At 37.7% G+C, this 72,089-nt stretch overlaps 1 protein-coding gene across 2 annotated transcripts; it reads left to right on the forward strand.

Annotated features, from left to right (window-relative positions):
• Positions 1–34,482: 34,482 nt before the first annotated feature.
• On the forward strand, positions 34,483–54,391 carry LOC107781482 (uncharacterized). 2 transcript variants are annotated; one of them, XM_075254028.1, is made up of 16 exons: positions 34,722–38,715; positions 39,203–39,377; positions 39,861–39,937; positions 40,028–40,105; positions 40,226–40,450; positions 40,577–40,626; positions 40,953–41,066; positions 41,540–41,607; positions 51,163–51,638; positions 51,767–52,237; positions 52,357–52,542; positions 52,626–53,281; positions 53,359–53,440; positions 53,528–53,600; positions 53,992–54,052; positions 54,134–54,391. In XM_075254028.1, exons 3-10 carry the CDS (start codon positions 39,899–39,901, stop codon positions 52,004–52,006), a joined length of 1,290 nt encoding a protein of 429 aa, XP_075110129.1. In that variant the 5' UTR covers positions 34,722–38,715; positions 39,203–39,377; positions 39,861–39,898; the 3' UTR covers positions 52,007–52,237; positions 52,357–52,542; positions 52,626–53,281; positions 53,359–53,440; positions 53,528–53,600; positions 53,992–54,052; positions 54,134–54,391. The 2 variants fall into 2 exon arrangements, with proteins under 2 accessions (XP_075110130.1, XP_075110129.1); XM_075254029.1 differs by having other exon boundaries at positions 34,483–35,287; positions 52,626–53,440.
• The last annotated feature ends 17,698 nt before the right edge of the window (positions 54,392–72,089 follow it).

Here is a 72,089-nt window from a genome sequence, read left to right on the forward strand (position 1 = left end):
AACCCCTTTTGGATGAAACAACACCGTTTCCCCATCAGATGAAAGATCTGGGCCTTCCATCTTGCCTCATCCAACGGCCGAGATCAACCCACCTATCCCTATATAAGCTCGTAACCTTACCCTGCCCCCCCTATCCGAACCCCAGCCTTCATCGTCTTCACAAGAACCCCAAACCCTAGAGCCGCCTCTGTACCCCTTCACCATGAAAGCCGGCGGCATGAACGCCGATGACCTTCACCTTAACACCCTAAAACCACCTTGACACCCTGAACATGGATCTGTAGTCCGTTTAGTTCGAATCATCCTCTAGGTCCTCGAATCTTCATTTGAAGATTCGAGCAAAACTCGATCTACACCGATCTGCCCTAGATTCATACCAGACAATCACCGGACCCCCCTCGTGACCAAACCATGCTTGGTTTGGTCCGAATCTAACCTTGGAAGCCCAAATCCCAAATCTACCATCCATGAACCCTAGAAACCCCAAGCCTAGTCCGTGCCTGTTTAAGCCAAGAGATTAGGGTCTAATGGACCTTAGTCGAAGTGTTTCTCATCCGAGAAACACTTCGTTTAAAGTCCGTTCAACCTTAAAGAAGGTTTGTTCAAGCACAAGTTGATTTTCTGTTTCTTCTTGCAAAGTTTTTAAGGTAAGTTTGTTTTTCTCTTTGTTATTCAGTACGTGTGTGGTTTCAAGGTCTGTTCATATTTTGTGTAATTTATTTCGAATTTTATCAACTGTGTCCTATCCACCTTGCCTGAACCTTTGTTGTTTGATTGAGTTTCTTCTTCTACTTGTTCTGATAATGTGTATGTATGTATTTGTTGTGCAATTAGTTGAATCTCAAATTTGAACTGATTAACTGATTCCTCGGATACAATTCTGTTTAGTCAATACAATTCGAATCATGTGTCCTATACTATTAAATGTCTGATTTTGGTTTCGATTGTATGTGTTATAACTAATATAGTCGAGTCGACATGTGTCGTCAATTAGTTTCAGCTGTCTGAACAAAAATAAATCGATTTGCTTCTGTTAAACATTTCCTGAATCAATTAAGAACTAAGTTTAGTTACTTATAGTTGTTAATGTGATTTCAGAAACCTAAGGTTTGGTCTGTAATTGCAATCTGAATTGATGGCATGTGCACTTGTGCACAACATGTGCATAAAGGCCCTTTTTGAATTAAAATAGTTTGACAACATGTTTGTCAGATTATATTCCTGCTGCCCATGTTTGCTTTTAGTAAATAAAATGGGAAAGAGGACTGTCAGGGAATGTCATGGGAGGGTTTTATTTTTAAGTAATTAAGTGGAAAAAGAAAACAGATCACATGGGAGGTTTGTATACTTAAAGGTTTGAGTGGAAACTGAAAAAGGGAGAGCACATGGGAGGGTGTTTGGGTGATTGATGAACAGGCTGTTAAGGGCAGACTTTAGGCTTATAAAAGGAAGAACTTCCATCAGTTTAAGGGGAGAGACATAAGAGAACAGAGAGAGGATAGATTTGAGAGGAGAGAGCTGAAATACATACATATTAATACACACAGAACATATAGGAGACAGACACAGGGGGGATTTTTGGATAGATACACAGACAGACAGAAATAGATAGACAGAGGCATATCACAGAAAAAGGGACTGCATTTTCATCTTTGTCTCGATTCTCGCTGGTCTGGATTTCCTTGTTCCATGTTGTTTTCTTCTGAGTCTTGATTGAGGTTACTGGTTGGGTGGTAGCACTAGTTCACTGCTGGATTTGTTCTGCCTAACTTCTGATTCCACACTACTGGGAAATTGTTTTATTTTTGCCATTTTCCATCGGCTCTAACTGCATCTTGCACTGGGATTTGTTCTATTGGTTACCTGCTGTTACTGCTGCTGCACTTGTTGCCATTGTTACTCTGCTGACTCCCCTTTTTTCTTCAATTGTCAAACATTTCCAGGTACACAACTTCTGAAACTATATGTTGTTGAAAGTTTGAAGTTTGAAGCAGAAATAAAGAAACAAATGTCTGTTTACTTTATAATACTTGTGTTCAAAGTAGGTTGAATGCTAGTTTAGCCTGTATTTGTTTAACTGCAAAACTGCAAATATTCTGTATAAATTAACATACATCTTAAGTTGAGATGAACAATTAGATAGCATTTGCTTGTTAGATCAGATGTGTTTTAAGGCATACAACCGTTAGTTTTGTTTCAGTTATGACATCACAACATAGAATCATAGCAAGCATATGTATGTGTTTTTGCCTAGATCTCTGAACTATCGAATCTGCTATATTCGGTTCCATTTGACTTCAAGATAAGTGTACCCCAAACTAATTCTCATGCAGCGTTACGTTAACAGGGTGATAATGTACGCCTACCCTTTTTGTTAGATTACTTGTTTATACATAGTTTCGATATGGGTTTCAATATAGATTCATTGTTTCGGAATGATGCGATGACTTTCGAGGAAAACTAATAGGCATTCTCGAATCCAATTAACAGTAGTTTTTTTTTAATAAGTAGCCGATTTCATTCATCAAGCCTAAATAAGTTAATTATAAAGTTCAAACTTCAGGTTTGTTTAATGTAAATTTAGTATGAGTTATTTGTTGCTTGCAATCTCTCTTATCAAATAAACAAAGCTTATTCACTCCTTGAAGACGAGGCATGAAATAATCCTCACCCCATAAACAACCAATTAGGCAATCAAGCAAAATTCGGACTCGTCACATACAGTAGAGATTTAGGATGTTAGTCGCTTAAACAAGTAAGTTTGGTATTTTTCTCTTTATTTCTTTTTAGAGACAAACGTAATAGAAATGTAGTCGCTTCAGGATATCCTTTTCTAAAATAATGAGACGAGCCTTGTCAAGTAAGAATGCAAATTGCGGGGCCCTCAATAACTAACCATAATAAATATTTAGAATTCGGGACAGGCCGTTTAGCAAATTTCATGGCCTTCTCCAAAAATAATAATGCGTTAAACTCTTTAGGCGCGGCTCGATTAAATTATATTCTTAAATTTGGGTGCGCATTGATGTGACCCGAATCCAAATCTCAACGGAGTCGAAGTGTGTTTAACAATTACGGGTGCATTGATTGCGACGTAGTTCGAGATACATTTTCACGACGTTGCAATTCTATAAAAATAAATGATAATAATAAAAGCGGTTTAAACTTAATAAAAGCACGTAAGTCATAACATGTATTTAAATCAGATATTTAGCCATTATAACAATTTAAGCGACCGTGCTTGAACCACGTGATTCGAGGGTGCCTAACACCTTCCCTTGGGTCAACAGAATTTCTTACTTAGAATTTCTGGTTCGCAGACTTCATTTGGAAAAGTCGAAAATTTCCTCGATTTGGGATTCAAGATAAACCGGTGACTTGGGACACCAAAAGCAAACCTTTCCCAAGTGGCGACTCTGAATTAAATAAATAATCCCATTTCGAATATTGTCACTTAAATTGGAAAAACTCCCCTCGCGCATTTGACCCTTCGGGGCCGGGCGCGCCAAAAGGAGGTGTGACAAATACCTGTTGAAAGAAGAGCACAAAAATGATCCAATTTGTCCTTGTGTCTTTATAAAAAGGTCTGGATCTGAATTTGTTATAATCGTCGTGTATGTTGATGATTTAAATATCATTGGAACTCCTGGGGAGTTTCCAAAAACAGTAGACTGTTTGAAGAAAGAATCTGAAATAAAAGATCTTGGAAAGACAAAATTTTGTCTTGGTCTACAAATTGAGTATATGAAAGATGAAATATTTGTCCATCAATCAATATACACCGAAAAGATTTTAAAGCGATTCTATATGGATAAAGCACATCCATTGAGTACCCCGATGGTTGTGAGATCACTTGATATAAAGAAAGATCCATTCCGACCTCATGAAAATGATGACGAGCTTCTTGGTGCCGAAGTACCATATCTTAGTGCAATTAGGGCATTAATGTATCTTACCAATAATTCCCGACCAGATATAGCTTTCTCGGTAAGCTTATTGGCAAGATTTAGTTTTTCGTCAACACAAAGACACTGGAATACTATTAAACATATATTCAGATACCTCTAAGGGACCATTGATATGAGTTTATTTTATTCAAATGAATCCAAGCCATCATTGATTGGTTATGCAAATGCAAGATATTTGTCTGATCCACACAAAGGTCGATCTCAGACAAGCTATTTATTTACAAGTGGAGGTACAATCATATCATGGCATTCGACAAAACAAACTATGGTTGCTACTTCTTCAAATTATGTAGAGATAATAGTCATTCACGAAGCAAGTCGAGAATGCGTTTGGTTGAGATCTATAACTCAACACATTCAGCAAAAATGTGGTCTTTCTTCGAAAGAGAATATTCCGACAATATTGTATGAAGACAATGTTGCATGCATAACTCAATTGAAAGGAGGATATATCAAAGGAGATAGAACAAAACACATTTCACCGAAATTCTTTTTTACTCATGATCTTCAGAAGAATGGTGAAATAGATGTACAACAAGTTCGTTCAAGTGATAATTTGGCTGATCTCTTCACTAAGGCATTACCAACCTCAATATTTGAAAAGCTGATATATAAGATTGGAATACGTCGTCTTCGAGACATTAAGTGATTTTTTATCAGGGGGAGTAACTACACGCTGCACTCTTTTCCTTAACCAAGATTTTGTCCCACTGGGTTTTCTGGTAAGGTTTTTAATGAGGAAGCAAGCAATGCATATTATAAATAACTATGTACATCCCAATATTTTTATTGTAAGCTTTTAATGAGGCACATTATCTTACATGGACATCCAAAGGGGAGTGTTATGAATAGTTTGTACATTGGATGCTACATTGGATGCTCATGTTGTGAATAACTTAAAGATTAAATCTCCTACTTTATGTCTGTATTGGGAAAAAACTGAATTTACATTGAAGGTGACATGGCATGACACGAGGGTCAAATGGTCAAAACATGATGATCAATTAAGAGGCACGAGTGACAATATATACGGGGAAAGGAAAGCAACATAGGTGTGGACCGTTACTAAAATAGGTACGAGTCTCGTACCTATTCGAGTCATTTAAAGACCGAAGATCGGAAGAAGTTGAAGATACGAATCTGATGACGTAAAAGAGTCTAAATACAGCATTAAATATCAAATACGTTAGAATATTTGAATTAAATAGAAATGATTGTGTAACGTTTCTTTTAATGTCATTTATTGCTCATAATTGCCTCATTAAGACAAAGGCATTACACCTTCTCCTAGAATCAACTATAAAAAGAGAAGGACTCAACATCTGTAGACACACGAAAATACTATTGAGATCTTACTGAAATACAAAACTATTTACTGTTTTACCATCATTCTCAAAAACATTTTTTTTTGTCTCCTGATTATCAGTAACCCGAATTTCTTTTTAGCTTTGACCAAAGACTCAGATTTTTGGTTAAACAAATTGGTTCTGTTACCGGGAATCTGATAATCTTTACTTTTAAGCTATATCTTGTCCATTGTTATCATCATGTCAAACAACAACACCAACAATAACAGTAATAACACATTGGGAAACCATGAAAATCAAATCCATCAGAATCAAGGTGACGTGGTTCCCTCCCCTTCAAATTCACCACGTCAATCTCGTGAAGGCACTCCCGTTACTGAATCCCATGCTGATCAACAAGAACAATCTGAATACTTTGAAGGAGGTACAAATGAAGCTTTACAAAAGCTAATTGATGCACAGGTCGGCAAAGCTCTTCAGGCTCTAGTTAGTCGATTGCCTGCTGCACCACCCACACCAACTCCTAATAATAATACATTGGACAATCCCCGTTCTAGTCTTGTTAATTCTGGAAATTGAGGAACCACCAGTGGACCACAGGAAGGGGGACCAGGTAATTCAAATAATTCCTATTTGCAAAATTTAGTACTAACCTTGCAGAAACAGATTAAGGAACAAAATGAGCGTATTGAGCAAATCCCTGGAGTTCCGCCTGTAATAAAAGGAGTAGACATGGACAAATTCTCACAACAACCTTGGAAGCCAAGTGTTGCTCTCCTTCCAATTCCGAAAAAGTTCAAAATGCCTGACATCCCGAAATATGATGGTACTACAGACCCACGTGACCACGTGACTGCATTTACAACAGGCGTGAAAGGCAACGACTTGACCAAACAAGAAATTGAATCAGTACTGGTCAAGAAATTTGGAGAAACACTCATCAAGGGTGCATTAACCTGGTATTCTCTTTTATCTGAAAATTCTATAAATTCTTTTGCTGAGCTTGCAGATTCTTTTATTAAAGCACATTCGGGAGCAAAAGGTTGAGAAAAGAATGGAAGATATTTTCAAAATCAAACAAGGGGATTCGGAGTTGCTTAGAGATTTTGTTGATAGATTCCAGCGTGAAAGAATGACTCTACCCCGTGTGCCTGACAACTGGGCTGCAATAGCCTTTGCGAGTAATTTAAATGACAAAAGTTCTGAAGCCACGAGACGACTCATAGAAAGCCTTCGAGAATTTCCTGCAACCACGTGGAATGATGTTTACAACCAGTATAGTATGAAGCTGCGAATTGAAGAATATACCGTATCTAAATTTCATCATGAAGAAAGGGGCGGTTCCAGAAGATCAGAAACCGAAAAAAGATCAGGTAAAAATAGGTACGATCCATATATGGGACCTGCAGGAAAAAAGACCCACGGTCAAAACAAGATAGCCAGCAATATGATCAAAAATCGAGGAACAAGGACTCCGGTTCTTCTTCGAAATTCAGGAATGATCGGAACAGACAAGAGTCACGAGATGATGACAGAAGTTTAAAGGCACGATTCGGCGGATATAATTTTAATGTCTCTACCTCCGAGCTCGTGGTTGTTTTGAGAAGCATGGGAGATAAGGTACGGTGGCCAAAAGAGATGCGAACAAATCCAAATAGACGCAATCCAGATCATTGGTCCGAATTCCACAATGATCACGGGCACAAAACTTCAGAATGTAGATTCTTGCAGAGTGAAGTGGATCATCTATTGAAGCAAGGGTACCTCACTGAGTTATTTAGTGAAAAGGGAAAACAATCCTATATGAAAAATAGGCAAGAGCCACCAAAACCTCCTTCACCCAAGAGAACAGTGAATGTGATAAGTGGGGGAGAAGATATTCACGGCATAACCTACACAGCCTCCACTCTCTTACTACTCTAATTCTCTCTTGATATTATAGTTCTTAAATTCTCAATTATTTATTATTTCAAGTTTCATCAATTATTTAGTGTAGCTATTACAAAATTATTATTATCAAATATCAAGTATTCAAGTGAAGTGTGGTATCAAGGATCAAGTATCAACTATCAAGTTTCGGCCTATCAATTGAAGTTTGATTTTTGATAAAATTAGCGCGGCATCCAGAATTCCGGTACACTCGTTCCATCTCTTTCTCTTATTTGGCGTACACTTATATTATTATTTAGAATTATTAATTTAATTTCTTAATTTAATTTACATAATGGATTTACTTAGAGCGTCCAAAAAAGCGTGTACTAGTAGAGGTCGTAGTAAGAAAACTTTCAAAAGAACAAGAGGCGGTGTTGGTTCTTCTAGTTGCTTTACACATATTTTTGAAAGTTCACCTGAAAATTTAAATGTAGATTATGAGCGAATGCAAGAAAAATTTAGTGTAGATGATGATTTAGATGATATGTTAGATGACATTCAATCACCCGATAATCTTGAAACACCACCACCTACACCTGGTAATGCTAGTCAAACTCAAAATGTTAGGGGTGCAACAAGTAGGCCTCCTCTTCCTAATAAGAAGAATCGACGATTAAGAAGTAAGTGTTGGACATTTTTTTGAAAGACTAGAAGATAATTTTTTTTATGTAAAATGTAAAATTTGTAGTGAACATTATAAACATGAATCTGGTAAGGGAGGGGAAACGGGTCAACTTCGTAGGCATATGGAACAGAAACACCCTCTTGATTGGGGAGTAGATGAGCAATCTGGGCAACAAAAACTTAACCCGAGTACTGTGAGGTAAATGGATAAGTACGATATTAAGAAAGATCGGGAAGAATTAGCTAAAATGATTATTTTAGGTTGTTTACCTTTTAGTTTTGCTTCTTCACCGTATCTTGTTACTTATATTCAAAGAATTTATAACCATATGTTTAAAGGTATTCCTAGAAGTACTTGTAGAGCTGATATCTTTAGGCTTTTTGGACAATATCAGACATAAATACGTTATTTGTTCGCAAGTCTTCCTTGTATAGTTGCTCTTACTTCTGATATTGGCCGTGCTGTAAATGGAAATGATTATTTGACTGTTATATGCCATTGGATAGATGATAATTTTTGTATGGAAAAATGTATTATTGCTTTTAAATATGATGAAGATCAAAGTCATATTGGTGCATTTATAAGTAATACTATCCATGAAGTTGCTATATTTTATAATATTGCCGAAAACGTTTTGTGTATGCCATTTGATAATGTTTCTAACAACAATGCTGCTATTACAATATTAAAATTGCATCTATACCCACCACTTCCTGAAATATTTCATGTTAGATGTGCATGTCATATTTATAACTTGATTGTGAAGAGTGACCTTGAATTATTTAAAGATGAAATTACTTTAGTTAGGAGAGCTGTTGGTGTAATTCAAAAAAATAATAGAAGTGCTATATTAAATGCATTTAAGGAAAAATGTATACACTATGGACTAAAACCAAGACTCATGCCTGAAGAAATAGTTACTAGGTGGAATTATACTTATTTATTCTTAAGATGTTGTTATAAATATAGAATGTCTATAACTGAAGTTGCTAATTCTCATTGTACCGATCCTAGCCGTTTGTTAACATCTAGAACTTAGGATGTCATTCATGATGTTGTACAATTTTTACAAAAACTTTATGTGGCTACACTTGAGTTTTCTGGAGCTTATTATCCTACTATTGTAAATGGTTTAGTTCATATTGCTGAAATTTCTCTTTTTACTACATAATTTGAAGAAGAGAAAAGGATATGCTACTGCTGTTGAATCTATGCTAGATAAGTTTAAAAAATATTTCTACCCAATTCCTCATATTTACCTAATTGGTGCTATTTCAAACCCTACTGTCAAAATGACAAAGTGTCGCCAATTAATTAGAGCTTTATATACTTATATGGATATTGGACCAGCTGAAACTCCTGATATTGACACTTGTATTTCTGAGCTACACACACATTTACAAACTTTATATAATTATTATGTTAACATTGTTGATGCTTCTTCGGTTGTAGATGGAAATATTCCTTCAACTAATCCTTCAACATCTAGAACAACTATGGATGATGATGATGGTGTTCAAGATTATCTGATTTGGTCTACACTAGGAGAGCATCAACAAACCAGTAGCAGGAATATTGATGAACTTCAATTCTACTTGCAAAAGTCACCAGAGCCCCTCACAAAGGATTTTCTACCGCTGGGTTGGTGGAAGAGCAACTCAAATAAATTTCATGTTCTTTCGGCCATGGCTCGAGACGTGCTAAATGTGCCTATTTCAACAGTCGCATCAGAGAGCGCATTCAGCCAAGCAAGGTAGCAGCTAGGAGATACCCGTCATTCATTGGGCAGCAACGCTTTGAAATTCTAGTGTGCCTCAGAGATTGGATAAGATCAGAACGGCAAAATCAAGGGCGTGCCGAGGAAGACGAAGAGGAGGACCAAGAAATTGGAGATATAATGGTTTATGGTTCTGATTCAACCAATGCCGGAAAACTAGAACCTCATGTTGACATGGCAGAACTTACAAAAATGATGCAAAGTATGTGATGTACCATTTCTTATTTTTTTTATTGTTATTGTAATCTTTTAATTTGCGAGTTTAAAAATAAAAAAATAAAAAAAGAACTTGCAAATTAATTTGAAGTATTAAAAATATAAAATGAAAGCCTTCGGAGTTTGCTCCTTACATATTGCCTATTGATCTTATTAAATAATTTTTTGTAGCCACTTAATTTCTAATTTCAATTTTATAATTTTAAAATACAAATTTTAAATTTAAAACTTTAAATTTCAAAGTTTAATTCTAAGCCTTAAAAGTTTGCAAATCCTTAAGTATCAATAACATTGAATACGAAAAACAAAATTTAATTTAAAAAAAATATACACTTAGCCCGGTCCGCCCGAACCCGTTTAGCCCGAACCTGAACGGTCCTTAAATAACCCGAAATTTCCCAACCCGCCCCCAGCCTATTATCCCAGCCCGCTAAATAGCTCGCCCGATAACCGAACGGGCTGGAGTTTTTCCCGTTCATCTTGTCTCAGCCCGCACGATAAGCAGGTATAGCCTAAAGCGAAAAGGTTGGCCAACATATGATCTGTAGAAGAACAAATGTTTTGGAGCTTCAAAAACCTTAGTTACCGCTCTGACAGCTGTCTTGAAAACTGCCAACTGCTTGTTTGCCATCTTCATGAGCATAGCTGTGACGACCTGACCGGTCGTCTTAAGAATTAATGCCCTGATCCCCTATTAACTACTTTTACCAAGTTTATTTCTACTAATGTGATTTGTCGGGATGCTCGGTTTTGAGTTTTGAGGAGTTTTTGGGACACTTAGTCCCTAAATGAGAGCTTAAATGTTAGAAAGTTGACCGAAGTCAGAACAGTGGGGAGACAACCTCGGAATGGAAATCTGATGGTTCCGTTAGCTCCGTTAGGTGAATTTGGGACTGGGAGCATGTTCGAAATGTATTTTGGAGGTCCGTAGCTAATTTAGGCTTGAAATGCCGAAGTTTGAATTTTTGAAGTTTCCGGTCCGATACTGAGATTTTGATCCGAGGGTCGGAATGGAATTCCGGAAGTTTGAGTAGCTCCGTCATGTCATTTGGGATGTGTGCGCAAAATTTCAGGTTATTCGGACGAGATTTGATACAGTTTTTGATCGAAAACATAATTTAAGAGATTCTTGGAGTTCTTAGGCTTGAATCCTATGTGAAATTGGTGATTTGATGTTGTTATAAGCGTTCCAACACACCCCTCTTTCACACCAATAAAGCAAAAGAAAAGAAAGCAATGTGCTTTCAAGAACCAGGTGATTCAGGATGAGGTCCAGAATTTATTAAAAATCGGGTCGATCCGCGAGGTAAAGTATCCTAATTGGTTAGCTAACACGGTGGTCGTACCCAAGAAAAATGTTAAGTGGCGCGTTTGTGTGGATTATACCGATCTAAACAAAGCCTGTCCAAAAGATTCTTTTCCTTTACCGCATATAGACCAACTAATTGATGCAACCGCAGGTCATGAACTTTTAAGCTTTTTAGATGCATATTCGGGATATAATCAAATTAAAATGGATCCTAAAGATGAAGAAAAAACTTCTTTCATCACAGACAGGGGGACTTACTGTTATAAAGTAATGCCCTTTGGTCTCAAAAATGCTGGGGCAACCTATCAAAGGTTGGTCACCAAAATGTTCCAAGAACATTTAGGGAAGACAATGGAGGTATATATAGACGATATGCTCGTCAAAACCCAGCAGTCTCATGATCATATTTCTCATCTATCTGTTACATTTGATATTTTGCGAAAATTTAATATGAAACTCAACCCAGAAAAATGTGCATTTGGAGTTGCATCAGGTAAGTTTTTGGGTTTTCTTGTTTCTACGTGGTATTGAGGTAAATCCTTCTTAGATCAAAGCAATAGAAGAAATCCCTGATATCCTTACTAATAAAAAGGAAGTCCAAAGATTAACGGGAAGAATTGCAGCTTTGGGGAGATTTATTTCCAAATCCTCAGAAAAGTGTTTTAAGTTTTTCTCTGCACTCAAAAAGCAAGATCATTTTGAATGGAATGAAGATTGTCAATAAGCCCTTAGAGATTTGAAAGCTTATTTGTCAAAACCACCGTTATTGGCAAAACCAAAGGTGGGGGAAAAGCTTTTCATCTATCTGGCTGTATCTGAAGTTGCGGTAAGTGTTGTTTTAGTCCAAGAGGACCAAGGTAAACAATCTCCTATTTATTATGTAAGTAAGTCCTTATTAGATGCTGAGACACGATACCCACACCTAGAAAAGTTAGCATTAGCTTTGATCATGGCATCTAGAAAATTAAGGCCTTATTTTCAATGTCATCCCATTATTGTAGTTACTGCTTTTCCGCTTCGAAATATTTTGCATAAACACGAACTTTCAGGAAGATTAGCAAAATGGGCTATAGAACTAAGTGAATACGAAATCATTTATCAACCCAGGACCGCTATAAAATCTCAAGTACTAGCTGACTTCGTGGCTGATTTTAGTCAGGGGATGCATTTAGAAGCAGAAAAAGAATTACAAGTTTTTAATGGTGCAAACCCGGGGACTTGGGTTTTATTCACTGATGGTTCATCTAATGTAAAAGGGGCAGGCCTAGGGATAGTCCTCGTACCACCTACGGGTGAGACTATTAGACAGGTTATAAAATGTCACTCTATAACTAACAATGAAGCAGAGTATGAGGCTGTAATTGCAGGTCAAGAATTGGCACGAGAACTCGGCATAACACAGATTATAATCAAGAGTGATTCTCAACTCGCGGTCAATCAAATGCTGGGGACTTATATAGCCAGGGAGACGCGAATGCAAGAATACCTCGCAAAGGTACGGGAGTTAATAAAGCAATTCCAAAATTGGAAAGTAGTGCAGATCCCAAGAGATGAGAATGTAGAGGCAGATGCTTTGGCTAATCTCGCATCTGCAGCAGACGTAGGAAACGATACAAATGCTTCAGTCATACATTTATTTCATTCCATTCTCGAACCTGATAAAAACGAGGTAAATTTTAATCATTTAACATGGGATTGGAGAAACGAAATTGTTGCCTTTTTACAGCACGGTACCGTGCCTAATGACAAAGGAAAGGCTCACGCGCTTCGCAAAAAAGCTGCTCGATATTGTTTATATCAAGGAAATCTTTATCGAAAGATGTGTGGTGGACCACTAGCAAGGTGTCTCGGACCTTCTCAAACAGAATATGTGATGAGAGAAGTGCACGAAGGACATTGTGGAAATCACGCAGGGGGAGGTCACTGGTAAGAACATTAATTCGTGCAGGATATTATTGGCCTAAGATGGAAGAAGAGGCAAACAGTTTCGTGTCCAAATGTGATAAATGTCAAAGATACGGCAATAATATGCACAGACCAGCTGAGTTACTACACCCTGTTATAGCCCCGTGGCCCTTTATGAAATGGGGAATGGATATCGTAGGTCCACTTCCACAAGCAAAAGGTCAGGTAAAGTTTCTACTTGTACTCACAGATTATTTCACTAAATGGGTAGAAGCAGGAGCATTTAAACAGGTACGAGAGAAGGAAGTTAAAGACTTCATATGGCGAAATATAATATGCCGCTTTGGAGCACCAAAGGAGATCGTGTGTGACAATGGACCACAATTTATAGGAGCTCAAATCACAGAATTTCTTCGAAGTTGGCAGATTAAAAGGATAACGTCTACTCCATACCATCCAGTGGGTAATGGACAAGCGGAATCCACTAACAAAGTCATTATCAACAACTTGAAGAAGAGGTTACAGGATTCAAAAGGTAATTGGCCTGAGGTGTTACCTGGAGTATTATGGGCTTATCGTACAACGACAAAAACAAGCACTGGAGAAACACCATTTTCAATGGTTTATGGTGCAGAAGCCTTAATTCCAGTTGAAATAGGTGAACCAAGCACACGGTACGATCAGGCAACGGAGGAATCTAATGATGAAGAGATGCGGGTCAACCTTGATTTGCTTGAAGGAAGAGGAGAAGCTGCATTGATAAGAATGGCAGCACAAAAGCAAGTAATTGAACGATATTACAATAGGAAAGCACGCCTCAAATTTTTCAAAATTGGGGACTTCGTTCTTAAAAAGGTGTTCCAATCTGCAAAGGCTGCTAATTCAGGAAAGCTAAGTCCAACGTGGGAAGGACCAAACAAAGTTCATAACATTGCGGGAAAAGGAGCATACGAGTTGGAGACAATGGACGGCAAAGTTTTACCCTCACATTGGAATGCCGTCCATTTAAAGAGATATTACTTCTGAGAAAGTACCCACGGTCAGGTATCACCATGTTAAAATTTCTCTCTTGAATTATTAAGGTTTTACTAATGATTTTAGATGCTAGGCAAAAACCCTAACTCGTGCCAAATGATGAGTCACAACCTGCAAGGCAAAATGGAGTATTCTTAATTTCCCAGCCCAGGGTTACAATTAATCTGATGGAAATAGACATGAGTTAGGCAGTCTTCATCTATAATCGCACCTCCGAGTCCCGTATATTTTTCTGTTTCAGGAAAAGAGCCAAAGTAAAAGAAATAAACAAGTGCTCGAGGCTTCATACTTCATCGCTCAAACACTTGGGGGACTACATATTATACACAGATATGTGTAAAAAAATAGATACAAATATCAAACAAAAGTCGGCCACAAAGAGACAAGTGTTGAGAAAAAGTTACGAAGTCTTCAACATTCATGAGAACAACAGAGTCATCTCTCAAACTCATAAACAAAGTCACCTCTCAAACCCTTCTTAATATATAAAGATAGGGTCATGACTATGTACTGAAACAGGTTATGAAGAAAAACCTTGTTTATTCTATGTTATGTACGAATCTGTTACAAGAAAAACAGTTACGAGAAAGTTGTAGATGTATTGTAATACATGTAATAGTCAAACACTTGTTAAAGTTCATGAATAAAGACTTTCCAAAGTTTTTTCATACAAAACATGTGTATTCCTATTTCTTTCATCGTATTATAACACCATTATGAAGTTGAGACGTCTTCTTCATTAAGTGTCGATAAAATGAAAGGACCCTCTTTTATAAGCCTCATGTTGATAATCCATGAGAAGAATCATAAAGCATTTTAAAAGGATAAAAATGTTAAGCTATTCTATAAGTCCTAGATAAATAGGCAAGAATAAAATATACAGAAGTACCGATAAAACTTCTTAATATAAAAGACTAAGTATAAACTTAGTCCGCAAAATATTTGTTTTTTACAAATGCCCCATTATGATAACTGGGGACTTCATCAAAAGATCCCTTAAAGTTGCCAAAGGATAACACCACCAATTAATAAAAACAAAAACAAAAACAGCAGTAAAGTTTGAAATACATTCAACTAGTCATTGAAGGGGTTGGAACATCAGAGGTTGCAATTTCATTTTCAGGGGCAATCACAGGCACGGTAACAACTTCTGAGGGAGCAGTAATAGGAGCAATTTCAATTAGGCTTGGAATGTTAAAATCACCGAGGGAAGCAAGAGTCATGGGAGCTTCAGCTTCCATGGACTGTGTCATAGAAGTTTCACCCTCGGGAGCCGGAATTGCAACTCCAATTGCCGCAGCAGCCACTTTTTCATTTAAAAGCTCTTCCGTTCCATGAGCGTCAAGTGCAGGAGAAGGAGTATCAACAGGTTGTTGACTTTTCTCGATAGTGTCTAAGACTTTGGCTAGTTCAGATTGCAAATCAAAGCTTTCCTGAGCAGCTTCCATCAAAGCATCACAGCGAGATTTCAGGAAAGCCCAACTTACCTCTATGTTGAAGTTCTCCTCCAGAAGTCCATACTCTCTTTCCCACATAGCAAGATCGTTCTTCAATATTTGGTGTTCAGCTAAATGGGAATCAGGGGAAGCTTTAAGGGAGGCATGAGAACTCTTCAAAGCTCGAATCTCGTCAGAGGAGGTCTGTAAGTCAGCTTGAGCTTGAGTCAAGCTTTGCACTAATTCTCCTGCATACTCTTCTTTTTTGGCTAAAAGTGCCTTAAGCTCCCTGACTTCTTCACTAGCCTTTGATAATTGTTCTGACAAAGAGCACTCCAAAAGCTCTTTATCTCTTTTAAATTGGCTTGAAGAAGCCTTGGCAGTTGCTAGTTCAGAAGTCAAACCACGCTTTTGCTGCTCCAGGAGATTTCTACTTTCTTGCAACTCCTCTATGGTCCCCTGAGCATTCTCAAACTGTTCTTTCCAATTAGCTGCTTCAAGCTGGGCTCCCCTGGCTATTTCCTCGGCCTCATGGATAGATTTTTCAGACTCACGGGTTTTTCTTTCCAGAAGGGAAATTCTTCCCATCAATTCTGTACCAATGAGGTTAGCCTACAGAGACAACTCATAGAAATGAGGATTTGTAGATTAAAAACAAAAAACTTGTTGGTAAAGGAAAAATACCTTCAAAGTAGAATAAACTATGTCATTCATCAGAGTCAGGCAGCTGTGGCTCTCCATCTTCTTCTTCTCAATATCTCCGATTAGAGGCTTGAGCCAAACATCAACTCTACCAGTCTTTCTCAAAAGGCTATGGTTGGCAGGAACTTCAAGAGTAACACTTCTCATAGCCATGGTTCCACTGATAGAACTCGCCTCTATATGCTAAACAAAGGGAGGAGGAGCAATGGAAGGAGGAGTAGAACAAAAGGTAAACACAGCAGCAGGAGTCATAAGAGTCAAAGTAGGGATGGAAAGAGAAGATGTAGAAACCAACACAGGAACGGAAGCAGGTGCAGTTGAAATTGGCAAAGGAACGGAAGCCCTCAAAGCTGGTAAAGAAATACTGTCGGTTGGCAAAGGAATGGAGGAAATAGGAACGAATAAGGAGAGAGGAGCTTCATCAAAAACAGGGCCGAGCTCGCCACTCTCAAAACCACTATCAAAAAGGCGCTGAGTTGATTTATTAGTATCTCTTGGCACGGTGTCCTCGTCAGAATGAATCAAAACAGGCTCGATGGATGAGGTTTGAGCAGGGGTATCTTCAATTTCATCACTATTAATGACTCGTCTCCTAACTCTTGGCCTGGCAATTAAAGAGGTATGTTCCTCTTCCTCATTCTCAGAACTTTCTCCTATAGCTTTCCTTTTGGGAAGCGAAGCTCGAGCCTTGTTCAAATCAAGTGCAGCATTAGCAGACATGCGAATGGCCATAGCTACATCAGCTGCCATTCCTCTAACACCAAATCCTGATTAAAAGAAGGATACATAATCAATATTGAGAAAAAGGTGCTTAACATGTAAAAAGAAAAAAACGTGTAAAAAGGGACATACCATGTGTTTTCACCTTCCAGCCATGTAAAGAAGAAATTGATTTCCAAGTTCTTTGATCCTTAGGAGCAATCTTCAAAATCGAATCTACCCAACCACGGAAGTCATGAATAAGTTCCACATTTCCCATGGTTGCTACAAAAAACCAAAAAGAGACGAAGTTAGAAAAAGAATCGGAATTCTCAAAAATAGGTGCGGTAAATAAAAGGAAACTTACGTGCAAAATTCCACTTCATAGGGAAGGGAATATTTGTTTCACCAAGCAAGTCCACCGTACGTACAACAACGTAACGGGTATACCATCCACGATCTCTGTCATCTTCAGGGCTTACCAAAACCTTTTTGCTTCTTGCAGTTAAGGTAAAAACCCCATGGCGCATTAAATTGGGATGGTATCAATGAATAAGGTGAGAAAAGGTGAAGTTGATATTGGCTTTGGCAGATAAGTATCTCAGACAAGCTACTGCTCTCCACACTGGGGGGACCGACTTGGGCCAAACAGATTTTAAAGAAACGGCAAAAGTCAATAATGACTGGGTCAACCGGAGGATTAAAACCCAAAGTAAAGGGGTAAGTATAAACAAAAGAGTAACCACTTCTAAAGGAAGAGATTCTTTGATTTGGGGAAGGAATTGACATTCGAAGACTATTGCTCCAGTTACAATCCCTTCTGATGGTAGGAATTGTAAGCTCGGTCACTGATGAAGGATAAGTGTTAGCTTTTTCTAAATTTACAATTTGCTTTTGAAGAGACGTTCTATCACTCCCAAAAGACAAATCACTGGGAATAATTTCATCGACTAAAGGTTCTTGAGAAGAATCAAGGATTTCTTTATCTTTAGAAGAAGGGGTCTTCGGAATAGAACCCTCGATACTAAAAGAACAAGAAGCAGGACCAGATAAACCATCACGAGCGAACCCTACGCCCAAGCTCCGAAGCCTACCTCCTCTGCCTCTCATATGTCTTACGGGGGCATTGGGGAAGTGATCGAGAATTGGAACTTTTCTAGGGTTAGGGTTTGGAGATGACATTGTTGAAGAAGGATGTACTAAAGGGGAGAGAAAATACAAGTAAGTAAGAAATTGCTTGTTGAAGATCTATGAAGAAGAAGGTAAACGAAAGAGGGTTAAAAATGCTTATAATGACAACCGTTAAACTTAGAAGTGCAATGATGGAAAGCCTATAATAAAGGCAACTATCATTTCGTGAATAGTGTAAATGAAGAAGTCTCGAAAAAGGGTGTAGAATTGCAGAACCAATCAGAAAGTGACACGTATGTAAAACATTAAATAGAAGGGACAATTGAAGCGTCAGTATTGTCATAATATTAATTACGGCAAAAATTCCCTTTTTATGAATATCCACTTCCCAATTATTTAATTGATAAATAAATGGAAAGTGGGGGGGGACTATCTGTATTGGGAAAAAACTGAATTTACATTGAAGGTGACGTGGCATGACACGAGGACTGGTCAAATGGTCAAAACATGATGATCAGTTAAGAGGCACGAGTGACAACAGATACGGGGAAAGGAAAGTAACATAGGTGTGGACCGTTACTAAAATAGGTACGAGTCTCGTACCTATTCGAGTCATTTAAAGACCGAAGATCGAAAGAAGTTGAAGATACGAATCTGATGACGTAAAAGAGTCTAAATACGGCATTAAATATCAAATACATTAGAATATTTGAATTAAATAGAAATGATTGTGTAACGTTTCTTTTAATGTCATTTATTGCTCATAATTGCCTCATTAAGACAAAGGCATTACATCTTCTCCTAGAATCAACTATAAAAAGAGAAGGACTCAACATCTGTAGACACACGAAAATACTATTGAGATCTTACTGAAATAGAAAACTATTTATTGTTTTACCATCATTCTCAAAAATATTTTATTTTCGTCTCCTGATTATCAGTAACCCGAATTTCTTTTTAGCTTTGACCAAAGACTCAGATTTTTGGTTAAACAATGTCCATCATCTTTACTTTTTATGCCTATAAAAGGCCATGTAATTGCAATGGAAAGAGATACCAAAGTGAAAGAAGAAAACACTTCTCCCTTCTTTCTATCTCTTCTTATTTACATTTTACTGCATTGCTTTTATTTTATAACAGATTTATAATATTTTGGAATTATGTCGGCATTTTGGCCTTGTTGATAAATGTCTTACTTTTTCTGAAGCAGTGGAAGTACTGTTCTTCACTATGCTACAAAATGCAATGAGTATGTGTATGAGATTTACACCTTTAGCAAATGGCAATTACATTTTGAAATACAATTACTCACAATATGAGGATGGATGAACATACAATGTACCAATTACTGTAGTTTACACTTATCAAACTTGAAGTCCTCCCTTTATCCTTGTCAAGTAGTGTTATCACTCATTGGCAAGTATTGTGCTCCATTTTACTTTGTTGCTCTTGTCTTACTAGTGTGGAGATTAAAAAAAAGAAACAATGTGCTATGACATTGGAGTAAGTAGGATACATATTTAAAATAATAATTGAAACTCGTTAATGTTGAGTTATGTCACATCAGTGGAATTTGAGGTCCTTGGTCTCCTTATATGGTCTTAGGCAATCTTCACCCCATAAGCTAACTATTGAGGTTGAGTTAGGCCCAAGGTCCATTTATCAGCTAAAAGAAATTTCACCATAGAACAAAGGCTAATAAAATGTAGTAGTTAATATATTTTGACTTCTTGTAGTAAAAAAGTACTCTTCAACAAAATGCAAGAGTTGAGGGTTAAGTTGCTGACGAGGGGGATTGAAAAATAGCGGGATGCGAGCACTATGTGGAACATGACTACAGATTGCATTGGGGAAGCTGCTAGAGAGTTATTAGGGGTCTCGAAGGTTACTCGGGTGGACATAAAGGAGACTGGTGGTGGAATAGAGAGGTCCAAGGAAAAGTGGAGAACAAGAAAGCGGCGCATCTGAAGCTAGTGGAAAGCGTAGACGAGGAAGAGAAGAGGAAAAATAGGGAGTGCTATAAGACGACCAAGAAGGAGGTGAAGTTAGCAGTTACGCGGCTAAGACTGTAGCTTATGGCCGGTTGTATGAAGAATTTAAGGGCAGAGGCGGGGATAAGAGGTTGTTCAGGCTAGCCAAGGTAAGAGAACGGAAGGCCCAACAACTTGGACCAAGTGAAGTGCATTAATGACGAAGAAGGTAGAGTTTTGTTTGATGAGGGGCATATCCGTCGGAGGTGGCAAACTTACTTCCATGGTCTCTTGAATGAGGAGGGGGACATGACCATTGTGCTGGGGGAATTGGAAGCCTCCGAGGGTCATGGTGACTTTGGATATTGTAGACGGATAAAAGTTGAGGAGGTAGAGGGAGTTATGCGTAAAATGTGCAGGGGAAAAGCTATCGGATCAGATTTTCATCTGGTGGAGTTTTGGAAGAATGTGGGCAGGGAGGGCTTGGAGTGGCTCACAAGATTATTTAATGTCGTTTTTAGGACGAAAAAGATGCCTGATGAATGGAGGTGGAGTACGATAGTTCCTGTGTACAAGAATAAGGGTGATATCCAGAATTGCAACAACTATCGGGGTATCAAGCTGCTTAGCCATACTATGAAAGTCTGGGAGAGGGTGGTGGAGCTGAGGGTGAGGAGGAGTGTGTCTATTTCTGAGAACCAATTCGGGTTTATGCCGGGGCGCTCGACTACGGAAGCCATTCACCTTATTAGGAGATTCATGAAGTAGTATAGGGAGAGGAAAAGGGACTTGCATATGGTTTTCATCAACTTAAAAAAGGACGATAAAGTACCGAGGGAGGTCCTGTGGCGATGTCTGGAGGCTAGAGGTGTATCTGTTTCTTACATTAGGGCGATTAAGGACATGTATGAGGGAGCTAAGACTAGGGTGAAGACAATAGGAGGGGACTCAGATCACTTTCCAGTCATGATGGGGTTGTACCAAAGGTCGGCTCTTAACCCTTTTTTGTTTTCCCTGGCGATGGACTTATTGACGCGCCACATCTAAGGGTAAGTGTCGTGGTGCATGTTATTTGAAGATAACATTGTATTGATTGATGAGACGCGAGTGGGGGTTAGAAATTTGGAGGCAGACCCTGGAGTCTAAAGGTTTCAAGTTGAGTAGGACTGAGTCGGAATACCTGGAGTGTAAGTTCAGTGGGATGACTAAGGAAGTGGAAGGGGAGGTGAGGCTGGATTCACAAGTCATTCCTAGGAGAGGAAGTTTTAAGTACCTTGGGTCTATTATACAAGGAGATGGGAAGATCGACGAAGATGTCACACATCGTATTGGGGCGGGATGGATGAAATGGAGACTTGCTTCCGGTGTCTTGTGTGATAAGAAGGTCCCAACAAAACTCGAAGGTAAGTTCTACAGAGCGGTAGTCAGGCCGACTATGTTGTATAGGGCTGAATGTTGGCCAGTCAAGAGCTCCCATGTCTAGAAGATGAAAGTAGCAGAGATGAGGATGTTGAGATGTGTTACACCCCATGTTTTTGTATGTGGGAGTACGCCATAGGTAAATTGATATAAGATCGAAAATGAGATATAACGTCCCGCATTTTCGTAAGTTAAAATTTCATTTTCAGTTAACCGACGTAGACTCGGGGATGAGATCATCTTGGCATTAACGTACTTACGCTATTTATAACAAGCGATAAATAAGTATTATGAAGGATAAAGGGGTACACGGATTAACGAAAAAGAATTTCGTCGAAGTATGGCATTTTGGAATAAAATATGTCAAAGCTAAATTACCCGGTATTTATGGACTAGTACCATACAAGGTATCCCATGGTCATGATAGTAAGGTATATAAGGTATGTTAAAAATAAGTAGAATTTTAAGTAATTTATAGTAATTTTTAAATTATGCGGATAATTGGTTAATTACCGGGTAGCGGGACATTACCTAGTTAATTATTAAATTAGGATATGACACGTGACAGCAAGATAACACACCAAGCCAATGACTAAGTAAGTCATAGGAAGGTTAGTGGCAAACTAACGTGTAAAGACTTAAGATATTCTAAAATTTTGGTCTATTTTAGAACTTTGGTTCATTTGATTAAAGAACTTTGGTTCATTTTTGGTCTGAAAACAACGAAATTTAACCATCACTCTCTATTCCTAAATTCAAATCTTTAGCATCAAATTCGTTTCAGTTTAGCCAACCAACAGTTTTGTTTCAGTCTAGCCAACCAACAATTTTGTTCAAATTCAAAAAAAGCAGAAGCTTCATTTCGTACAAATGATTCAAGGAACAGGTATGTTAAGGCCCTCCCTTCTTTCTTTTGGCATAGTCCAGATTATACGAAAGAAACGAGCAAATACACTGTTTCTATAAATTAATCTATTCATAGAAATAGTAGGGCTGTCTATATTCTTGATTTCCCCATGAGAATTATAATTATCTTCTGTTCATAGGTCTCAGAATAATACGTAGTTGAAAAAGTTTATCCGGAAGGAATATCGATATTATTATGTATTTTTCATGCATTTCACTCATTTATACATGTTGCATTAACCCATGACCAGATGGCGTTATATACGCGTATATATGTAAATATATGTATATGGGATATGAGAAAAGGTTATGGCGTTATATACGCACCACCACCTGATCAGCTGGTATATGATGATGATGTTGCCCATAGTGGCTGAAATATGATTCAAACGACGTTATATACGCATATATATGTATGTACTCAAATGGCGTTATATACGCGTATATATGTAAATATATATGTATTCAAACGGCGTTATATACGCGTATATATGTATGTATATATATGTATATGGGATATGGGAAAGGTTATGGCGTTATATACGCATTACCACCTGATCAGCTGGTATACGATAATGATTTTGCCCACAGTGGCCGATATGATATAATGGGATGCCCTCAGAGGCAAATGATGTATGAAACATGTACATATGCACGACATGACATTTATACGCATATGCAGGACGCTAAAAGTAATTTATGATTTACAAAGTTATTCGGACTTGCAGGATGAGTCATGTACTCTATATTTCTTCCATGTCTCCTATGCATTTATTTATGTGCCTTACATACTCGGTACATTATTCGTATTGACGTCCCTTTTGCCTGGGGACGCTGCGTTTCATGCCCGCAGGTCCTGATAGACAGGTCGAGAGCCCTCCAAGTAGGCTATCAGCTCAGCGGAAGATGTTGGTGCGCTCCATTTGCTTCGGAGTTGCTTGTTGGGTTAGTACGATTTAGACATGTATTGTTTGGAATGGCGGGACTCTATCCCGACCTTTATGACATTTATGTATTCTTAGAGGCTTGTAGACATATGTCGTGTACGTAAAAGATTGTACGGCCTTGTCGGCCTATGTTTTGAGGTTATAAAGGATCATGTTGGCCTATTAGGCCCGTATGCATGTGTATATGATGATCTATTAAGAAAGATACGTTACGTTGGTACTTGGTTGAGTAAGGTACCAGGTACCCGTCCCGGCCCATCGGTTTGGGTCGTGATAAAAGTGGTATCAGAGCAGTTCTGTCCTAGGAAGTCTACAAGCCGTGTCTAGTAGAGTCTTGTTTATGGGTGTGTAGTGCACCACGCTTATAAGCAGGAGGCTACAGGGAATTTGGATTGTTACTCTTTCTTCTTACTCTAGATCGTGTGGTAGAGCTCACTTATAAGAATTCAAATCCCAAGCTTCTATTTTTACTCGTAATAAGACGATGCCTACGTTCAAAAAAGATGACCGATAAGAGATATAGCTGTGAAAGTGTTGAATTAGAGGAACTCGACTTTGTATCATGCTTATGATAAGTAAATATGAGGTCTTTAGCAAATCATGTGCATATTAAAAGGTGTAAGCCTCTTGATAAGGAGCCTTAAGGCAAGAATGTCTATCCACCTTTATGGTGAAAGACAATGAGAGATTAAAAAAGATAAATACAAGCTTCAACAAGAAAAATAAGCAAGATGAAGAAAGGTACGAGGCACCTAGTTAATAAAGGTTAACGACGTTTACAATTGAGGTGGAGGAACATAAGCTTTTTGAGTTATATTCAATAGTAACAGAGGTATATTGGTCGCAACCATTCCGGTATGCCCTATGGAGATTAACAAAAGTAGTATAAGAAGATATGATGATGAATTGATTGCGTCAGTTGACATTTCCGAAGGATATTGCAAATATGCTAATAGATCTCTTTATGAGACACCTAGATGGTGCACTCTAAAATAGTGCAGCCAGATATGAGTACTACAAAGACATGCACTATAAGACTTGAAGGGATAAATATTACCTTAGTGTGGCTCGTGTCCCTAGTAAAGCGAGAACGTTAAGCAACTTGAAAAGCCACTGGATGGAGCAAAGGAAAGCTAAAAGCAAAAGAATGTCGTATTGAAGTTTTCACAAGAAAAGGGATATGCAAAAATATTAGCAGAGTAATGAGAAGAGAGATAAGGAAGCATTATGAATAAGGTGTGATACATGGATGAAAATGGTAGAGTGTTACAGAACCTATAGTCAAATGAAGGAAGAGACAAAAGGTGATGGGCCTTAAGACAACAAAAGAGTATAGCCCATAAGGTTATATCCTCATTTCGAGAAATAAGTTCGTGACTCCAACGCGACTACCAGAGGGAAGAGTTAATCCCCAGAGTAACAGAAATCAGTATGGATTGGTAAACAAGATAAACTAAATATGAATTAGGGACTAAATGATTGGAAAGTACTCGGCATCATGGTAATTCCAGATTTTGTTCTGGCGGTAGTAGAATGGACCACAGAAGAAGATTCATGATGAATTCAGAGAATGGTCATTCAGGGAGACGCTTCCCTAGAACAAGCAGTGTGAGAAAAGTTAAGCTTAAGAGACTGTATGTGCCAGTTACATTAAGTGTCACCCTCGCGAGTAAGGGAATTTATCATCCTTGGTACAAAAGGATTACCACAAGGCGAGTAAGGATCATTGATGTGGAGAAGGGATGCCAAAGATGAAAAAGTGAAATATCTATAGGCAAGAATGCCATAAAAATGAGAAAGGGATGAGATTGCACTTACCCAAATCTTATAGATATGCTACGATTCAAGAATATTGTGCAAGCACGACGTCAAAAGGAGGAAGTAAAGGTTGATGCCCGAGCTGTTATTAATAAATAAGCAGCCAATGTGAGACATAAGTTAAGACAAAGGAAATAGCCCAAGAAAGATTACGAGGAATATTAATACAAGAATGGGCCAACAAGTAGTTAGTAACTGGTCTGGAAGATCCCAGTTATGGCTAAACAAGAGGTTACAGATGACTCATCAGGTAGTGTAAGATAAACATAGTAGAACCCAAAATGGAAAATTCAGTCTCGAAGAATATCATTATAATACTTGAGATATATTCAAACAAGAGTCGGAATAGTTAAAGGTATCGTATGATTGTTACAGGGATAAAAGAAAGTGCCACTGGGAAGGCAGTCAAAATATTAGTTCAGAAGCAGTCATACAAGTACAAGGGCATCGAAGTAAGCAACTACAGATAATTATAGAAAAATAAGCAGAAAAAAAGGTCCATTATAAGCTCACAGCTTTACGAGAGTCAAGGGTTCTCCCTAAGTACTACAACGAAAGACTAGCTGAGGAGATAAGAAGAAAGGATTTAACCTAAGCATAACGACCTAAAGAGGAAATGGTCGTGTAACAACAATCTCGCAATAACATTGTAAGCATTCAAAAGGAAAGTGGAACCTACCATGGTTAATGAACGGGAAGTAAGAGTTAAAGGTAATATTCGAGATCATATGAGTTGTATAAAAACTTTGGCAAGTGTGGGCACTAGGATAATCTAAGTATGGACACAACGAGGGGGCAGAAAGACCAGGAAAAATAATTGCTTACGTTGAAAGAAAGCTAAGATGGAACAAAATAATTATTCGATCAATGATCCAGAGTTAGTACGTTATGGATACACTCAAGATTTTGGAGTATTATCCAGGCAGCATATTTGTTGATAATCATACAGCCATAAAAGACTCCGGTATAAGTTAAAAGAAAGAATTAAGCCTAGGGCATAGACAAAGGATTAAATTGTTAGAAGATTATATCATCAATATTCCATAACACCCATGAAAGGCTAAGGTAATAACTGATACCATGAGCCACAGATCGGTAGATAGCCTAAGCCAACGTAAAGGCTGATCAGAAGGAAGAGGAAACTAAAGAATTACATCACCTGAGTAAATCAGGAGTTTAATTATTGGACCTAGAAAAATTATAGAAATTGTGCTGGAGAACATGACAGAATCACTCGTAATATCAAATGTTCAAGAGAAATAACACAACAACCATAATTTATAGTGGCTCTACAAGGAAGCCAGTTAGAAGAAGTATCAGCCTCATAAGAAGTTAGTACGAAGCTCCCACCGGATTGTGTACGTACCAGAGGTGCGAGTATTATAATAGAGCTTCAAGTTATGGACATAAATTACACCTAGATGGAAGGGAGGTTATGAAGGAGATAAAAGATATGATACAAGATTTAAGGTAAGTAAGGTAAAGGTGAATGTCGTATGAGATACTCAAATATAGAAGGTTGTAAGTAGTCCTTACTTCGTATATAAGGCTAGAAGCACTGGAATTCAGTATCCAGGAATAATAGCAGCGTCGTTAGTGTAATACTTTCCAGCCTATGTTTCTAAGTACCGAAAGGTCTAATTAGAAAGTAAAAGAAGAGTTAGAGACGATGTAGTGTCTCGCTTGGTGTTCCAGAATATGTATGGGAATTGATCGCAAGCTAAAATATGATAGAACGACAAGGTTTTAGAAATACAAGAGTAAGGATAAGAAGAAGGCAAGTGAGAAAGTGATGAAAATGGATAAGTCCTCGAGATTAAGACTGGGAAAACAAAGGAGCTGATGGTTCCTCTGAGTCATAAAAAGCCCAGTATAGCCTGAATAAACTCAAAGGGGTCTATGACTAGTAACATGTGGAATGCTACCCTGGCAGTAGAATAAGGATGTAATTTTTATAAATAAAGGATGACGTTTGAGCCTTCGATTGAGTAATGATTTTATGAATTATACAGGATTAAAATACCCACGTAAGGTGAACCACATTGGGATGCTATGAGATACGCTTATGAAAGCATGGTATCGCCCCAGGTGGATCAATCTAATCATTTTAGATGTTCCTCAATGAGACGTGAGACCTAACGGTAGTGTTACATAAGAGGTCAAGTTATCGGTATTAAGGTGAATCAACAATGGATGGATAAAAGTTGCAAAGTACGAGATGAGATTGGGCCATCAGCCTTAAGATGGAGAGTAATGAAGAAGTGTTAAAGGACTTAGATTTATAAGCAACAAGAGTAACCTGGAGTTCGGTAGCAGGCCTCTATAATGATAAATCGAAGTAAGAATTATGGTATAGTATGGCCTACGTAGATATAGTAAAGCTAATGACGCCCAAAGAGACAACTTGACATAATTTTATATATGTTCACAAAGTGAAGCTTAGAGATTGGCTAAAAGTTAGAGGAAAGAGAAGAGAAGAGTCGCATAGGCGCACATACAAAGTTAGAATCGTAAAGGCGGCATGATAAAAGGTAGCAATAGTTACAAGATTAGAAGGATTCCGACTACAAGGGGTGGTGTGAGAAAGAGGCTTAAAGGGAGAAATTCCCTAGTCTTTTGGATTCATTCACAGAACGGTCGCCTAGATGGCAAGAGGAATAATAAAGTATTCATAAATGCTATGGGTTATAAGAATGACAAGTGCATCAGTCAACATTCGAGGACGAATGTTCCAAAGGGGGAATGATGTTACACCCCATGTTTTTGTATGTGGGAGTACGCCATAGGTAAATTGATATAAGATCGAAAATGAGATATAACGTCCCGCATTTTCGTAAGTTAAAATTTCATTTTCAGTTAACCGACGTAGACTCGGGGATGAGATCATCTTGACGTTAACGTACTTACGCTATTTATAACAAGCGATAAATAAGTATTATGAAGGATAAAGGGGTACACGGATTAACGAAAAAGAATTTCGTCGAAGTATGGCATTTTGGGATAAAATATGCCAAAGCTAAATTACCCGGTATTTATGGACTAGTACCATACAAGGTATCCCATGGTCATGATAGTAAGGTATATAAGGTATGTTAAAAATAAGTAGAATTTTAAGTAATTTTTAAATTATGCGGATAATTGGTTAATTACCGGGTAGCGGGACATTACCTAGTTAATTATCAAATTAGGATATGACACGTGGCAGCAAGATAACACACCAAACCAATGACTAAGTAAGTCATAGGAAGGTTAGTGGCAAACTAACGTGTAAAGACTTAAGATATTCTAAAATTTTGGTCTATTTTAGAACTTTGGTTCATTTGATTAAAGAACTTTGGTTCATTTTTGGTCTGAAAACAATGAAATTTAACCATCACTCTCTATTCCTAAATTCAAATCTTTAGCATCAAATTCGTTTCAGTTTAGCCAACCAACAGTTTCGTTTCAGTTTAGCCAACCAACAATTTTGTTCAAATTCAAAAAAAGCAGAAGCTTCATTTCGTGCAAATGATTCAAGGAACAGGTATGTTAAGGCCCTCCCTTCTTTCTTTTGGCATAGTCCAGATTATACGAAAGAAACGAGCAAATACACTGTTTCTTATAAATTAATCTATTCATAGAAATAGTAGGGGTGTCTATATTCTTGATTTCCCCATGAGAATTATAATTATCTTCTGTTCATGGGTCTCAGAATAATACGCAGTTGGAAAAGTTTATCCGGAAGGAATATCGATATTATTATGTATTTTTCATGCATTTCACTCATTTATACATGTTGCATTTACCCATGACCAGATGGCGTTATATACGCGTATATATGTAAATATATGTATATGGGATATGGGAAAAGGTTATGGCGTTATATACGCACCACCACCTGATCAGCTGGTATATGATGATGATATTGCCCACAGTGGCTGAAATATGATTCAAACGGCGTTATATACGCATATATGGGTATGTATTCAAATGGCGTTATATACGCATATATATGTATGTATTCAAACGGCATTATATACGTGTATATATGTATGTATATATATGTATATGGGATATGGGAAAGGTTATGGCGTTATATACGCATTACCACCTAATCAACTGGTATACGATAATGATTTTGCCCACAGTGGCCGATATGATATGATGGGATGCCCTCAGAGGCAAATGATGTATGAAACATGTACATATGCACGACATGACATTTATATGCATATGCAGGACGCTAAAAGTAATTTATGATTTACAAAGTTATTCAGACTTGCAGGATGAGTCATGGACTCTATATTTCTTCCATGTCTCTTATGTACTTATTTATATGCCTTACATACTCGGTACATTATTCGTACTAACATCCCTTTTGCCTGGGGACGCTGCGTTTCATGCCCGCAGGTCCTGATAGACAGGTCGAGAGCCCTCCAAGTAGGCTATCAGCTCAGCGGAAGATGTTGGTGCGCTCCATTTGCTTCGGAGTTGCTTGTTGGGTTAGTACGATTTAGACATGTATTGTTTGGAATGGCGGGACTCTATCCCTACCTTTATGACATTTATGTATTCTTAGAGGCTTGTAGACATATGTCGTGTACGTAAAAGATTGTACGGCCTTGTCGGCCTATGTTTTGAGTTTATAAAGGATCATGTTGGCCTATTAGGCCCGTATGCATGTGTATATGATGATCTATTAAGAAAGATACGTTACGTTGGTACTTGGTTGAGTAAGGTACCAGGTACCCGTCCCGGCCCATCAGTTTGCGTCGTGACAAGATGGATGTGCGGACCCACTAGATTATATAGGATTAAGAATGAAGTTATTCGAGACATGGTGGGTGTGGCCCCAATTGAGGACAAGGTGCGGGAAGCGAGGCTTAAATGGTTTAGATATGTGAGGAGGCGGGGCACAGACGCTCCGGTCAGGAGGCGTGAGAGGTTGACATTGGAAGGCCTAAGGAGAGCTAGAGGTAGGCCGAAGAAGAATTGGTGGTGATTCGACAAGACATGACGCAACTTCAGCTGACCGAGGACATGACCCTTGATAAGAATGTATGAAGGTCGAAGATTAGGGTAGTTAGTTTAGTGTTCTCCTTGTTATACCGGTAGTATTAGTACGTACTTTAGTATTCTGTTGGCATTAGATTTCTATGACTACTTGTCATTTCTTTCATAGCGGTCTCCTCATTATTTGTTGTGATTAATTCCACTTTTACATGGCTTTTCTTTGTTTTGATTCTTATTTTTCTCTTCTCTAATGTGGTGCTTATGCTTCTCTGTGCCGACGGTCTATTGGAAACAGCTTTTCTATCTCCACAAGGTGTAGGGGTAAGGCTGTGTACACATTACCCTCCCCAAACCCCACTATGTGGGATTATACTGGGTTTGTTGTTGTTGTTGTTTAACATTTACTATTCATTTACTCATATTTGCTTTCTGTCTTGAAGTATATGTATTGGAACGAAATGGTCGCCAATAGGGCGAAATAGATATAGAAAATTCGCATAGCCGAACCCAACTAGTTTGAGATTGAGTCATTTTTTATTGTTCGATTGATTAATTTGATTGTCATTTCCTAGAATTTAATGTATCATGTCCGTATTGTTTCATCATGTGTTCACTTTTCTCTCTTCTTAGTTTGTTTTGACTTTTCTAATAAGAGTTATTTTCGGGTCTCTTTATATATTAGCACCTTGCCTATGCTAATTGTTGTAGTCCTTAACAAATTTGGTTAGTAAGTTCCAGATATATTTTGAGTGTTACCATTCTATAAATATTTTGGCAGGCACCTGCTGATGATTTTCGTAATAGCACCTTCGGAACTAATTTTATACAGCCACTTCATGTGGAAAAGGGAGTAGATAAAACCAACTTCGACAAAGGAAGGCTTCCAACAGTGAACAATATAATGGAGATTAGTGAGCCTGGTCAACCCTTTCAAAGTCAAAATGATGAGAATAATGTGTCTTTTGGGAAAACTAAACAAGAGAAGGTGTTACCTGTTGGTGATGTTAGCACGTGCTTTTCAAATCTCAACCAGCAGTCTATAGTTTCTCTATTTCGCGAACAAGACAATAGCAAACCAAACCAAGGGGTAAAAGAAATGTATGACACGACCAATCAGCCATCACCAGATTTCTCTTGGAGTACTCTTGTGGGTTGTTCAAGTCCGGGATTATCTTTTCCTGGTGGAGGGGTTGAAAGAAGGGAACATAAAAAAACTCTTCCCTTTCAACAGGGGCTAAGGACGTGCCACATATTGCCTAAGCCCCCCAAACTTAGTCCCAGTTTTGGTTCTGATTTGAACAAAGAACTGCCTTCACGGACACGGATTGCAAGGCCTCCTGCAGAAGGGTGAGGAGGCCACAATCAATTACTGACTAGGTACTGGCCTAGGATTACAGACCAAGAGTTGCATCAATTATCTGGAGTGTATCCTTGTACTTACTGCTCATTGTTACTATTGCATACTTTTGAGTTGTTCATCAGCCTGTTAATCATAATAAGATTAGCAAGCATTAGTTAAGGAATTCTTTTATATCACTTCTCTAGCTTGGTATCAATTATGTTTGCTTTGACTTCTATTTTAAGCTTGAAGTCCACTATAGTTCCACTGTTCGAGAAGGTTCTAAGTGCTAGTGATGCCGGTCAAATTGGTCGTCTGGTTCTCCCCAAAGCATGCGCTGAAGTAAGACCTAACTCTTAAGATTTCATGATTCGTGAAGTTCCTTCTATTCCCCTTGTCCCAATTTGATAGACTTATTTAGGCTATTTAAGGTCGATTTGACCAATTTTGGAGTTAAATCTGGTTTTGATTACTTTGTCTGGTGGGCATAAAAAATAACTAATGAATTGTATGAATAGTACTAGAAGTTGCAATATTTCTGACTGAATGTTACACTCTCTCTTGGGAACTGAGCCCAGACTCTCTCTCTTTCTTTGAACCATGCTCCGACATCTCTCTGTAATTCCTATCCGTTTTTAACTTAGATCCCATGGAAAACAAGATCTTTTTTTATCTCAGGTGAAAACTCTTTTGAATTAATCGATTCTAGGGAAGGCTGGTTTGAATTTAATTTAGAGGGGCAGACGATTCTCGACCAACATCAAAATAGATGAGGAGAACCTCCGACGGGTATGTGGTACTTTCAGGCTAGTCTCAGAAAGAACAGGGGATTGTTACAAGCGATGGGGATGAAAATCACAAGCCTACACATACAGAGTGTATACATTCGAATCGAGTCTTGGCTGGGGGATAGGCAAAAAGCAGTAATTGCTCCTGAACCAGTCTTCAATGGGGGATGGGGAGACATAGCTGGGAAAATATTACTATCTGTTCCAATTTATGTGAACATATTTCCTTTTTGGTCTGTTCCAAAAAAAATAACCATTTCTAAATTTGGTAACAATTTAGCTTAAACATATAATTCTACCAAAAGCTTTTATAACCACACAAATACTCTAAGCCCCTTTATGGCTTGTTTAGGACTATAAATTATAAAAGTCTTCATTTTTTCTTAAACTCTGTGCCTAGTCAAACAGGCTCACATTTTTTAAGGGAAGATACCATCTACCAGGTTCAGGCAGACCTTCACTTCTCAGCAAAGAACATATGTGGACACTCCCAAGTTCACTCAATGGACAGAGACAGCAAAAGTCCCAGCTACGGTGGTTAACAACATCATCAAAATCGGTGCAGACACAGATGAACAAAACCACCTATTTCTTTCAAGATGCTTGGTGGGAACCTTCAATGACTCTTTCAACTACAACCCAAACAAGAAAGTCATTCAAAACCGGTTTCTGAACAGGTGGAAAATCAGTGCTGGTATGAGGGTCACTCCTATCTCTCACAACCAATTTCTGTTTGAGTTACCATCGAAGCAAGAAGCAGCGCGAGTACATGCAGGCGAATGGTTCTGGAATGTCCGTCGTCTGTCACTTGAATGGTGGACGTTGGTGACAGGCACTGAACTAGCTTGTCAGAGATTAGACCATAAATGGGTCAAGGCATTTGGTATTCCTATCCATGCCTGGACTCTTGATACTTTCAGGATCATCGGCGATTTTTGTGGCGGTTTCGTGGGGATAGACGAAGACACGAAGAACAGAAGTCACTACATCTGGGCGAGAATTTGTGTCAATGCAAAAGGATTTAAATGCCCAGGAAAAATCGAGTTGGATGTGGAACATTGGAGGTTTGAGATATCGATTCTTAAAGACGTTGCTGCAACTCCAAAACCAATCCCAGTTAGATCTCAGAAAGCAACCGGTGATGAAGGTCTGTTGAATCCGACTATGGCAGAGGTGAACTTTTTTGGGACTGCTGTGACAGAGAAAGTACAACCCAAGCACGTGGAGAGAGAATTGGCAAAGAGTCACTTTAATTCAAATGCACTGGACCCCATTCCAGAAATTTCTAAGTCATGGGCTAATTCTTCTGTGACCCGGCCCAACAAAGCTAGTGGATCAGGAATTAAGAAACAACATCTTTGGGCCTCAGTCTGAACCAGCAATACTACTCCAAAGGCCCAAGAAAGAAAGGCCCACCTACCCAAAAGACTCCTTGGAGAGCAAGGGATATTAATTCATGAAAAATTGACACCTGATGACAATACATAAGGGGGATTGGCAAATTTTTAGCCTTATATTAGATTTTGGCAAAAGTAGCCCCAAATAATTAGCATTTTATAGTCAAATCCTAAAAACTACCCTATTTTATTATTTATTCTCCTAACCGTTTGTTGCTCTCCCTCTTATTGTTCGCTGGTCCCCCTCCCCCTTCTTGTTCGCTGCCTCCCCCATTCCCTCCCTCCCTCACTATTCCAAATGAGATTAAAATGGTGGATTAACTCTACCATTGGTTTACTCAGTATTACCCATCAAGTACAGAGGAGCGAAGCTTTAATATAGAGCGACAAATTAATATGTGCATACAATTCTTCGAGGTCCAAACATACATACATACATACATACATACATACATAATATATATGTATTCATAAGAAATTATATATTATACATTGGTATATGCAGGAAGGAAAGTAATTTTTGATATACATTTTAATATACACAAAGAAGGATAATAAATTTGTGATATATATTTTGATATACACGTTTTATTATGTATTATACAGTGTGATATACAAATAATATAATTAGTTTTTTGTGATACACTTGGATACAAAGATAATAATAAATTATAGACAACTATCGAAGGAAAATAAATTTTTGATATACACAAAGAAGAAAAATAAAGTTGTAATGTATATATTGGTATACACGTTATTTAACATGTTATACAGTATGATATACAAAAAATAAAATTTATTTGTGTTATACACTTGGATATACACTATGATATACAAACTATATTTATAATTTTTAATGCTTGTGAGAAATAATTTAAAAACCTAGAAAAAAGATTGTAGAGATTTGGGAAAAATTCTTGAAAGATTTTCGAATTCTAACAAAAAGAAAATAAAAGTCTATTTTTAGGATAATGGTTGGACCATTAGAACACAGAGAAATCATTAAATGTTAAATTTAGGTTATTTGTGCCAAATGCTAAAAGATAAGCTATCTTCTGCCAATTAGGACTAAATTGTTATGCAATGCCAAATCCTCTTAATTCATGTGCAGACCAGAAGATAACACTTTCCCAAATCTAGAACCTCTGTTTCCATCTGCTCCTTCTGTCCGACCAACACAGCAGCTCGAAAGTACCTCCTTGCCGGAAAAAATGGTACATTCTCAATCGGAAGCAGATGATGAAGCGGAACCTTCACAAAGAATTGTCTCCCTACTTCGAAAACTTCAGCCAACACCAGAGAGATCTTTGGTAAGCCACTATGATACTGATTGCTCCTCCCACTCTTTCAACGAAACTCTCTCACTTCCATGGCATGAGGAAGGCTCTTCTTCCCACTCAATTCACACCCCGGAAGTGATTGAGACTTCACAGTGGACCAAAATTCACATGACAAAGGCATGCAAAGCATTTGGAATCAACGTCATCGGGTTCGAGCATGAGCTGTTAGAAATGATAATGAGGATGGAGCAACGAAGGAGATTTCAGCTGCAACAAAAAGAGTCAGGAAGTAAATCAAATGGGAAAACAAAATCAAAAACAGAAAAGGAGTTGGGAAAACTCAAATGTTTGATCAACTACGAGGGTGGATACAACCGAGAAGGGGACAGGTACTGCAAAACTCCTCCTAAATGAACATAAAAATTCTCAGTTGGAATGTGCGGGGGTTAAATGAAAGTGAAAAAAAGGAAACAATAAAATCTCTCATTAGTGGCTGGAAAGTAGATATCATATGCCTTCAAGAAACCAAAATTGAGGACTGGACATCAATGCTAACCTATCAAGTTTGGGGCAATAGATGGTTAGGTTGGGCAGAACTTAAGTCTATTAGAACTAGAGGAGGAATGGTAATTATGTGGGATAAAAGGAATTGGAACTGCACTGAAGTGCAACAGGGCGTTTACACCCTCTTATGTTTCCTAGAAAGTACACAGGAGAACTTTCGATGGGCTTTCACTGGGGTGTATGGTCCCCATTCTAATCCAGAAAGGGAGGATTTTTGGCAAGAGTTAGCTGCAGTTAGGGGCCTCTGGGATGAGTCTTGGGTAGTAGGTGGAGACTTCAATGTTTGTAGAAGGGAAAGTGAAAGGCTAAATTGCACACGTAGGTCCAAGGCAATGAAAGATTTCTCTGAAGCAATAGAGGACTTGGGGATAATTGATCTTCCACTCCATGGGGCAATCTACACCTGGGCTAGAGGGGAAAATTCAGACCAAGCTTCAAGAATAGACAAATTCTTGATCTCCCAAGAATGGAATGAAAGCTTCAAGGCAGTAAAACAACTGGCACTACCAAAGGTGATATCTGATCACAGGCCCTTCCTACTAGAGAATGGAGACTGGGAACCTAACACTTCCTACTTCAAGTTTGAGAACATGTGGCTTCATGCTGAGGGTTTCCTTGAGAATGTCAAAGATTGGTGGAATAGCTACTCAGTCAATGGGAGCCCTGACTTCGTTTTAGTGCAGAAATTGAAGCTTCTCAAGAAAGATATCTCAATCTGGAATAAGGAAGTTTTTGGGAAGATTGAAGTGATGAAAAGCAAAGCTCTTCCTTCTCAAAAAAAAAAAGCAAAGCTCTTGATGAACTAATGCAATTGGAGCAAGCTTCTGAAACAAGAACTTTATCATTAGCTGAGCTTACTAAGATGCTAGATCTAAAGATGGAGATCAAAAGAATTGCAAAGGCCGAAGAAACCTCATGGAGGCAGAAATCCAGGTGTTTATGGCTTAAAGAAGGAGATAGAAACACAAAATACTTCCAAAAAATAGCAAACTCTAATAAGAGGTACAATCACATCAGCAAACTCAAAATTGGGAATGAAGTCATTGAAAAGAAGGAGCATATCAGACGGGAAATCCTAGACTTCTATGGAAAACTTTACACAGAGAATGAACATTGGAGGCCCACAGCAGATTTTGAAAATTTGAGCACCATCACAGAGGAGGACAGTAGGGAGCTGGAGAAGCCACTTGAGGAGGAAGAAATTCTGGAAACTATCAGGTCTTGTGCCCCTGATAAGGCACCTGGACATGATGGTTACACCATGGCATTTTATCAGAAGGCCTGGGAGATCATCAAGGCTGATGTAATAAATTCCATGAATCATTTTCATCAGAATTGCCATATGGTTAAGTCTAGCAATGCCTCATTCATTGCTCTTATCCCCAAAAAGAAAGGAGCCATTGAACTTAAGGATTTCAGACCAATAAGCCTCATTGGTAGTGTCTACAAAATCACTGCAAAGCTACTAGCAGAGAGGATCAAAAAGGCGATTGGGAAGCTCATCTCCGGGCACCAGAATGCATTCATAAAAGGGAGGCAAATCACAGATGCTTCCTTAATTGCAAATGAAGTACTAGATTGGAGGTTGAAGAGTGGTGAATCTGGTATTCTCTGCAAGCTGGATATAGAAAAGGCATTTGACCAACTCAATTGGCATTATCTCATCTCACGCTGGCAAGTACAATTCTGATATCAAAACTGTCAAGTACTCAATTTTGATAAACTCACGCCCAGTCGGTTTCTTCTCCCCCCAAAAACGGACTCGGGCAAGGGGATCCTCTCTCCCTTTTCTATTCATTTTGGCCATGGAAGGCCTAAGCCAGATGCTGGACAAAGCAAAAAACCTTCAATGGATAAGAGGGTTTGATGTGGGGAGAGCTCCAGGGAATGTCATCACTGTCTCTCATTTGCTTTACGCAGATGATACCCTTATATTCTGTGGAGCAGAGGAATCTCAGGTGCTACACCTGAATCTAACACTTACTATGTTTCAGATACTGTCAGGACTTCACATTAATATGCTGAAAAGCATAATTTATCCTGTCAACACAGTGGACAATTTGGAGAATCTAGCAGGAATTCTTTGTTGCAGCACAGGATCCTTCCCAGCCACTTACCTGGGCCTCCCATTGGGTGCAAAGTTCAAATCCTCTGAAGTGTGGAATGGTATCATTGAAAAGGTTGAGAAGAAGCTGGCAGCTTGGCAAGTACAGTATTTATCCATGGGAGGCAGGGTGGCACTCATCAGTAGTGTCTTGGACAGTATCCCAACCTATACTATGTCTCTATTCAGTATTCCTAAGAAATCACTACAACATTTGGATAGGTTAAGCAGAAACTTCCTTTGGAAAGGTAATAGTGAAGATCACAAGTTTCATCTGGTTAAGTGGGCCAAGGTCACACAGCCTAACACTATGGGTGGTCTAGGCATCAGAAACTTAGCTGTCCATAATAAATGTATGCTGTTGAAATGGTTATGGAGATATAGTCAAGAAGGGCCAGCATTATGGAAGGAAGTAGTGACTGCAAAACATGGATCACTCGATCACTGGTGTACCAGAACCTCAAGAGCACCACATGGTGTTGGTCCTTGGAAGAACATCAGCAAATTATGGGAAGAGTTCTTCAGAAATTGCAGCCTCAGATTTGGGAATGCTGGAAAGATAAATGGCTACGCCATACCATTGCAGGAGGAATATCCCAACCTATTCCTTATATCTACCAACCAGGACTCTCTCATATCCCATTACAGAGAAGGAAACTCTTGGAACCCAATCTTCAGAAGAAACATGCAAGACTGGGAAATCGAAGAGCTACTCAACTTGATGGCTAGATTGGGAAGCATCACCTATAATCACCAAGCAGCTGACACTTTGAGATGGGAGGTAGAACCAGATGGCCAATACTCAGTTAAATCAGGGTACTTATTCTATTGCGCTCAGAATGAAATGGTGGACAACTGGCCTTGGAAGCTTATATGGAGAACAAAAGCACCCCCAAAGGTGATTTGTTTCGGTTGGATTGCACTTTATGAAGCATGTTTGACCCAAGACAACTTAGCTAGAAGATCTTTCCACTTGGCAAATAGATGCCACATGTGCATGCAAAATGAAGAAACAACCAGGCACCTTCTACTACACTGCCCAGTTTCAGCAGATCTATGGAACATGTTTTTGTCTCTTTTTGGAATGGACTGGGACAATGCCTGGAAGTTTAAAGGAAGCCTTTTTGAACTGGAATAGTTGGAAAGTTGGTACAACCATCAAGAAAATCTGGAAACTAATCCCTTTCTGTATTTTTTGGTGTATTTGGAATGAGAGGAATAGGAGATGTTTTGATGGAATAGCAACTCCAAACCACTTCCTTAAGGCTAAATGTCTTTTACTTTTGTACAGTTGGAGTACCTTAACACCTGTAAACTCCCCTGACAATTTTTTGGACTTTGTTAGCTCTTTAACATTAGTATAGGACTCTTTGTACTGGAGCTAACAAATCTTTTGTATCTATATTTTTGCATCTTCGTGATGCCATTTATAATATCTCTTACATTATCAAAAAAAATATCTACTTAAAAATCTTTTAGTTGAAAGATCATTTCCTTTGACCTCCGGGAAGCAAAGTAGGAAAATTGTTTTGAGGTAAAGGAGGGATAATATATCTTGTCTCTCACCTTTAAGGTTGCTAATGGTTAGATTTGGACACACCTTTTTTGCGCTTTCTGAATTCTAAATCCTCTGCAGGCATACTTTCCTCCTATCAACCAATCAGACGGTCTGCCAATAAGGATTCAGGATATAAAAGGTAAAGAGTGGATATTTCAGTTCAGATTTTGGCCAAATAACAACAGTCAGATGTATGTTCTGGAGGCTGTCACTCCTTGCATACAAAACATGCAATTGCAAGCTGGTGATACTGGTAAGTTTCTTCATTTGATGTTGTAAGTGTCAGAGTTTCTTTTATGTCCTTTTTCCTCCTTAGTTTCGATTCTGCTGCAAGGTTACCTTCTTTTGTTGTACATCAATGATGCTGCACTTGATATAACCTCCTTAAATGCTTCTTCTTGAATATTATTCTTCTTTTATCCCTTTTTTTCCTCTTCCAAAATCAGGGATAATCTGGTGATAATATATCCTGCTAGTGTTCACTACATCTTATCATGCTTTGGTTCCACTTATGTTAAAAATAGATGAAGTTGATTGTTTTTCAACAGATAAAAATGGAGATAATAATATGAGATCTGTCGATTTGGTACATCTGTCAGATGCATCATATTTGGCACAAATTGCTCTATGCCTTTATTTACATGATCGTTGATTCTTCATTAGACTCACCAGTAGACCGTGTACTTGGAATTAGTGATTTCTAATTATAACAACTAATTGTGGTATTTTATTTCAGTGACATTCAGTTGAATTGATCCTGAAAGAAAGCTTGTTATGGGCTTTCGGAAGGCAACAAACAGTGTTGAGACACAGGTTAGTTAAAGATAATTTGCTTGCCGTACTCAGTTTCCTTCTGTTATTATCTTAATGAATATATCTCCTCTTGTCAATACGCAATCACAGGATCCTCAGTCCTCACACCTCCCCGATGGTAGTGGCTCCGCAGATACTTCATTTACTGGCTTAACTGAAAGCCTTAATGTGAGTAGCTAGTTTAGCCTTTTAGGTATTTTGAGAAAGCTAGTAACACAACATGCTTGCTGCATTGGTTCTACTTTTTCCTTTATGCAAACTCTCTTTGTTTTGGCAAAACATGGAAAGAATGGAGGCAGGACCAGTGCTGATTTTGTGCACCGGCAAGTCCCGGTTTCAGAGAAGAAAAAGACTACAAACATCGGGTCTAAAAATAAGAGGCTTCTCATACATGCTGATGATACCATGGAGCTTAGAATCACGTGGGAAGAATCACAAGAATTGATCCATCCACCTCCAACTACCCAGCCGACTATTCTTGTGATTGAGGACTGTGAATTTGAGGCGTATGATGTAAGCCAACTCAATGTACATTGTATCACACAAATTTTGTTTCTTCCCGTTTGATGTTTCTTCATTTCCTTTCCATCATGATAGAGATTAGTAATTGAAAACTATAATGCTTTCTTTTAACTATAGGAACCACCAGTCTTTGGAAAGCAGACAATATTTGCTTCCCGGCCTTCTGGGTAAGGCAAAGACTCTTGACTATTAAGAAAAGTTTTTTCAACGTTCAGAAAGTTTTCTCATTATACCATTACATTTAGCCTCATTGTTTGTCTATTTTTTTTTTCACGTGCATTGGAGGATGTAGAATCTGAAAAGATCAAGGACAGAAACTATGTGCTTTTTCAATAATATTTGCCTATGCTTTTGCTTCATATCAAAGCTGCCGTTATAGAAAATGAGTGAATTTGCTGCTTCTTATTTCACTGCTAGAAACTGCAAGAATTTTTGTTTGTGGAGTTCAATGAGCTATGATGATTGTTAAGTGGTTGTAGTACCCTTTGTACAGGGACCAGGAACAATGGGCTCAATGTGACAGCTGCTCCAAGTGGCGTAAATTTCCCATGCATGTTCTCCTTCCTCCTAAGTGGACTTGTTCAGACAACATCTGGGACTCAAATAGGTTTGTAATCTTCCATTTTGGATTGTTACTATTTAAGCTTGTTATATGATTCTCACTTATAAATATCACATTGCTGAAATAAAGAAATGTTTTGCTTCTTGCCCATATGGTGAAGTTTCTTAATAGGTAAACCAGAACTCAGCATTGAACCCATCTCAATTAAGAAAAATGTGGATTAAACATTTTATGTGGAATTTTCTTTTTTCCTTTTTGGCTTCTCATATCATTGGCAAGCTTAGCTAACTGGAGCAAGTTGGTGTTAGACCTTTAATTTCTTTTAAGCACGTTTAGTTGTCCAAGATGCCATGTTCTGATGCATCGCTCCGAGATATTTCACCTTTTTTTTTATATGTGTTAGCGGGGGCTCTGCAAACTGATATAAACCTCTACCGGTGTGTACTTATTGACGAAATAAGATATGAAGAAAGGATGCAGTTATCTTACCCATTTTCTGCCAACATTTTTGTTTACAGATGTTCCTGTTCGGCTCCTGAGGAGATTAAAGCAAAGGAACTGGAAGCTTTCTTTAGAGTCAGCAAGGGTATCACATCTTTTCTCCTTGTTTAATAGACTATCTCCCCTACCACCTTTTATTTGTATTTTTAATTTTTCCCTCTTTCAGGAAGAGTGGTTAGACATACTTTAATGGGGAAAATGTGTGAAAAAAGACATTTCAAGTGTTGTGTAAGTATTTGGGACACCATTTTTTATTAACAAAAGGCTGACTAATTAAGAATGATTAGGGGTGGTCTAGGTCAAATTAGAAATAAAAAAGTTTGGGGTAAAATTTAAAATACTAAAAAATAAAAAATAAACCATCTTCTAATCTAACTTTTCCAACTTTTCTCTTTCTTCCCCCCTTTTCAAAACCAGACACGATTTTTCCCCAAACTATTTCCAACTTTTCTCTCAAATTCAAGAGTACTATAGGGCTCCAAAAATCGGCTTTATTTCGTTCAAATTTGCTTTGAAGTCGAGATTCCATCATCAAGGGATGTTTTTTTTTTCTTTTTTCTACCATATTGATAAACCCTAAACTTGTTATTTCAACCCTAAATTGAATTTTTTAGGTGTTTTTGTATCTTCTTGTTGTTGTGTAGTTTTTGTGCCTAATTTCTAGAGTTGTTGTGTAGTGTTAGAAATTTTTGGGAGAGCAAGACAACTAAACAAACACTCAAAAACTCATTATTAAAGAGGTGGAGGAAAGGATGATTTCTATTCAACTTCACTTACTCCAAATGGCTAGCATACATGGGTATTTATAGTAGAGCTCCTACGTGTATCTAGCCTAAACTTCATGTGTACATATTAATTAAGTCCACACATGTACACACTAGTCCATACATGCCTACACTAGTTCACACAAATTCACACATGTCCACACCTTACTCTTTTCTAACTATATGTATGAAAACATTTAATTAATGTAAACAAATCTAAACAAATGTGGACAAATGGAAACAAGTTTATTACTATTTTTAACATCCCCCCTTAAACTTGTTTCATTACTCCAAGCGCCATCCTTAACTTTTGAAAGGCGTCAATCTTCAAAGGCTTGGTGAAAATATCCGCAATTTGATCTCCAGACTTCACATGCTCTAATAAAATAATATCTCGTATCGATATGCTTGCTTCTTTCATGAAATACCGGGTTCTTGGCTAAATCTATAGCCGATTTGTTGTCAACAAAAATCTTTGTAGCATCCTTCTGTGGTTGGTGAAGTTCTTCCAACAAGCTCCTTAGCCAAATTGCATGGCAAACACGCGAACAAGCTGCTACATACTCCGCTTCACAAGTTGACAAAGTCACAATTGGTTGCTTCTTAGAATTCCATGTAAATGCGGAATTTCCAAGAAAGAAAACAAACCCAGTAGTACTTTTCCGATCATCAATATTGTTAGAGATAACTATGTAATTGTCCCACATTGGAATAGGAGTAGTATCCCCTTTGTATAGAGTAGCTATAAATAGCACCTCTTGTATTGCATCACACACAATATCAATATATCATATTTTCTCCCGTGTCTTCTCACATGGTATCAGAGCTATCGTGAGAGATTTATCGCTGTGCATAAATTCCAGCGATTCCGGGAAGTAAAATCAGTCACCGGAACCCCTTTTTTCCGGCGACTTTCAAAGTTGTTTTGCGTCTGCTTTGTCTCGGTCTGTGTTGTGCACAAAATCCAACACTACCACAAGAGTAGTCACTGTTCGGCGACCAAATTCGAGTGAAAATCTCCGGCGGTACTGTAGCTGTCCGTAGAATTGTTTCCCTTGCAATTCCGAGCCTACCCATCCAGGTTACACCAAATTCCGACCACTTTTTTATTTTTCCGGCGTGAATAGTGATTTCAAAAAGTTGACTTCCGGCCATTTTTTGAAAAAGTTCCTTCAGAACAGTTGGGTCTTCTGGTAATTCCGATCCTACCCCTACTGTTTTTATTTCATTCCGACCACTTTGAATATTTTCCGGCTGTAACAGTAACTTTCCAACTGCTACAGTAGTTTACTATTCTGGTTCAGTGTTCCTTACTCTATTTTCAGTGGATTACAGTTGATTATTTCTCTTATTTGGTAATAATTTACATGATGTCTGATGAATAATTCCATGAGAAGACATAAACTGCTGAAACTGAGAAGATACATATTCTAAGGCATTATCACTGCGAAAAATGCGGATAGAGACACCAAATTGGTTTTTGATTTCAGCACAAAAACTCGGGAATATAGAGAATAACTCAGAACGATCTTTCATTAAGAAAAGCCAAGTACATCTTGAGTAATCATCAATAAAGCTAACAAAATAACGAAATCCCAAGGTTGAACTGACTCTACTAGGACCCCATATATCAGAATGAACCAAGGAGAAAACAGACTCTGCATGACTCTCAACACTACGCGTAAAGGAAGCTCGGGTATGTTTCCCAAGCTGACACGACTCACAATCTAATCTAGACAAACTGGATAAACTAGGCACCATCTTTTGAAGTTTGGATAAACTCGGATGTCCTAAACGTCTGTGGATTAGATCTGGAGGATCTGTAACTAGACATGTTGTGGAAGGACTGAGCGAGTTAAGGTAGTAAAGACCTTCTGATTCATGACCTGTACCAATTGTCCGTCCCGTACTGCGGTCCTGCATAATAAAAGAATCATCAATAAAATATATACCACAATTGAGGGCACGAGTCAAACGACTAACAGATGCAAGACTAAAAGGACAACCAGGAACATAAAGAACGGAATCTAGGGTGATAGAAGACAATGGGTTGGCTTGTCCAACTCCTTGTGCCTTAGTTTGACATCCATTGGCTAAAGTAACAGTAGGAAGAGACTGTGAATATACAATATTCGACAAAAGTGATTTATTACCAGAGATATGATCAGAAGCGCCTGAGTCCATGACCCATGGTCCAAGAGTACTAGACTGGGAATTGATGTTTTTGGGTCTAAAAGCATGAGTTCGGGAAACTCTAATGTTATGATTACCTCAGAACCTTTAATGGGAGGTTCAAACTACTTAGCTTGGGCTTCATCTGTCGAGTTGTGGTGTAAAGGTCAAGGTGTGCAAGATCATCTGATTAAACAGTCTAGCGAAGGAGATGAAAAGGCGATAGCGCTTTGGGCAAAAATTGATGCTCAATTATGTAGCATCTTGTGGTGTTCTATTGATTCTAAGTTGATGCCTTTGTTTCGGCCATTCCAGACATGTTATTTGGTTTGGGCAAAGGCTCGTACGTTATACACTAATGATATATCTCGCTTCTATGATGTGATATCACGGATGACAAACTTAAAGAAGCAAGAATTAGATATGTCTACTTACTTGGGTCAGGTACAAGTGGTACATGAGAGCTTGTTCCTCTTCCTTCAGGTAAATCTACCGTTGGTTGTCGTTGGGTTTATGCAGTCAAAGTTGGTCCCGATGGCCAGATTGATCGACTTAAGGCACGTCTTGTTGCCAAAGGATACACTCAAATATTTGGGCTAGATTACAGTGATACCTTCTCTCCAGTGGCTAAAGTGGCATCAGTTCGCCTTTTTCTATCCATGGCTGCAGTTCGTCATTGGCCCCTCTATCAGTTGGACATTAAGAATGCCTTTCTTCATGGTGATCTTGAGGATGAGGTTTATATGGAGCAACCACCTGGTTTTATTGCTCAGGGGGAGTCTCGTGGCCTTGTATGTCGCTTGCGTCGGTCACTTTATGGTCTAAAGCAGTCTCCTCGAGCCTGGTTTGGTAAGTTCAGCACGGTTATCAGGAGTTTGACATGACTCGTAGTGAAGCTGATCACTCTGTGTTTTATTGCCACTCTGCTTCAAGTTTATGTATTTATCTGGTAGTCTATGTTGATGATATTGTTATTAGGGGCAATGATCAGGATGGTATTACTAATCTGAAGCAGCATCTCTTCCAGCACTTTCAAACTAAGGATCTAGGCAGATTGAAGTACTTTCTAGGTATTGAGGTTGCTCAATCTAGCTCAGGTATTGTTATTTCTCAAAGGAAATATGTGTTAGACATTCTTGAGGAAACAGGGATGACAGGTTGCAGACCTGTTGACACGCCGATGGATCCGAATTCTAAACTTCTGCCTGGACAGGGGGAGCCGCTTAGCGATCCTGCAAGCTATAGGAGGCTGATTGGTAAATTAAATTATCTCACAGTGACTAGGCCCGACATTTCTTATCCTGTGAGTGTTGTAAGTCAGTTTATGAATTCTCCCTGTGATAGTCATTGGGATGCAGTTGTCCGCATTATCCGGTATATAAAATCGGCTCCAGGTAAAGGATTACTGTTTGAGGATCGAGGTCATGAGCAGATCGTTGGGTACTCGGATGCTGATTGGGCAGGATCACCTTCTGATAGACGTTCTACGTCAGGATATTGTGTTTTAGTAGGAGGAAATTTGGTGTCCTGGAAAAGTAAGAAATAGAATGTAGTTGCTCGGTCTAGTGCAGAAGCAGAATACCGAGCAATGGCTATGGCAACATGTGAACTAGTCTGGACCAAACAATTGCTCAAGGAGTTGAAATTTGGTGAAATCAGTCGGATGGAACTTGTGTGCGATAATCAAGCTGCACTTCATATTGCATCAAATCCGGTGTTTCATGAGAGAACTAAACACATTGAGATTGATTGTCACTTCGTCAGAGAAAAGATACTCTCAGGAGATATTACTACGAAGTTTGTGAGATCGAATGATCAACTTGCAGATATTTTCACCAAGTCCATCACTAGTCCTCTCATTGATTATATATGTAACAAACTCGGTACATATGATTTATATGCTCCGGCTTGAGGGGGAGTGTTAGAGATAACTATGTAATTGTTCCACATTGGAATAGGAGTAGTATCCCCTTTGTATAGAGTAGCTATAAATAGCACCTCTTGTATTGCATCACACACAATATCAATATATCATATTTTCTCCTGTGCCTTCTCACAAATATCACCAGCCCAGTCACTATCACAATATCCCACGAACTTGGATTCTTTAGAAGATGAATAAAGAATTCCATAATCAAGTGTACCTTTGATGTACCGAAGTATTCTTTTGGCTACCTTTAAGTGCGAGGTAGTAGGAGTTTCCATAAAGCGACTCAGGAGTTCAACTCCAAAAAGAATATCCGGCCTTGTACATGACAGATACCTTAAGCTTCTAATAAGACTCTTGAAAAATGTGGGATTGACTCCATCTACATGCTTGGATATTTTAACTCCACATTCAACGGGGGTGCTTATGGGATTGCAATTCTCCATCTCAAATTTCTTGAGAATTTCCTTTGCATACTCTCCTTGAGAAATAAAAATGACATCCTTCCTATTTCAAGATAGTAGGACATTAGGCCAATGTCCGTCATCTCAAATTCCCTAGCCATTGCTTTCTTGAATTCTTCAAACATCTTTGGATTATTTCCTGTAAATATCAAGTCATCTACATACAAGCAAGCAAGTAAGATGTCACCATTTTTAGCAATCTTTACATAGAGGGCATGTTTATGTGGACACTTAGAAAAACCATTTGCTTGGAAATATTTGTCAATTCTACTATTTCAAGCTCGCAGGGCTTGCTTCAACCCATACAAAGCTTTCTTTAATTTCAAGACTTTATCTTCTTGTCCTTCAACCTTATATCCCGAAGGTTGATCAATATAGACCTCTTCCTCCAATACGCCATTCAAGAAAGCCGACTTCACATCCATTTGATGGATTTTCCATTGATTTTGTGCCGCCAAAGCAATGACAAAGCGAATTGTTTCTAAACGAGCAACCGGCGCAAATACTTCATCATAGTCGATACCGGCCTTTTGCTTGTAGCCTTTAGCTACCAATCTTGTTTTGTACCTTTCTATTTCTCCCTTGGAATTCTTCTTTAGCTTGTACACCCATTTGACTCCAATGGTGCTTTTGCCTTTTGGAAGTGTGACCAACTCCCATGTATCATTCTTTTTTATAGCTTTGATTTCTTCATCCATTGCATCCCTCCATTTGGAATTTTGGCAAGCATCTTCAAAGCTTAGAGGCTCACTGTCCACCGGCAAACAAAAATGAGAAAAATCATACAAGTTATTTCTTACCACTTCCATGATTTCATACAAGTCACAGAGACTTCTACTCCTGTGAGGTGCTTTACTTAAACTTGAGCTTGATTCCCCAACTTCTTGATCTTGTGGCGGAGGTGTTGAAGGTGGTGTGATAGCCTGCTCCCCATCTTCTTCTTCATCATCTTCAAAGAATGGACTAAAAGAGTATTCTTGCTCTTTAGATTTCCACTCCCAAGCATTTTCTTCATCAAACTCAACATCTCTACTGATGGTGACCTTGTCATTTTTTGGGTTATACAATTTATAACCTTTAGAACTTTGATCATAGCCAATGAAGACATACCTCTCACTTTTGTCATCAAGCTTAGACCTCTTCTCATCTAATACATGTGCATATGCGATGCTCCCAAAAACTCGCAAATGAGCAACTTTTGGCTTGAAACCGCTCCATGCCTCTTGTGGTGTTTTCCACGAACACTTTTGGTGTGACACCGATTTGATAAGTACACCGCACAAGCAACAGCTTCAGCCCAGAACTCTTTTGGCATATTTTTGCTCTTCAACATACTCCTCGCCATGTTGAGAATAGTTCGATTCTTTCTCTCCACGACGCCATTTTGCTGTGGTGATCTCGGAACTGTCAAGTAATGACGAATTCCATTTTTCTCACATAAAATCTTGAATTCATTTGAAGTGAATTCTCCACCATTATCGGACCTAAGTGACTTAATTTGATAGCCACTTTGCTTCTCCACCATGCTTTTAAACTTTTTGAAGGTTTCAAACACCTCCGATTTTGCCTTCAAAAAATAAATCCAAGTTTTTCGAGAAAAATCATCAATGAAAAGTAAAAAATAATTACTTTTACCAAGTGAAGATGGCTTGATAGGTCCGCACACATCCATGTGAATTAACTCGAGAGGGCATCTAGCTCTTGTTAAAGACTCCTTAGGAAAGCTTTTCCTTGCTTGCTTTCCAAAGAGACATCCTTCACAAAGTTGGTTGGGATGATCAATTGTTGGCAATCCATTCACCATGCTTTCCTTCTTCATCAACCTTAGGCTATCAAAATTCAAGTGACCAAATCTCATATGCCAAAGCCAAGATGAATCTTTGGCACATGAAAGCAAGCACCTCGGAACATCATTTTGAAGATATAAGATGAACATTTTATTATTAGCCACAGGTACTTTGGCTAACAATCTTCCCTTTTCATCTCTCATATACAACTTTTTGTCTTTCAAATGAATGTCATAATTTTTCTCCAAAAGTTGTCCCAAATTTAAAATATTACTTTTCATCTCCGGCACATACAAAACATTGGAGATTAATGGATGACTTCCATCTTTTAAGCGAATTAAAATCGTACCTTTTCCTTTGATTTGAACTCGTGAAGAGTCTCCAAAAGTGATTGGGCCACCATTCAGCTCCTTGAGCTCCACAAATAAGTTTTTCTTTCTACAAATATGACTACTTGCACCGGAGTCAAGGTACCATTTGTTCTTTTCCACACTTTCTTCTCCTTTGCATGCAAGAAGTAGAGTTGCATCTTCATCTTCATTTTTTCTTTCCACAAAGTTGTTTTTCTCCTCCGAATTATCGTTACATTCCCAGGAAAAATGTCCAAATTTATGACAAGTATAACATTCAACATTCGATTTGTCATACCTTCCTTGATTTTGTCTCCATTCTTTGCCTCTTCCACAACTTCTTCTTTGACTATAGTCTTGGCTTCTATTGTCTCTATTTGGTGGTTGACTACCACCTCTTCCTCCTCTACCACGACCTCTTTGCTGCGAACCACGCTTTTCATTTTTCTCCTTGAAGGAAAGTTTTGCTTGCAACGCCTTTTCAATCGATTCTTCTTTCGGTTTCTTCAATTTTTCTTCATGGGCTTGCAAAGAACTCGAAAGTTCATCTATGGTCATGGTGTCCAAGTCTTTGGACTCTTCAATAGCAACAACAATTCTAGGGATCGTAGTATTTTTGCAACGACCCTATCATCCTTCAACTCTTCACCATATCTTTTCATTTGATTGACAATATCCAAAACTCTTGAAATGTAATCTGAAGCAGATCCATTTTCTTTCATATGCAATGATTCAAACTCTCCTCTTAAGGTCTGGAGACGAACCTTTTTCACTTTGTCCAAACCTTAAAGGAAGTTTGAAGAATGTCCCATGCTTGCTTGGAGGTTGTCGCATTTGCAACCTTCTCGAACATCTTGTCATCCAAACCTTGATGGATGAGAGTGAGTGCCTTTTGATCTTTCTTATTTGTGGCTGCGACATCTTCCGCTTCATCAACTCCAGACTCTACCGGTTCCCAAACATCATAGGCACCAAGCAAGGCTTTCATTTGAATACACCAAGTCTCTTAGTTCTCTTTTGTGAGCATAGGAACTTGGAATGGTGTTCCATTAGTGTTTGTCATCTTTTCTCCAAGTTTGGTTGTCTCTCAACACACCGACTTTGATACCAAATGTTAGAAATTTTTGGGAGAGCAAGACAACTAAACAAACACTCAAAAACTCGCTATTAAAGAGGTGGAGGAAAGGATGATTTCTATTCAACTTCACTTACTCCAAATGGCTAGCATACATGGGTATTTATAGTAGAACTCCTACATGTATCTAGCCTAAACTTCATGTGCACATATTAATTAAGTCCACACATGTACACACTAGTCCATACATGCCTACACTAGTTCACACAAATTCACACGTGTCCACACCTCACTCTTTTCTAACTATGTGTATGAAAACATTAAATTAATGTAAACAAATCTAAACAAATGTGGACAAATGGAAACAAGTTTATTACTATATTTAACATGTAGTTGATATTTTTGACCGAAAATTTGGTATTTTTATGTTGTTTAATTGTAGCCATTGATGTGGTTGTTCCACATGCCCATAAAATTAGTTGTGTGATGTTGAAACAGCGATATTGCTCTATTTTGTCAGTTGAGTGTTTGAAACATCTTAAGATTTTGTTAAATATTCGTGTTGTTGTTGTATGTTGTGAAGTTATTTGCAATATTTATCTAGTTTTGTTAATGATATTTTGAGCTGAGTGTTTGAAACATCTCATTAAGATGTTTGAAGCTTCATATAAGATGTTTAACAATCTATGAGATGTTTCACCAAAAGATACCTGATTATCACAATGTGATAGTTGATTATTTTAGCGATTAATAAAATCATTGATAGAGACGTATAGATAAAGAAGTTTGGAGAATTATAATATGAACATTGCTAGCTTGCTTTCAAACTCCATCTAACTAGCTAGAAACTTAAATTACTATATCTTGGTTAGCATTTATAGATGGCAGAAAATTGATTTTACCTCTTAAGCTCAATCTTGTATGACCATTCAATGCAACACCATTAGAGATGAAGATGTTTGAAACATCTTATATGAGGCTTCAAACATCTCACTGAGATTTTACACCAAAGAATACTTGAATATTTATAGTTTTGTTTTTTTATGTGTTAGGAACAAATTATTTGTTTATTTTATTGATGGTCGTTGTTTGTGTGTGCAGATAAAATGGCAAAGGGATGTGTGTCAAAGACAGGTGGAGGAGGAAGAGATAAATCTCCTTCCAAAAGATCTATCAAAAGAATTAAGACATCTCAGGAGGATGAGCTACAAAAATCAATTGTAGCTGAAGTGGAAGCCAAACCTCTTCAGGTAGTAGAAGTAGTAGAAGGAGAGAATGCTGGAGAAGAAGAAAAAGAGAAAGAAAATGAACAGGAAATTGAGAAAGAGAATACAAAGGAAACAGAGAATGTACTAGGAGGGAATGCTAGAGAAGAGGAAATAGAGAAAGAAAAAGAAGAGGAAAAGGAGGAGACAACAGTTGATGAAGGAGAAGAGGAGACAGATATTGATGATGAAGCATCCGTAGCAAATACTGAAGAAAAAGCTTCAAGAGAAGAAGAAGAAAAAGAAAAAGAGGCAGCGACAAAAAGAAGAAAAAAGAGAAAGAATGATAATGCACCTTCTCAATCTGTTGAGGTAAGCTTAATATGTTTCAAACATCTCTCTGGATGTTTGAAATATTTCCTAGGATGTTTCATCTTTTTAATTATTAAATCAACTATTATTGTGCCTTTGATTAATCAACACCTTTAAATCATGTATAGGATGAGATGCCTGAGGATGAGTTTGACAGTTGCGAGGTTGAAATTTTAAAGCTTCGATCGGAACTTCCACCCTTAAAGTACAAGACATTTTTAGATGATAATGAGACCTTCAACAAGAAGATCACTGTGAGATCCTTATTAGGATTAGCAGGTATGGGGGAGTTCCGAAAGTTGTTGCAGGATGAGGGCCTCAAAAATAAGTTTAGGAGTAGTCCTTTCCGGCATTTTGGATTTGCCTGAGAGGCCACTATTTCAAGCATCTATAGTGCATGCTCTTCTACTCCGTAGAGTATTGTGTGAGAAGACCCAGGAGTTATGGTTTGATTATAAAAGATTACCAGTTTACTTCGGTCTTCGTGAGTTCGCCATAATGACTGGACTCAACTGTGGACATTCTTACACGAATTCGAAGCTTCAAAAGTACCTTCTTGATGGTGAAGAGTTGCGGAAACTTATTGCTAAAGGAAAGAGGTCTGTGACTGGTAAAATAGTGTTTGAGTTTATCAAATGTGAATCCAAAAAAAAATAAAAAAAAATACAAGTATGCATTATGCTTGATTTGGTTTGTCCATTGTATTTTATTGGCAAAGGATTCGAAATGTGGTGTGTCCGAAGCTACCGTCAGATTGGCCTCCACAGAAGAGGCTTTCTACAATTATCCATGGAGCCGAAATTGTTTCAGGTTGACAGTTGATTATCTTATGAAAGATATGAAAGAGCGTCAACAATCTAAGGGTGACTCGTATAACCTCTACGGATTTCCTTGGGCTTTCATGGTAACTAAATAAATCTTGTTCATTATTTCTATTTTAGTTTTATTTATATAATTTTCTATTTACTTTTTTATCACATAATGTAGGCTTGGGCATTTGAAGTCATACCTCAATTGCGGCCAAAAGACTATCCAAAAGAGAGGACATTACTGAGGATGAAGAGGTGGCTATTTGAAAAATTAGAAAAAGACAGGCCTGATCCATTTCATGTCAAAGATCGTCTGGTAAGGCTCATTCTGATAGATGTTTAATGTTTGAAACATCTTTGACACATCCACAGGATGTTTGAAACATATCCGCATGATGTTTGAAACATCTTTCAAAAATCTTCCACAGAATATTTGAAACATCCACGTGATAGCTGAAACATCTTTCAAACAACATGTGGATGTTTTTTATAGTTTGTAGAAGAGTCTGAAGCTATACTAGACCTCTTAGGATCCTTGCAAGTGTTGTATAGGTAAGACACTTGTATTTTGCTTTAATATGGTTGGCCAACACATCTTTAGTACTGATGAATACATTGTTACCTTTATCCAAAAAAAAAATCTATTTCCTATTAATGGTTTTTTTTTCTTCAAGAGACTGTTAGAATAGCACGATCCGTCTTGTTATATGAACTGGAGAATAAACGAATATCCAGCGGTGGATATACTTAGGATCAAGCCAAGTAAAAAGCTTCTTATTTTGGATGTAAATGGTATTTTAGCGGAAATAGTTTCGTTACAAGGTACACTCAAAGGTAACAAAAAATTTCTTTTTAATGCTTTTGAACTTAAGATAAAAATATCTGCATCTAATTGGCCTGCTTTTTACCAGCTTTACAAAGACCCTCTTGCGATGAATTTTTGAAGTTTTGCTTTGAAAATTTTAAAATCGCCATTTGGACTTCTAGGACGCGGTAACCTTCGAGCTTCTATTCTGCAACTTTATTGACTCCAGATGGCTAAAGCACTTCAGTTTATACTTGGATGTTGTAATTTTGCAGGACAAATTTTGATAGTGTACTGTGTGACACGGGAATTTATACTGAGATAACTAAAAACTGTCTATTTACTTGGGTAAGTGAACTTCTTTACGGTATATGTTTGGTTTCTTAAGATCCTCATATTTCAAAGGACTGTTTTGTAGTGTCAAGAGGAGTGTACAAAAATAGAAGAAAGTGTGGAGAACCCATACTGAGTATGTCGCATCCAACACTTTGTTGGTTGATGACTCTCCTTATATGGCATTCCTCAATCCAGAAAGTTTATGGGCTCGAGTTATTCATTTTCTTCAATGATATATTGTGTAAGGCATGTTGAATTGGCTCTTATGTGGAGGTTTGGAAAGGAAAATGGTGGGGGTTTGCTGATGTCTTATGTCGATTTGCTACACTGATCCGTGTTGTTTGTTGAACTTGCTAATTACTCTTTACGTATTATTTCTTGTTTGTGTTATTGTCTAATATAGGCACATACTGCGATATTTCCTCATTCATACCATGGAAGACACAGGAGCGATAATTGTTTAGGTAAGAAATTCAATTTATTGTCTTAAATACTTCAGCAGTTTCTATTCAAATTCATTACATGTCATGGGGAATGGTGAACAGGTACAGGAGGTAGCATAAGAGTTTATTTGGAAAAATTGGTGGAAGCTGATCATGTGCAAGAATTTGTAAGACAAAATCCATTTGTTGGTGGTCAAGAGGCTATTACAGAAAATTCTCGAGAATGGGGGCATTATCACAGAGAAAAATTGGAGAAATTAAGCTAATGTTGAAATTTAGGACATAGTGCCTGATTATTCTGTAAACAATAATTTTACGGCATGTTGGTATTAGTTTTGGCAGCCTTCAGTTACTTAGTAATTTACTACTACCATGGAATACTGGAGCAAATTACGACTTAGGACCTGATCAATTTACGCCAAATTACGACTTAGGACCTGATCAATTTACGCCATGAACAATTAGTAACTTAGTAATTTATTGTTGCCTATAAATTACTATATCAAATAATTGTGTCTGCGTCCTTAAATCGTTGGGTACTTTAAGCCTTAATATTGTTACTAAAACATGTCAACAGTAATATTGCTACTAAACAGATGGTACCTAGACATGGCAATACGGCAGTAATACACTTGGAAATAGGGGAGTAATTTACAACGCCTATAAGTCACTTGAAAAAAAAACAGAAGTTACTGACGGCTGCCAATGTCGTACACCGTTGTTGTCGTTACCATACCAAGTAATCAAATAAGTCCTTTTTTTAACGGTTCAAGTATAAAGGCCAAATTGATCCCTCTACTTTCATTCTTGTCTAACTTAATCCTCTAGCGGTGGGCGTCGGTCCGTTCGGTTCGATTCGGTTTTGTTGAATTTCGGTTCGGTTTATTCGATTTTCGGTTTGTGCTTTTAATAACCAAAATCGAACTGTAATAACTTTGGTTCAATTTTGACTTATTCATGTTCCGTTCGGTTTAGTTGGTTCGTTATTTTGATTTTAAGCCATGGCAAAAATGACAACCAAACAAAAAAATTGTAACGACCCGATCGGTCATTTTGAGCATTTGCACTTTGCTCGGAAGTTTGGGAGCATGATTAGCTTCGTATGATGTATTATGACTTGTGTGAATCGTCGGTTTTGGTTTTCAGGTTATTCGGAATTTGATTTAGAAGAATGAATTTCATGATTTAACCTTTAAAAGTTGGAAGAGTTGACCAAGTTTGATTTTTTAGTATTTGACCTCGGATTGGAGATTTGATAGTTCCGTTAGATCCGGATGGTGATTTTGGACTTGGGCGTATACCCGGATTTGCATTTGGATATTTCTAGAAGTTTTCAGTGCTAATTGGCGAAAGTTGGAAATTTGAAGGTTTGGAAAGTTCATAAGTTTGACCGAGAGTTGACTTTTAGGATATCAGACTGGATTGTGGTTTCGGGAATTGGAATAACGCCGTCATGTCATTTAGGACTTGTGTGCAAAATTTGAGCTCATTCCGAGTTGATTCGATATGTTTCGGCGCGAGTTTTGGAAGTTAAAAGTTCAAAAGTTCATTAAGTTTGATTTGAGGTGCAATTCATTGTTTCGATGTTGTTATGCGTGATTTGAGGCCTCGAATAGGTCTGTGTTATGTTATGAGACTTGTTGGCATGTTTGGACGGGCCCCGAGGGGAGGTATTGGCCGACCGGTATCCTGTTAGCTCTAGCATCAAGGCCATGCACTGGTAACAACCCATCGCCAAGTAGATTGACATTTTCTACTACTATCACAAGTCTGGGTAACAGTTTGTCACCTTGAGGATTGGCGTTGTCAGTTACTCTAGCAGGTGCTACTTCCAGCGCAGTTAGTCTATCCATGATCTGCTCTAGAGCTCCATGTATAGTCGTCTGTGTCTCGTTCAGTTCCCTACAGGTGACTATCAGTTCCTCCATTGCTTCATTGTGTTTTGCCAGCTTTTCATCCATCAACTTCATTTGTGTGCCTTCTGCAATTATTGTGAGCGCCTAATTTTTGACCATATTTAATTTGTTCACTCGCTAGTATTTAAATAGATTTTAAGTTTAATTTTAATATTGTAGTTTTATTTCACCTTTTTATAGGTTTATTTTAGATAATTTAAAAATTGCAAAAAAAAAAAAAGAGTTACATATTTTTGAAGTATTAGTTTTATTTTTTATTTTACAAAGAAAGAAAAAGTTTCAACAAAAAATAGGGGGATATAATTTTATTTAGCTTAGTTTAATTTTAAGTGAGAGGTTTTTGAGAAATAAATATTGAGTATAGTAATTTTACCTTGCTTTTTATTTACTTATTTAGTAGGAGTAGAATTTGTTTTTTAGTAATTATCAAGAAAAGAAAAAAGAGCCAATGAAAAATTGTCACATGGTAAAAGATTCTCTCTTATCATCTAATTCACATGCACTTTCCTAACAATTTCCTATAAATAACACCTACCCTAGATAATTACACTCCTAATCCTTATCTCTTCCACCAATTAATCCCTATACCTACACCTATATATCTACGCACAAAGAGAAAAAAAACAAACTAAGACCTAAAAAAACCCAAAACCCTAAGTCATCTTCTCTAGCGAACAAAGCCAATGCCCAGCATCCCTTCGACCACACTGTATAATAGCCACACACCATAACAAAGAGGAGGACACCTAAGATGAAAAAAATAGGGAGGGGGGACGGGAGCACACGTGAAAACATGGGGGGGGGGGGGGAAACAGAGGCAGAGAAAACTTGCTTCTGCATTTCAAGCTTCATAGCAAAAAGCTCATAACCTTCAACCATGAAAAACCCATGAAAACTTCCATCTTCTCCATAAATAAAAACAAAAATATCATCCACCATCCTCCTTTAAAATCATGTAAAAAGCTCCTTGAAACTCCACAAAAATGTCATAGAAAAGATTCTCAAAAACAACCTCCAAAGCCACCCCATTTTAGCTCCAAAAACGAGTTGAGAAGTGTCCATAAACCAGCTCTAAATCACACCTCAAATCATCTCCAAAACGCTGTCAAAAACCTAGTAGTTTTCTCCCAAAAAATAGCTATGAATCCCAGCTCAAAACTATCCAAAAACACCTGAAAATACAACAATAACCAACCCCTTTTTCCACCCAAAAACAGTCCCAAAATCAATATCAAAGCCCATCTAGAAACACCTAGAAAACAACTCTCTTTTCCCATAAATGCAGCAGAAAACGAACCAAAACAGTCCCAAAAACGACTCCAAAATCACAGCCAAACCGAGCCAAAAGAATAGACCATTTTCAACCCCAAAAAGACCCAAAATAATAGCTCCAAAAATGTTGCGAGTTTGACCGGGAAGAGCCCCTCGTTCGACACAAAAATAGAGGCTACCGGCGAACTCGAGCTCATCGCTTGAGGTCGCCGTTCGAGTCACTTGAGGTTCGAAGTCTTCTGGGCATTTAAGGTTTGTTCGTGATCTCGTCGACTATTCGTTCATTGTTTTTTATTCGAATTTGTGAGGTTGCCGGTGAGTCCTCTGTTTTCTTGGTCGAGTTGTTCTTGTTGAATTTCCACCTTTGTATTCAAGAATTTTTTCTGATATAAAAGGTCTGTTCCATCTCACCTTTTGTCAATTGCTATCTTATTTGGTGTTGGAATGATATATTTAGCCAAATTCCTTGTTTGTGATATTCCGTTCATAATTGAAATTGCTCATAGTTGGCTGGAGTTAACTCACTACTTGACGTAATTAGGATGAAATGCTTTGTTTACATTCTTATGTTAATTTTATGTTGGCCTTGTTTGGAAATTGGAATAGAAGATACATGAAACTAATTAGAACAAATGGTCCAAATGTTTAAATCCATCGCCCAATACAAATGAATTCATCAGCTGACCCGTGTTTAAATAAGCACTAAGTCATAATATCTTCACCTACAAATAACTTCCATAAATTATGACCTTCACAATAATTTCAAACTAGTTTTAGGACAATAATTTATGAACTTTCATAGTTTGCTTTAGGCGCGTAAATGAATCATCGTGACTATGGGTACGATTCACGTGGCATAGTCATGATACGTAATCCCCAATTCGGGTGTGCATTTCATGTGACCCGATCATAACTTCTAATAATAATTAAAATAAATATGTTGCAAATCACGGGTGCATTTCATGTGACGCAATTCGCAATGTGTTCAAAAACAATAAGTGCGCGACATCACGACTTATTTAATTAAACTCCATAAATATTAAAAGCGGTTAAAAAGTTAAAAATGCACAATAAGTGTAAAACATGTAACTAATCAGATAATTAGGCCAATTATTAATAGTTGAGCGACTGTGCTGAAATTACGGAACCCGAAAATGCCTAACATCTTCTCTCGGGTTAACAGAATTCCTTACCCAGTCTTCTATGTTCGCAGACCATAAAATAAGAGTCAATTTCCTCGATTTGGGATTTTAAAATAAACCGGTGACTTGGGACACCATATAATTATCCCAAGTGGCGACTCTGAAATAAATTAAATAATCTCATTTCGATTAATGTCACTTAAATTGGAAAAACTTCCTATCCCTCTCGGGAAAAAGGAGGTGTGACAGCTCTGGCGACTCTGCTGGGGACAAGAACCTAGAACTTCTGGTTCAGGGTTCAAAATTTGAGCTTAGAATAACTGTTATACTTGGCTTTTATCTATTATCTGATTTTTTGCATGTTTGAGCCTAATGTGCTAAATGAGCTTTTTACCGCTTTGATATTGATTGAACTGTATATAAACTGTTATGAAACCCTCTTCTCTCTCAGTCTTCTAAATCATCTGGGAAGCGTATACTTTGTGTGGCTTCTTTTCTGTTAAAGTCAAATCCCAATTTTAGAATGAGGTTCGGATAAGTTGCAAAGCCGGTGAAACTTCTGTATTTTCGGTATGCTGCCCTCCCCCTCCCCGGCTCGAGTTGTCTGCTCGGGTAGCCAAGTCTAGAACAATACACCCAGGATTCAAACCTAGAATAACATAGCCTCATGTCGGATCCCTAGTAGGAACGTTTGTTTGCATCACATGCATTTGACTTTGGGGACTTAACACGGGGGTTGAGTCCGTTTAGGATAGGTGTACCCAAATTAAAAGACCATCCTGATGCATCTTACGTGCTATTTGCGTATCTGTTTGTTTCGGTTTGCATGTTGACTGGCTGTTAGAATAGGGAAAGAAAATAAAAAATAAAAAAGAAAAAATAAAAGAAAATAGAAAAAAATCAAGAGTGAGAGGTAGGTAATCCAAAACTCTGCCGAAATTTTCAAAAAAAAAAAGAAAAAAGAAAATAAGCGAATGTTTTGAAAAGTCGTGTTTTCCCTGTTCTATCAAAACGGTCGAAGTACGCGGGTCTGATTCTCACCAGATGTGAGATACGTAGGCAAACCTCATTGGTTCCGGCCCATAATTTTCAAAAATCCAAAAATATTTTCCTTTACTTCCTTCTTTAGAAAACTCTTTCTTTGAGACCCCAATTTTTTTTAAAAAAAAAATCCAAAAATATTTTCTTTTAATTTCTTTTAAAATTCCAAAAAAAAAAATCATTCTTCTTTAGAAGTTTTTCTTTCGAAAATTGAAAAGAAAATTCAAGATTCAAAAATATTTTTTTTGGAAGTCTTTCTTTCATAATTTTAACATAAAAGTCCAAAAATTCAAAGATGTTTTCTTTATTCTTTAGAAGTTTTTCTTTCGAAATTCCAAAAAAAAATTGAAATCAAAAAATATTTTCTTTCTTCTTTAAGTCTTTCTTCGGAAAGTTAAAAAAAATTCAAAATCCAAAAAAAAACGATTTAGTTTATTTCCTTTATTCCTGATATTGCCGAACTACGCAAGATCTGATTCATGTTACCATATGATACGTAGGCAACCCATATCAGGTTCGATCGAATGGTTTAAAAAAACATGGAAAAAAGAGAGAGAAAAGAAAAAAAACAGAAAAGAGAAAAAGGAAAAAAAGAAAGAGTGTGTTTATTCTAACATACTTGTTGTTTTGAAATAAAAGCTAATCAAAGGTGGTCGGTTTATTGGTTTGTAATGGCGAGTCACAAAAACCATCCAAGATCTCTCGGAAATAAAAGCATCTTCTCAACCGATAGAACAAGCACCATTGTTGTTGATCCAAGATCACGAAAAGGCAAGTAGGCAAGTTGGCGGTGAAAAATAAAAAATGGAGGCAAATGTGGGGTTGACTTTACTAGATTTGAGCAATAGGACATGGGCTGCTCGGGATGATTGTCAAAATTTGAGTGTTAAATCCAAAGCAATTAAAATGGTCAAATGCCGTAGTAATGCTGATGTGCGAATGTGTGGCTAAGATGTCGCTTAGTAACTGGAAAGTCACTCCTCCTTTAGCCATGGTAGCTTATTTTGTTGTCTTTTTTTTTTTCTTCTTTTTGTGTTATTAGACCCTACTATCCTTTATTAAATAAAAAGCAGTCAGTCATTTTGTGTCCATTTTATGCATAGTTCTTTTTACGCTAGTTTTAGTGACATGGCATGTATGCGAAATTTTTGGACCAGATTTTAGAAAACTGATTTAGTCTTTAATTGGATAAGTGAAAAAGAGACACTTTTGAAGATGAATAGAGACATGAAACATTTGGAAATAAGCATGAGCCAAGTTTACATGGAACCAAAGCAGTCATGCTTATGGAAGTTAAGGATCTCTACCTTTTGAATCACTTATAAGATCGGGCTTAAGGATGATCAGACGGGTTGAAGTTTGTTTAGCACTAAGAGATAGAAAGTGTTTTTTAAAAGAATGCGTAATCCAGACAACTTGAAATGGATCAGTTTAGTGATAAAATGTATCTTCTACATCAAGACAAAATCCAAGAAAAAGTCATCCGAATTGACAATGGTCATTCACAGCGAGGAAAGTATTGCTCATACAGCTTTACACTAAAAAATCCCAGAAAGCAACATGTCCATCAATGTCGTGTTTGTGAAGGGCTAACATGATTGGCATTCTCAAGGCTAGGAGGCCCTTTTTCTCATACCCAAACACTTTATATCCTTTATTACCCCTTTTGAGCCTGTATTATTTTCTTTGACCACTCTCTTTTGGAATCAAGTTTAGATCAAAAGTCCAAAAAGAAAATGAAATGAAAAAAGAAAAAGAAAAAAAAGTTCACGCCCCAAGAGTATAAACTGGGGAAAACTCTTAGAAAGTTCAAGTAAAAAAAAAGAAGAAGAAAAGAACAGTCAAAGGTCCATGCCCCCAGAAAATAAAAGTTGGGGCAATTTATTTTTTTTAAAAAAAAAAAGAGAAAGAAAAGAAAAAGAAAAAGAAAAAAAAGAGAAAAATATATAGAAAGAAAGATGAAAAAAATAGCTCAGATGTTTGAACTACGTTCGACCTGATTCCTTTAAAAAAAGGATACGTAGGCAGCCTTTTACGGTGCGGTCCAACCAAATAAGAGTAAATAAAAAAAAGTCAAAAAAAATCCAAAAATCCCTAGTATCTGGAACTGGGGTAAAGATTTTATTTTACTTTTGAAAGAGTCGATTCCAAGAGTTGTAAGTCTACAACCCCTCATTTTGAGTCTACTTTGAGCCTTCGTGCCGACCCTTCTTTCCAACCCTATCCAAAACCTTCCAAATAAAGACCTCCTGATATGCCTTCAAGAATGCCAAGAGAAGCATGCAATGAACAACGGTTGTCACACGACATAGAACACTGTCAAGTTGCTCAAGAAAGCAACAGAAAAAAAAAGAGTCTTGCTAGTGAAAACCTTCACGGGCACTGTAAGGCGATGGTAAGCAGAGATGAACAAATCAGAGAGACTTATTAGTGAAAACCCCTCGGGGCACCACTAGTCGAAAGTGAGTCGTGAAACTGATATAAAGGATTGGCACGAACAAGCCCGACTTTAAATTCGTAAGAATGGTAAAAGGGAAGATTTGGATTAGTTTGATAGATCAAGCCGTTGGGTCCAAAATGCATGTCATGATCATTAAGTCTAGTTATTGAAAAAAACTAATCCTTCTGTCCTTCCGACATGGGCATTTCTTGTTAATACTTGTTTCTTTGCATCATTGTGTCCTTTACTCTGAGTCAGTCCTTGTCAAAACAAGCAAGAAAGGATTTCAAAATCTGCTACCAGCTTTTCAGTTGCATAAAGTAAATTTGGTCAGCACACTCAGCTGTTACTGTCAACAATACCTTGAGGATTCATGCAAAGGCTCCCCCAAAAGACTCTTGTCAGCCTACTTGGCGCAAGCAAAGATAACTTGTGATTCTCTCTGGAAGACAAATTGCTCAAAAGTAGGAAGTCATTCAAGATATCAGAAAAAGGTCACCTAAGCAAAGATCTCCAGTTGGGATAAGGCTGATTAAGCCGCAAATACAAATGGTACTGGGTGTGAAACAATCATAGTTGGTGCAGAAAAAAAGTTTCTTGAGACTGACTCAAGCTGATCGAGCAAAAGCCAAGCTGCTTAAGATCAAGGCCACAAACTGTAACGACCCGACCCGTTGTTTTAAGATCTAGCACACCATTCAGTAGTTTGAGGCCATGAGCAACTTCATTTCAGGTATTATGACTTGTACGCGTGGTCGGAATTGAATTTCGAGGAGTTCAGAGTTGATTTGGAAAGAGAATTCTCATTTCGAAAGCTTTAAGTTGAAAGAATTAGCTAAGATTGGATTTTTGAGAAAACGACCTCAGAATCGGGATTCGAAAGTTCCAGCAAGTTCGTATGATGATTTCGGACTTGGACGTATGTCTGGATCGGGTTTTGGAAGACCCGAGAACATTTTGGCGCCTATTGTGGAAGTTAGCATTTTGGAGGAATTTCATAAGTTTGGGTTGAAGTGCATTTCAGGGTTATCAATGTTCGTTTGGGATTCTGGATTTGGGAATAGCTCCGTATGGTGATTCTAGAGTTGGGAGCGCGATCGGAAGTGAATTCGAAGATCAGTAGGTCATTTTGAAGTCATTTGGCTAAAGATAGAAATTTTAAGGTTTTTGAGAAGTTTGACCGAGAGTTTGACTTTTTGATACCGAGGTCGGATTCCAATTCCGAAAGTTAGAGCAGGTCTGTAATGTTGAATATGACTTATGTGCAAAATTTGAGGTCAATCGGACGTGATTTGATGGGTTTCGGCATCGAATGTAGAAGTTTGAAATTTCAAAGTTCATAAAGTTTGGATTGGATTACGATTCATGATTTTGACATTGTTTGATGTGATTTGAGGCCTCGAGCGAGTTCGTATCATTTTTTGTGTAACACCCCGTAAATTCGGCTTAGGTATGAATGAGGTAAAGGAGTAGTAAGGTTATATTTTGAACATTTTAATTCCCATCGGGATGATTATGGGTGAAAATAGTTGTTTCAAAATGTGTAAGGAATTTAGGAAAACCTAAAACACAAAAGTTGTAGGCCTTTAAAATAGATTTCCAATGATATATTATGGATCCTGAACGGATCTCTGTGCAAAAAGTTATGCGCGTTTTACAGAATAGTATGCGATATGTGCGTCCGGTAGCGCGCCCATAGCACGACCGCCCTAATTTTGAGGCAGTGTTACTGCCGTTTTGCGCGGTCAGTAGCATGGGCAGGCCTCCAGATGCGCGGGCGCGCTAGTGGGGGGTCATTTTAAAGCTATATTTTGTCCCCCGCAGTCCCAAAACATAAAAACTTGCTCTAGAAAGAGGAACTCTCAAAAACCTAACTCCTTAAGGGTCCTTCCACCACCCGAGGTAAGTTCTAATGGTGATTCTAAGTTAATTTCAATTTCCTAACATCTTATTAACATGGGTAAACCCTCCATATCATTAGATATTCGATTGGGACATCATTGTTGAGAGAAGGAAGCCTAGAACTTGAATTCAAAGGGTTTGAACTTCAAAAAGGTAATGTCTTCACCCTCTAATTGATTCTAGCATTTGTTTAATGATTATAGACTCTAGTTCATGAGATATGAGTTGATGAGTTTGATAGAAAAGCATGAACGGTGATAGGTTTGGGTTGTTGATTGGTTATTATTAGTTATGGGTGTTGATTACCTTATGAGTGATAAAGAATAATGTTGATTACAACCATTTGAGACTTTAGAATTTATCTAGGAGCAAGAGAATGAGTAATTGGGTGCAGAAACACCATTAATAAGGGTTATGAAGCTTTATGCCACCAAGAGTTTGATAAAATGCATAAGTGACCAAAACATGACTATTGTTGCTAATTTGGAATCCCTTTGACTTGTATTGATATAGATTAAAGTTGAAAAGGTTGGCGAATGTTGTATTATGATCAAGAGCAGGAAGTTAAGGTATGTGAGGCTAACTCTCTTTATTTGGTAATGTTAATGATTCTCCCTACACTACGTTTCTTTTACGACGTTACTAATTGCCTAAAAAATAGAGTTTAGTCTAGTTCCTTGAATAGTTGTAGAACTCCTATTCTCTAGCTTCATAACTCGTTCATGACTTTCATTCTGAATGTTGTGAGCTCAGTTCGTATTCAATATAGACTTGGGTTTGATGCCCCCGAGTCTTAGTATAGATTACGCAGTATGCCATAAACAGTTGAAATTTCAGTGTTCATAATCAGTTCAAGAATACATGTCTCAATCTAGTCCTATTCAGTATTCCAATATTATGCAACCCAGTGTGATCCAGTATTCCAGTATTATGTAACTCAATGTGATTCAGTATTCCAGTATCATGTAACTTAATGTGATTCAGTACTTTACTATCATGTACTGCAGTATGATTCTCAGTTCTTGATTTTAAATCCCTGAATGTTGAACACCTGTATTTGGGCCTAAGGTCGTAGTTTATATGCTTTACGTATACTTGGGCCTGAGGCCGTAGCTTGTGCACATATATATTGGGCCCGAGGCCATAGCTTATTCAGATAACCAGGTTGTTCATCATTCAGAAGAGGGAGTATTCATATCCTTACTTCCTTTATCATTTCAGTTATCAGTTATCATTTCAGTTGCCAGTTATCAGTTTAGTTACCAGTTATCGGTTCAGTTATTAGTTATCATTTAAGTTTCAGTTTCAATAGTTATCATTTCAGTTATCAATTATCAATTCTCAATTATCAGCTTAGTTTCAGTTTTAGCATTTTTAATTCTTTCTTTCAATTGATTTACATACCAGTGTAATTCAACTGTACCAACGTCCCTTTTGCCCAGGGCCTGCATCTCACGATACAGGTAATGATTTATAGGTTGATGATTCAGAGCGCTAGGATTCTCGTACTAGTTACTTGGTAATCCCTAATTCTTTCGGGGCATTATCATTACTTTACAGTCTTTCAGTATTTACAACAGTCAGAGTTTTCAATACTTTATTAGAGGCTTCATAGACTAGAGTAACAGTTAGACAGAGTCTCAAGTTTTTCATTTTAAGCTATATTTACTACAAATACATTTTAAAAATTGTATTACTATTTCCGTACTTTGATTTATATTATTCAGACTTTCAATATATCAGCATGTGTTAGTTTATCTTCCACATTCAGTATTTTATGATATCACATGTTGATTCAGCCAGCCAGTTGGTTCGCTCGGTCACATGTAGTCAGGCACCGAGTGTCGTGTTACGTCCAGGCCCAGGTTCGGGGCGTGACAAAGCTTGGTATCAGAGCACTAGGTTCAAGAGTCCTAGGGAGTCTATGAAGTCGTGTCCAGTGGAGTTTCCTTTATATGTGTGTGCCGGCCACTCATATAAACGGTTAACTACCAAGACATCCAGGATTGTCTCATTTCTTTCTACTCTAGATCGTGCCATGAAGCTTAGAGCAATAGCTAACCTTCTCTTCCTATAGAATTCCAAACGTATTAGATGCCCATGCGACGCGTAGGAGAAACCTATGGTTCTAGAGAGGACAATTGCCCATTAGGGTATATCTATGGAGTACCTGTTGGTAACAAATACGATTTGAGAGGATGTTGAAAGTGGGATGCAATGGATAGTAGTACAAGTTAGAGCATAACCTTATTAGAAAGTACAAAAACAGTCATTATGTTTCATGGTTATCAGTTTAACTCAGTTACCAGTTATACAGTCTTTCAGTTAGCAGGTTTATGGTTATTCAATATGCCAATTGCTTGTTATTCAGTTACCAGACCTCTAATTTTCAGTGTATCAAAATTTCTGGAGACTGTGAGTATACATTAATGCATATGAATGCTCAAAGAAAATGTAAATAATAGTGATTATAGCGAAATCTTTGCATGTTTTAGGGATTAAGACCCAAGACTCACCGGATGGTGCATGAAGTGATTTATCGGATGTGTATGGAATTGTATCTGTATGTTAGACCCAATGGTGTAACTGGTTAAGAATTCAACCGTATCGGGCATAGAATTAATCACTATAGTTTTGGACAGGAAAGAGCCTAAGGGAAATATAGCTAAGAATAATATGTTGTACAAAATGAGAATCAAGAGCAGTGACATTGAATTTTAGGGAATGATTTTAAGTTGTTTAGATTTATTCAAATCAGAACTAGCAAGTACCATGTTAGTGAATTTGTATACAAAGTGGCTATTATTGTGAGATAAAAGATATGCCAGTTCCCCTTCACATGATGTGACTATGTGTTTAGGCCGGAGGTTTATAGTCTGAAGTGATTTTGAAGGGTATAGAAAGTTTGGGGTTAGATATTCCAATTTTGTTTAAGATAGATAAAATTTCCCTAAGTGTGATCCATGTGCATAGTTCAAAAGAATGATAGTGTACAGCAAAAGAATATGGTTAGATAATGAGGGAAGTTAGGATAAACCTTATACTTCACTTTAGTTAATCAAAGCAGAGCAAGAAAACATGATGGTAGCAGGTGGTTAGTAAAAGAATAGTAAATAAGTTTTGAGTAAATATAGTAAATTAGCAATTTCAGCTGAGCTAGTAAAGGTAAGATTTGATTCACTTAGTCAGATTAACACTAGTGAGTGGGTAACAGTTTGAAACACCAAACACATGTTAGAACCCAAAGAGTGTAAGTTAAACCCGAAGTACAGTGGCAGTAGGAAAAAATCAGCTAGTAGTGAGAGAGCAAACTATAGAAGAATACCCTTTAAGTGTTATAGAAAAGGGGTTTCCCCAAGATTGATAGTGTGAGTAGAGTTAAATTATTAAGATTGTGTATGATAGGTGTGAATACATTAGCTTTTCGTTATGTGAATAATTTAGTTTTTCCTAGCTCAGAAGTAAGTTGGGAGATGAGTCGTCATTGACATAGAGTGCAAAGAATTGCAGAAAATAAGGTAGGTTATTTGGATCCCAACAAAAATAGAAGTATCCGCAAGTATAAGACCTTTGGTCTAAGGGGTGAAGCAAAAAATTTCAGTAAGTCATGTTAGAGATTTGAAACCCGAATAGTTAGCATGGATATGGAAAAGAAAATCAGTTCGGTAATGAGGGAATATTGTATAATTACCACAAGGAATATGTCTAGCATATGTAAGAAACGCAAAGTGAGTAGAATGACCACCGAGCTTAGTTATTGATGATAAAGTGATCACAGATAAGCTATAAAATCATGCCCAGTTATGTATTATGAGGGCAGTGCCATTGCATGAGACTCTAATTTTGGAGTACAAGTCAAGGACTTAGATCACAACAATGCTATAAGTGTTTTCAGGAAGTGCTTAGAATGATAATCAAGTATGGGAAGTGTAGCTCATGATTTAGATAGACAGGAGAACTATGGTGAAATAAGTTCGCTGCTTAGCCAAGAAAAGAGTTTGGCTTTCGGATTCTGAAGATGGTGGAATTATTGTCCAGAACAAAATTTGTTCTTCCTTAGTAGCCGAAGTGAAGAAGAAACGTTTTGATGATCCCTACGTGTTGCATTTGAAAGGGTAGATTCACAAGTATAAGACGATGGCTTTTGAATAAGGGGGAGATGATGGTACTTGGAGGTACCAAGACAGATTGTGTGTTCCATACATAGATGGACTTAAAGAGGGAAGATCATGTTAGAAGCCTATAATTCCTGGTATTCTTTCCATCCAGGTTCCCTAAATATGCATCATGACCAAGGAGATTGATTGGTTGAACGACATGAAAAAGAACGTCGCAGACTTGTAGCCAATTGTCTGAATTGTCAGCAGGTGAAAGTCGGGCAACAGAAAGCCTTGTGTTTTATCACGAAATACACATATTTTGAGTGGAGAGGGTAAAAATGAAATTTATAACAGGATTATCTTGCTCATTTTAAAAGCATGATTTGATTGGAGGATTGTAAATCGACTTACCAAGTCAGCACATTTCTTGCCAGTAAAACCTACAAATTCAGTAGAAGATTATACCAAGTTGTACATTCAGGAAATCGTCTGATGTATGGGACTCCATTATCCGTCATTCCGAATTGTGGTGCTCAGTTTAAAATGAACTTTTGGAAGTTTTTTCAGAAATGATTAGGCACACATTTTTCATCCTCAGAAAGATGGCCAGATAGAGCGCATTGTTCAAACAGTTGAGGATATGTCCTTGATATTAAAAGTAATTAGGATGATCACATACCTCTCATTGACCTTGCTAATAATAACCTACAATTCTAGTATCAAGATGGCACCGTACGAAGCTCTGTATGGGCGAATGTGTAGATCACCAATTGGTTGGATCGAAGTTGGAGAAGTGGAGTTGTTAGGACCCGATTTGGTCTATCAGACTATAGAGAAAGTTAAGTTGATTCAAGAGCATTTGAAGAAAACTCAGAGCCGCCAAAAGTCCTATTCGAGCGTGTGACATAGAGACCTAGAGTTTCAAGTTGATGATTGGGTGTTTCTGAAAGTTTCGCTTATGAAAAGTGTTATGAGATTTGGGAAGAAGAGGAAGCATAGTCCCTGCTATATTGGGCCATATAGATTCCTGCGAAGGATCGGTCAAGTTTCCAATACTCAGATACTCATGTCAATTCAGTACTCAGATACTCATGTCAGTTCAGTACTCAGATACTCATGTCAGTTCAGTACTCAAACACTCATGTTAGCTCAATACTCAGATACTCATGTTAGTCCAATACTTAGACATTTATGCCAACTTAGTACTTAGACTACTCAAATATTCGTGTCAATTCAATATTCATATATCCATGTTAGTTCAGTATTCACGTATCCATGGCAGACTAATATTCAGTCAATGTAGCAGTCATTCTGTTCAGTATCGCAATAGTTCAATAATTATGTATTCATTCAGTTTAATATACAAGTGTTAATAAAAGTTCATGTTTCCACCAAACCTGTTTAAGGTCCGGAGTTAGCAGAAGTTACAGTCAGGACAATCATTCGAGAACGAATGATCCCAAAGGGGAGATAATGTAACACCCCGTAAATTCGGCTTAGGTATGAATGAGTTAAAGGAGTAGTAAGGTTATATTTTGAACATGTGAAGTCCCATCGGGATGATTATGGGTGAAAATAGTTGTTTCAAAATCAAGATGGAAAGTAAGGTGCATGGGATTTGACAAAATCGACTAAGTTTGCAGAAGGTTTGTCTTCCAGCAGGTTTTAGTGAAATTTTAGGAATTTAGGAAAACCCAAAACAAAACAATTGTAGTACATTAAAATATCTTTCCAACTATATATTATGGAGCCCGAATGGATCTCTGTGTAAAAATTTATGCGCGCTTTACAGAATAGTATGCGATATGCGAGCCTGGTAGCGCGACCGCGCTAATTTTGAGGCAGTGTTACTGCCATTTTGCGTGGTCAGTAGTGTGGGCAGGTCTCCAGGTGCGTGGGAGCACTCATGGGGGGTCATTTTAAAGCCATATTTCGTCCTCCACAGCCCCAAAACATAAAAACTTGCTCTAAAAAGGGGAACTCTCAAAAACCTAACTCCTTAAGGGTCCTTCCACCACCCAAGGTAAGTTCTAATGGTGATTCTAAGTTAATTTCAATTTCTTAACATCTTATTAACATGGGTAAACCCTCAATCTCATTAGATATTCGGTTGGGACATCGTTGTTGAGAGAAGAAACCCTAGAACTCGAATTCAACAAGATTGAACATCAAAAAGGTAATATCTTCACCCGCTAATTGATTCTATCATTGAATTAATGATTATAGACTCTAGTTCATGAGATATGAGTTGATGGGTTAGATAGAAAAGCATGAACAGTGATAGGTTTGGGTTGTTGATTGGTTATTATTGGTTGTGGGTGTTAATTACCTTATGGGTGATAAAGAATAATGTTGATTACAACCATTTGAGACTTTAGAATTTATCTAGGAGCAAGAGAATGGGTAATTGGGTGCAGAAACACCATTAATAAGGGCTATGAAGCTTTATACTCCTAGTGTTTGATAAAATGCCTAAGTGATCAAAACATGACTATTGTTGCTAATTTGGAATCTCTTTGACTTGTATTGATATAGATTAAAGTTGAAAGGCTGGCGAATGTTGTATTATGATCAATAGCAGGAAGTTAAGGTATGTGAGGCTAACTCTCTATGTTTGGAAATGTTAATGATTCTCCCTATACTACGTTTCTTTTACGACGTTACTAATTGCCTAAAAAAATAGAGTTTAGCCTAGTTCCTTGAATAATTGTAGAACTCCTATTCTCTAGCTTCATAACTCGTTCATGACTTTCATTTTGAATGTTGTGAGCTCAGTTCGTATTCAATATAGACTTGGGTTTGATGCCCCCGAGTCTTAGTATAGATTACGCAGTATGCCATAAACAGTTGAAATTTCAGTGTTCATAATCAGTTCAAGAATACATGTCTCAATCTAGTCCTATTCAGTATTCCAATATTATGCAACCCAGTGTGATCCAGTATTCCAGTATTATGTAACTCAATGTGATTCAGTATTCCAGTATCATGTAACTTAATGTGATTCAGTACTTTACTATCATGTACTGCAGTATGATTCTCAGTTCTTGATTTTAAATCCCTGAATGTTGAACACCTGTATTTGGGCCTAAGGCCGTAGTTTATATGCTTTACATATACTTGGGCCTGAGGCCGTAGCTTGTGCACATATATATTGGGCCCGAGGCCATAGCTTATTCAGATAACCAGGTTGTTCATCATTCAGAAGAGGGAGTATTCATATCCTTACTTCCTTTATCATTTCAGTTATCAGTTATCATTTTAGTTGCCAGTTATCAGTTTAGTTACCAGTTATCGGTTCAGTTATTAGTTATCATTTAAGTTTCAGTTTCAATAGTTATCATTTCAGTTATCAATTATCAATTCTCAATTATCATCTTAGTTTCAGTTTCAGCATTTTTAATTCTTTCTTTCAGTTGCTTTACATACCAGTGCAATTCAAATGTACTGACGTCCCTTTTGCCCAGGGCCTGCATCTCACGATGCTGGTAATGATTTACAGGTTGATGATTCAGAGCGCTAGGATTCTCGTACCAACTCCAGTTCTTCCGGGGCATTATCACTACTTTACAGTCTTTCAGTATTTACAGTCAGTCGGTGTTTTTAGTACTTTATTAGAGGCTTCATAGACTAGAGTAATAGTTAGACAGAGTCTCAAGTTTTTCATGTTAAGCTATATTTGCTACAAATACGTTTTAAAAATTGTATTAGTATTTCCGTACTTTGATTTATATCATTCAGACTTTCAGTATATCAGCATGTGTTAGTTTATCTTCCGCATTCAGTATGTTATGATATCACATGTTGATTCAGCCAGCCAGTTGGTTCGCTCGGTCACATGTAGTCAGGCACCGAGTGCCGTGTTACGTCCAGGCCCAGGTTCGGGGCATGACATTTTGGGACATGTTGGTATAGTTGTTGAAGTACCGAGGGTCTCAGGTGGATTTCGTAAGGCTAACGGATCGATTTCGGAAATTTGAAGCTGCTGAAAATCTGCTGCTTTTTTTGCTGCAGCTGCTGTTTTGGACAACAATGATGCAATCGAGGAGGCTACTTTGGAAGCTTATATCTCGAAATCTATAAGGAATCTGAAAATTTACAAGACATAAAAGTTGTTGCACTTGCATTTTAGTTACCAGAAAGTTATACCATTCATAATTTGGACATTTTATCCGAAAGTTATGATCGATTGAAGATGGATGATGGAGCAGTTTCGACAGAATTTTCTGATGAATGGAGCCGACTTTA

The sequence above is a fragment of the Nicotiana tabacum genome, chromosome 5 (assembly GCF_000715075.1).
Source record: "Nicotiana tabacum cultivar K326 chromosome 5, ASM71507v2, whole genome shotgun sequence".
NCBI classification, from domain to species: domain Eukaryota; kingdom Viridiplantae; phylum Streptophyta; class Magnoliopsida; order Solanales; family Solanaceae; genus Nicotiana; species Nicotiana tabacum.

What these genes read in the sequence shown, in the direction of transcription:
- LOC107781482 (XM_075254029.1), top strand. Translation starts at nt 39,899, where the DNA reads ATGGGCTTTCGGAAGGCAACAAACAGTGTTGAGACACAG. An exon ending in CAAACAGTGTTGAGACACAG is followed by an intron (nt 39,938 to 40,027) that starts GTTAGTTAAAGA and finishes ACGCAATCACAG; the next exon opens with GATCCTCAGTCCTCACACCT. An exon ending in GCTTAACTGAAAGCCTTAAT is followed by an intron (nt 40,106 to 40,225) that starts GTGAGTAGCTAG and finishes AAACATGGAAAG; the next exon opens with AATGGAGGCAGGACCAGTGC.